Below are 60,557 nucleotides of genomic sequence, written 5' to 3'. Positions count from 1 at the left end.
AAAATCATATGATCATCACGTTAGATGCTGAGAAAGCCTTTGACAAAATCCAACACCCATTCATGATAAAAGTCATGGAAAGATCAGGAATTCAAGGCCCATACCTAAACATAATAAAAGAATTGTACAGCAAAGCAGTAACCAATATCAAATTTAATGGAGAGAAACTCGAATCAATTGCAATAAAATAAGGGACTAGACAAGGCTGCCCGCTTTCTCCTTACCTATTCAATATATTACTTGAAGTCATAGCCAGAGCAATTCGACAACAAAAGGAGATAAAGGGGATAAAAATTGGAAAGGAAGAAGTCAAAATATCACTTTTTGCAGATGATATGATAGTATATATAAGTGACCCTAAAAATTCCACCAGAGAACTCCTAAACCTGATAAACAGCTTCAGTGCAGTAGCTGAATATAGAATTAACTCAAACAAATTAGTGTCCTTTCCCTACACAAATGATAAACAGGATGAGAAAGAAATTGCGGAAACAAACTCTTCACAATAGTCACAAAGAATATAAAATACTTTGGTGTGACTCTAACTAAGGAAGTGAAAGATCTGTATGGCAAGAAGTTCAAGTCTCTGAAGAAATAAATCAAACACATCTCAGAAGATAGAAAGATCTCCCATGCTCATGGATTGGCAGGATTAATATTGTTGAAATGGCTATCCTGCTGAAAGCAATCTACAGATTCAATGCAATCCCCATCAAAATTCCAACTCAATTCTTCACAGTGTTAGAAAGGGCAATTTTCAAATTAATCTGGAATAACAAATACTTAGGATAGCAAAATCTGTTCTCAGCAATAAAAGAACCTCTGGTGAAATCACCATTCCTGACCTGAAACTGTACTACAGATAAAAACTGCATGGTACTGGTACAGTGACAGACACGTAGATCAGTGGAAAAGAATTCAAGACCCAGAAATGAACCCACACACCTATGGTCACTTGATCTTTGACAAGGGAGCTAAAACCATCCAGTGGAAAAAAGACAGCATTTTCAACAAACTGTGCTGACACCACTGTTGGTTATCATGTAGAAGAATGTGAATTGATCCATTGTTATCTCCTTGTACAAAGCTCAAGTCTAAGTGGATCAAAGAACTTCACATAAAACCAGAGACACTGAAATTTATAGAGGAGAAAGTGGGGAAAAGCCTCGAAGATATGGGCACAGGGGAAAAATTTCTGAACAGAACACCAATGACTTGCGTTTTAAGATCAAAAATCGACAAATGGGACTTCACAAAATTCCAAAGCTTCTGTAAGGCAAAAGATACTGTCAATAAGACAAAAAGGCCACCAACAGATTGGGAAAGGATATTTATCAATCCTAAATCAGATAGGGGACTAATATCCAATATATAGAAAGAGCTCAAGAAGATGATCTCCAGAAATTCAAATAACCCCACTAAAAACGGGGCACGGAGCTAAACAAAGAATTCTCAACTGAGGAATACCAATGGGCCGAGAAGCACCTGAAAAAATGTTCAGCATCCTAAATCATTAGGGAAATGCAAATCAAAACAACCCTGAGATTCCACCTCACACAAGCCAGATTGGCTAGGATCAAAAATTCAGGTGACAGCAGATGCTGGCCAGGATGTGGAGAAAGAGGAGCACTCTTCCATTGCTGGTGGGATTGCAAGCTTGTACAACCACTCTGGAAATCAGTCTGGCAGTTCCTCAGAAAATTGGACATAGTACTACTGGAAGATCCAGCAATACCTCTCCTGGACATATATCCAGAAGATGTCCCAACTGGTAATATGGACACATGCTCCACTATGTTCATAGAAGCCTCATTTATAATATCCAGATGCTAGAAAGAACCCATATTTCCTTCAAAAGTGGAATGAATACAGAAAATGTGGTACATTTACACAATGGAGTACTACTCAGCTATTAAAAACAATGAATTAATGAAAGTTTTAGGCAAACGGGTGTATATGAACAATATCATCCTTAGTGAGGTAACCCAATCACAAAAGATATGCACTCACTGATAAGTGGATATTTGCTCAGAAACTTAGAATACCCAAGATACAATTTGCAAAAAGAAGAAAGTCAAGAAGAAGGAAGATCAATGCATGGATACTTTATTTCTAGTAGAATTGGGAACAAAACACCCATAGAAGGAGTTACAGAGACAAAGTTTGGAGCTAAGATGAAAGGATGGACCATCCAGAGACTGCCCCACCTGGGGCTCCATCCCAAAGTCACCCACAAATGCAGACACTATTGCATATACTAGCAATATTTTGCTGAAAGGATCTTGATATAGCTGTCTCTTGTGAGGCTATGCCAGTGCCTGGCAAATACAGAAGTGGATGCTCACTGTCATCTATAGGATGGAACACAGGACCCCCAATGGAGGAGCTAGAGAAAATACCCAAAGAGCTGAAGGGGTCTGCAAACCTATAGGTGGAATAATAATATGAACTAATCAGTACCCCCAGAGGTCATGTCTCTAGCTGCATATGTAGCAGAAGATGGCCTAGTCGGATATCATTGAGAAAAGAGGCCCCTTGGTCTTGAAAACTTTATATGCCCCACTACAGGGGAATGGCAGGGCCAATAAGTGGGGGTGGGTGGATAGGGCAGCAGGGCTTGGGGAGGGCATAGGGAACTTTTGGGATAGCATTTGAAATGTAAATGAAGAAATATCTAATAAAACATTAAAAAATAAAAGATGTGCTTCTTTGTGATAGTGATGCCCGTTGCTCTGTTTTACTTCACTAATGGTGCTATGGTGAGTTACTAGGCAAATTATCTCTTGAAGTATGGCGTGAAGGGCAAGATGGTGATAGGCTGAAGCTCAGTGGTCTCGGAGTCAAATGGGATATGTTTTGCTGTAGTGTTAAATGCTGAGAAGTGATGGTGGAAGAAGTGACCATTCCCTGCACTAGTAGAATAAGAATCTTTCTAGATACATAGAGTAACAGAGCCAAAAATATTAGACTGAGAGAGCCTTCCTTGTTCATTTTACCAAGTACAGGTCAAGAGATGGTAAAAAAAAAATGTGTGAGGTCAAAAAAATTGTGAACAGCAGAGAATTCAATCTGAGAGCATTTTCTAGATCCTTGTACGAAGCTCATTGTGTGTATCCTGAAGTGTGTCTGATGAGTTAAACATAATGAAGTAAGACCCTTGTTTACTCTGTCTTTGGACAGCATTAGTAGGCAGGAATCAGAAGACAGGAATGTGACCCTGGTGTTAGTGACAATCTTTGTTGGACACTTACCCAGTACATCCCCTAACCCTGTTGAATTCCCTCATCTGGCAGACCTTCTCCATGACTTTATAGGTGCCTCTCTGGCTAGAGAAATGGCAGATGTACCCTCAGGCACTCCAGCACTATCAGCAAAATTCTTGATACCTTTTTCTTGGGAGAGAGGATAGACAACAATAATGGCTTCAGGACTGTCAAAAACTAGTTATCACCTTAGCACAAGAATAGTACACCCAAAGAATCCATCTCTGACATACCAATTTTATCCCTCTGAAATCTTTTAACATATTCTTGGCATCTTACCTATTTTTTTGCATTCTTTCTCATATGCTATTCTATCCCTGGAGCCCATGTCAACCTCTGTAATGCTTCTGCTATTTCTTTTCAACCCTTTGATCCTTGATTCCAATCTCTCCTATGTCCACATAGTTTATCTGCATTTCCCAACAAATCCTCTACCTACTGCCTTCATTTATGTCCTCTTTCCAACTCTATCTTAGCCCATTCCTCCAGTCTACCCACCCAAATCATATATAATGGAGAAGCTAACTCATATATTCAGATCAGATGAGAGTGTTAGATGGATTTATGGATTAGAGACGTATCAATGAGATAGTAGCACTTTCAAGAATAGATTAATTCTAAAAAACGTGTAAGGAGGAAGATGCACTTAAGTAATGACTAGATTGGTGGCCAGTTAACAGAAAATGGGATTGAGAATATTTTAGAGTAGAGCCACACTTTTTCACTGACATGATAAGTCATCATAGTGTGATTTGCATTGAAACTTAGATTTACATCTTTCGGATTTAGAGGTGAAGAGTGAGAATTTACAGAGAAATTTAATATTGAGTAGTGTGGCACTTAAAGTTGAGAAATGTGAGGAAGATAATTGAGGGAAGCTCTTTTCCATCATAATGTCTCTATCTTGTGAGTGGAGTTTTGACATGTACAGTCAGGTCTGTGAACTGCATGCAGATACCAGTTACTAGGGAATATGAAACCAGAGTGCAAAATTTCTCTCATTTCCTCTGAATCATATAGAGTTGTATAAGAGGAATGAGCCATTTCTCCTCAAGTTAGGTTGCATACATAGACCAAAGGTATCGAAACTTGAGGAAGAAATAAGACTCCCAAGAGGAACATTTTCTGAGATACTCTGGGAACTCCAGCTAAAGGGAAAATACACTAAGTAAAGGTAGAACCTTCAAAGGGCAAACCTAGGAGGATCCATATATACACCATCATGTAGACATGGGCATGATCTTTGGGCAACAATAATTATCATCCCTTAAATTAAGTTCTAAGATGAAAGAGTTCTGAAAAATTGTTCTAGCATTTGAAACTACTGGAGACCCCTATTCTCAGCTGTTATTTTAAATTAAATATGTGGAAGGGACCTTGAGACCTCTTCAAGCTGCTGGCCGTCTCCCTGTGAGTACCCTCCAGAGGGCAGCCTGCACATCAGGGTTCCTGAGACTGTAGATGAGTGGGTTCAGCATAGGGTTGATGACAGTGTTGAAAATCCCAATAGCTTTGTCCTTATCTGAAAATTTGGTGGAACCCAGTCTCATGTAGTTAAACATGCCTGTGCCATAGAACATGGCAACCACAGTGAGGTGAGAGCTGCATGTGGAGAAAGCTTTCTTTCTGCCTTCAGCAGAGCGAATTCGCAGAACTGCAGCTGCCACATGGATATAAGAGATAAAAATGAGTGCCATAGGGGTTCCTGCCATTATGAAACCCACTCCAAAGAGCAGCAGCTCATTGAGCTGGGTACTGGAGCAGGACAGCTGGAAGAGCTGAGGCAGGTCACAGTAGAAGTGATTGATTACATTTGGGCCACAGAAGTGAAGTGTGGATATGGCTACTGTGTGTGTCAGTGCATTGCTAAAGGCACAAGCCCAGGACATAGCCACCAAGATCCTCTGTATAGTGTAGTTCATTCGGGTGCTGTAAGTGAGGGGCTGGCAGATGGCCAGGAAGCGGTCATAAGCCATGGCTGTCAACAGGAAACAGTCAACCCCAGCCAGCAGATGGAAGAAGAAGAGCTGTGTGAGGCAGTCTCCATATGGAATTGTATGCTTTTGGACCAAGAGCCGAACCAACATGGAGGGAATAGTGACACTGATGCACCCCACATCCATCACTGACAGATTCCCCAGGAAGAAGTACATGGGAGTGTGCAGTTTGGGTTCCACCAAGACAGCTGCCAGGATGCTCAGGTTACCTCCAACTGTTGTCATGTAAGCCAAGAGGAAGAGTATGAAGACAAGTGGCCACAGCTCTGGTGTCTCCACCAAACCCAGAAGAATGAATTCAGTAATAGTGGTTCCATTGATTCTAGGCTTTGTCTGCATGAGTTCCTTTAAAGAAGCATGCAAGGAGGAAAAACCACAGGACCTCTCAGTGAATTGGAGAAATTTAAATCATAGCTATCTGAACACACAAATTGGAACTTTCCCTTTCCTCCATACAAATGATATAATTATATAGTAATCTTAAAAATAAAACAAATAATTAAAAAGTATGCAGTGTTGTTGTTGTGGTATATAACAGTTAAAGGAACTGGGAGTGCTTGACTATCAATATGTTTGTAACGTGTAGCAGGTCAATTGTCTAATAGACACAATTCACTGATTTAAAAAAAACCTTCTTATTTCTAAAGAAAAATAAACCAATTTTGGCTACCTTGGCATAGTAATATTTGCTAGAGTACAAGAGCATGGCAACATTATTGTAACCTACATTAGTGGTCTCATGATATCAGTGCACTACCACACAAATAAATGAATGGCTGAACTTATCAACAAATAAAAATTCTAAATAAAAATAGAAATAAACAACAAAACCCAAACCCTCAAATCCCAAACCATGCATTGGTGGTTAGCAAGAATTATCAAAAGATAATTTATATGAGACCACTATGAATTTGGATAAGCTAGATTTTGAAGGGCTTGAAGCGACTGTGGCACAATTGAGTGAAAAACACGTTTCCTTGCAGTTGTGATGATTCTAGTTAAAGCATGAAGCTCTAGAGACCCACTTGCTCTCAAACACTTTTCAATATGAACTGAAAAATTCATATTTACAATAATAACAATTTTCCTCTTAAAAGTCATACCATGGCACAGAATGATAGCTATTACCTTAATCTCAACCAGCAAGAGAATAGGTGTGTGTAAAGTCACCTACCAGCACCATCCAAGATGTCTGTAGTTCATGGGATCTTGAGAGGACCATCACTGGTAAGGACCATTGCTGCTGCTGAACCTGATCTTGACCTCACTTGAGGAAGACTTACCATCTGCTTCAAGTCTCTACATTGCTAATAACACACTGATCAACATATCTATAAGACCAAGAAAGTCAGAGAAGCTGATGAAGTCCCATCTGGTGACTTAAGGTTAGAGGAAAGCTCATGAATACTCACCTGGTGATCCACAGGAATCAGTGTGATTTCATAGAAGTGATGTGAGAAAACAAGGAACATACAAACTCATTCAGCTTTATGGATGACAACAATTTGCTATATGTATATATAGAGGTCAGCAAGACAAAGAGAGGCGGAGGCATCTTTGTCTTGAGAATTTTCCATCATACTGGTCCCCTCTTGGGGCCTCAGAATTAGTCAGACGGAATGAGGGATGGGTTGGGAACTGATAAGATCATGCCAAAGATAAAAGACCTAATAAACCATCATTTTGAGGCAAGTGGATCTTCACATCACAGTAGGGATCCACAATTTTTCCTCTGTCTTTGTCCTAACCTTCACATTATCTACAGGCACATAGAGGAGATAGGACATAAGCTTAGTTTAACAGACAGGTGCATAAGGGCTGTCTGCTGTCCCAAAGTCTGAACAGTCTGCTGAGCTAGGTCTGAACAGGGTCTTGAGACTGAGAATATAGCTACTTTACATGCCTGCTATAAACAGGATTTGAGGACCCAGCCAGACTGACCTCTAAGCTTGTGGTTGAGGAGAGAAACTGCGTTGGGCCTGGGAATGAAGGAGAAACTCAAGAAAGAAAGCAAGTCAGAGAGGCCCATTGTAACCATAGCAAATCCTCAGGGATAAAATGTGTTTCCACCTAGAACCTTGTTAGGGAATACCAGAGGGACCATGCCTTGAGATTTGTGTAATGATCCTAGGAGAGGCCATGGAATCACTGCGTTTGGCAAAACAGGAAGTTGAGGGAGGTAAAATTGCGCCTAACTGAGGGTTTTAGGCCATGCCCCTTGAGGTTGGTAGCCTTAGCAATAGAGATGAGGAAAGAAAGAACTGAAACAGCTGTGCAATACAATCTTAATACTCTTCAGCTTGTCAGTCTACTGATTATGTATTTAAACCCCAGAGGTAATGCACTGACTGTGAGATGGAGAGACTTGTTTTCCTTTCTTAGCAACTGCTTATCCCCATTGGGCCTCAGCTTTATTATTATTATTATTATTATTATTATTATTATTATTATTATTATTATCATTATTTACTCTGTGAATGTGCATGATATCCTTTTTTTAGATTTTCCATGACAATTCCATTCAGCAATACCCACAGATTTCCTTTAAGGGAATGACTAGTACTTTTAGTAACAGTAACAATTAATAGCTTTTATCTCATTTATTGTGCTCATTTACCAAGAACTTTACGTTGGGTTGATTGAATTCCAATCAGTCCTTCCAATGACTCTCTTGTACCTATATTTCTCATGTTTTACAGATTAATGAATTTAATTTCAGAGTGATTCAGTAATTTTCTTATAGCCACACAGTAACCAGAGTACTAGAATTTAAATATACATTTGTAACATTCTAAGGAACATCTAAATCTTAACATCTATTCTACAGGCTCCCACTCCATTTTCTTCTATGAGACCCACCTATCACACAGTGCACATCTAGATCTGTGCATCCCTGTATTTTTTTTTTGTTTATGTCATTTAATATTTATTTTTGGAGACTTTCATACATGAGTCCTGTATTTACACTATTCTCACTGCAATTTCCCCTTCTTTAAACTCCAATTGTGTCCTCCCATATTTTCAGAAATTCATGACATCTTCAAATATCATTATTTGAATATTTAAATACAACTTACAGAGCCAATTTAGTGTTACTTATGTATATATGTGTTTACAGCTGACCACCTGGGATTGGATAAGCAATTAGTTCTCATTCCTAGAAGACACTGCCTCACAACAACATCCTGGTCCTCTATGTCTTATAGTCTTTCTAATTCTCTTTTTTGATGTTTCATGATCTTCAAATATTGGCATTGTATTGTAGAGGTATCAACAGATATTGTCACCCTAAAGTCATTTTTTTCTGCAGTTTGACTAATTGTGGATTTCTGTGATATATAAGTTGTATTTCTGTGATGACCTCTGTCTGCTGTAGAGGGAAGCTTCTTTGATGAGGGGTGAAAGCTAAACTTATTTGTGGATACAATGCTAAGAATTTTAAATGCTGCTGTAAATTCCACTGGTTTAGAAATTGGGCAATAGTAGGCTCTCCTCTAGAGTTCATGACCTTACCAACCTTGTTACATAGTACTAGGCATAAATTCCCTCAGTGGTCAAGAAAAAGGAAGACCAAAGTGTGGGTGCTTTAGTCCTTCTTAGAAAGGGGAACAAAATACTCATGGGAGCAAGTACAGATACAAAGCGTGGATCAGAGACTGAAGGAAAGGCCATCCAGAAGCTGCCCCATCTGGGGATCCATCCTATATACAGTCACCAAACCCAGACAATATTGTGGATGCCAAGAAGTGCTTCCTGAAAGGAGACTGATATAGCTGTCTCCTGAGAGGCTCTGCCAGAACTTGACAAATACAGAGGCAGATGCTCCCAGACAACTATTAGACTGAGCTCAGGGTCTCCAATGGAGGAGTTAAAGAAAGGACTGAAGGAGCTGACGGGGTTTGCAACCCCACAGGAAGAACAATATCAACCAACCAGATCCCACAGAGCTCCAAGGGACTAAATCACTAACCAAGGAGTACACATGTGTGGGGCATTAGTCTATAGACAGTCTGCTCTCCAGTCAAGCTGAGGTCTGAACCCTGGAGTGGTGATAATTCACCTACATGGGATGGTAGGCATTCCCTCATGTTTCCTGGAACTCAAGGCTTCTGTCAAAGTTACCGCCTCCACATCCCCCACAGAAGAAGTGTGGCTGGTTGTCATGTAGATAATGTCCCAAGCTTCTGACCTTCAGGCTAGACTCCTCCCAGTTACCTAGCAACAATAAAGATAACAGAACACCATAAGAGGGGCTGCTTGGCCCCACCTCACTCTCTAACCTCTCCTCATACTCTCCTCTTGCTCTCTTGCTCTCTCTCCCTCTTGCTCTCTCCCTCTTACTCTAGCCATTCTTCTCTCTCTCCTTTTCCCCTTCTCTCCTCTTGGCCATGACCAGTCTCTTTCTCTCTCCCTTTTACCTTCTCTCTTTCTCCCTGCCTTTCTATAATAAAGCTCTAAAACCATAGGCTGTCTCTGTTCACCAAGACCTGCTGTGCATGGATGATGGGATAGGCTTTCCTCTAATAGGCTGTTTTTAATCTCCTGTTGGAAGGCCTTCCTGTGCTCCAGTCAAGGTCTGGACTAAGGACTCTGGCCTGTGTGGGAACCTTTCCCTCAGCCCTCTCTCCCATAACCACAGGGCTGAGGGTGTTGCCCCGGGACCCCTGATTTCAGGGGCTGCCCCTGTCCACCCCCTGTCGAGTGGGGTCAGTGTCTTAGATGCCAACCCAGGGCCAAGTGGAAAGTATCTGGCAGCCTTCCCATGTCTGCCTGCCCAGAGCATAGAAGGAACTCTGGCCAGATGTGGGCTCTCTTCCTGCCCCTCTTTCCCTTACCCTTCTTAGTTCCCAACACCCATGGAGGGACCCATGGCTCCATCTGCATATGTAGCAGAAAATGGTCTTGCCAGGTATCAATGTGAGTTGAGGCCCCTGGTCTTGTGAAGGCTAGATGCCTCAGTGCAGGGGAATTCGAAGGTGGGGAGGCAGGAGTGGGCTGGTAGGGGGAGGGTGAATGGGGTTTTGGGGGGTGGGGATACCGGGAAAGGGGATAACATTTGAAATGTAAATAAAGAAAAATCCAATAAAAATACAAAAGAGAAAAAAAATTCCCTCAGTGGGTCGTAAGAACAATTATACAGTTGTTGGTTTCCTCCAAGATGTCACTACTGCACTCTTGGGTGTGTCTTGCCATTCTTACTATTGTTCAGGTTCATTGGCTTTATATCTGAGTAGTAACTCTGATTGCTTTCTTTCTTGCAAAGCACCTTTGGATACCATTAGTAGTTCTGATATTTGAGATGATCTCTGTATCACTTGCAGAACTTCCCCTCACCCCTGTTCTTTCCTGCAGCTAAGACAGGGATCCCCACCCCTCCCTAGCCATTCAGAGAGAACCGATCTGGTGCCAGAATATTGCTATATCTGTCTTCATAGAGGTACTCCCTAATGACACCCCTTCCCTTGGGATCAACAGATGCTGGCTTGAGAATAGACAAACGGCAACCTCCCTTGGCCTCCATGTCACCGAGGCTGTCACTGTCACTGATGGATGGCTAAGCACTTCCCAGGGCAGCTGGTATCTGTCCTTGGGAAGAGCGAATACCAAACATCCTTGCTGAGATAAAGGTCCTTTGTTTGGGCCATGAGAGGAGGGTAGTCAAGCATCTACAGACAGCTGTGGCTAATTGTAAAAACACACTAGTTCCTGATAGCCCCATAAAGTTACTTCCTAGGTCAGAAGAGTTCTCTCTCCCAGTTGCAAGATTCTGCCCCACAGCTTGAACAAATGATGTCGATGTCATGTTTGAAAGATGACTTTCCTTGTCACCTCCCCCTGTCACCCTAAAATCCAAAAGAATTCCTGATTATGCTTGTATAAATAATGCCAAAACCTCTAGGGGCAGGGTTGCACTCCTGTCCTGTGCAGTAGGAAGGTTTGTGATCCGAGTCTGACTCAAATTAATAAAGACTCTTGTTTCTCTACATCCGGTCCGAGGTTCTTAGAGTTCTCCTAGGGATCCCATGGTGACCCGGACACAACAGAACAATGTTCCAGAATTAAGCTCAAGGCATCCAAATCCCAGTAATATAATAGCAACCTGTGATTTATCTCTGTGGCAGATGTGGAACTTTCAGTTACCTCTCAACCACCATATCTTCTTACATGACACTATTCTTCCTGTCATGAAGATAATGAAATGAACCTCTGATTAAACAGCCCCAATAAAACATATTCCTTTAAGAGATTTACTATGGTCTGTGGGCCTGGTTACCAGAGCTTGTCCACAGAAATCTCTGGCCAGGCCTGGTGTGAGGGTTTCTGTGAAGGGAATCAAGTATAGGCAAGGAGACCAAGTCTCTGCCATGCCTTCCAGGTCACTCGGGCATATAATCTTTGCAAGATCAAGGGCTTTTCCTCCCATTGATAGCCAACTAGGCCAAACTCTGCTACATATGCAACTAGAGACACAAGCTCTGGGGGCAGGGTACTGGTTAGTTCATATTGTTGTTCCTCCTATAGGGCTGCAGAGCCCTTTAGCTTGAGTTTTAAGGTTGGTGATCATTCTGCCACCATGACTGGTGGATTCCATTCTGCAGCTCCAGTATCTGCAACCTCCATATGTGGAGACATCCTGTAGACATTCACCCGTGTTTCAGTAAGGAAAGCAGAGAAAAGGGCTGGGTGTAGTGGAGATGGAATCTGGGTGTAGGGGGATCTCAATCCGGGTTTGACATCCTTCAAGTGGACAGCTGGGCCCCTATAACTTTGTTGTGACCATTGTAGGTTTCCCTAGCATAGAATCTCCAATGGTAGGTGTTGGGAAGGTTAAAGGAGAAGCTTGGCAGCAGCACAGGTAGCATGAGAATGACAAAAACAGCCAAGAGAATAGAGGAGATGAGGGCTTGTGAAGGGCATATGGCCTGGGCAGCAGTCACCAGGTCATGGATGTCCTTCTAGTAGATCTTGTCCTTCTGGGTGTGGTGTTTCCTCTGCCTCTTCCTCTTGATCTGTCAGTGAGAGATGGGACATCTTCTTGGTTGGTGGGGTGGTGTCAGACATTTCTGGCAGGAACCCAGATAGGCTTAGGCTGGTCCTGTGGAAAGACACAAGTGAAACCCCTTCCGGTTGTAAGGAGGGGGTCTGGTCCCTTCCAAATTCTGTCCCAAAGATCTCACCATCATACTAGGATGGGAGGGCTAATTTTGGTATGAGACAATGGAGGGAGATAGGAGGATGTTTGGAGTTTTTGTAGACGTTAAATATGTTTAGGGTAATCAGAGCCATACATTGGGGGCTAGGTGGTTGCCTTTTGTTTTAGAAGTTGGGCTTTTAGGGTTTGATGTGTTCTTTCTATTATTCCTTGTCCCTGGGGGTTGTGGGGAATTCCCAGATGATGGACAATCTCCCAGTGTGTGCAGGTTTTGAATTGAGAGCTAGTGAAGGTAGGGCCATTATCAGTTTTTATCTGTTGAGTAATGCCCATGATGGCCAAGGTGGAGGGCATATGATGAATCAGTCTTTTTGAGTTTTCACCTGTTTGGGCTGTATCCCATATAAAACACAAGTACATATCTATGGTGACAAAAGCATATTTCTGTCTACCAAATTGGGGAATATGGGTGACATCAATTTGCCATAAGGCATTGGACTTAAGGCCTTGGGGGTTGGTACCCAACATCTGTAAAGCTGGGGTGGTAATGAGGGATGCACAAGAGGAGCATTTCTTTATTTTCCCCAGGGGAGCAAATTGACAGCATATACACTGTCTGAAAAAAGTTAAGGGGGCTCTTGACTTCTTTTAGAGCTAGATAGGTGGCATATAATTCTTTATATTGGGGGGAGTGACTGGATAGCTCTTTGAATTGGAGGATAGGGGGTTCATATTCAGGGAAGAAGTATATTACTGCTGCAACTCCCCCCTTTCCCCATCAGTAAATATTGAGGGGGCTTTTGCTATGGGCCCTTTTGAAAATAGTTTAGGGGGCAGCAATCACAGCAGAGGGAGGGCAGAGGCTCATTTTTCATCAGGATAATGGTTGTCAATTTGTCCTGGGACTCCTATTAAGCTGACAGTAAAGCAGGAGTGATTATTGATTAGCCACTGAATGTCAGAAAGGGAGAAAGGGATGACAAGAATGTCAGGTTCTTTCTCTAGGGTTTTCAGGGCTCTATCCCTGCCATTTTTTATCATGCTACCTCATTTAAAATTCGGGGTGTACCACCCATCATGGTGTGGAGCCATTCCAGCACCTCTTGAGGTTGGAAAAAGGCTCCTACAAGTGTAGGGGATGAGTTAAAGATGAGGATCTATATAGGTTTTGTTGGGTCATACCTAGCAAGAGCCATATTTTTTAGGGCTGCATTAATAGAATTTAGAGCTTAGACTGCCTTTGGGGACAGTGTTCTCAGGGAGGATGGACTTTTGTCTCCTTTCAGGAGGTTAAAGAGGGGTTGAAGGGTGCTTGTAGGAAGGAGGAGCCAGGGCCGAAGCCAATTGAGGTTACCCAGAAAGCTCTGGAGGGAGGCAAGAGTTAATTTTTGAGGGAAGGATAGGGTGGGTTTGAGGGGATGTACTGAGTTAAGGGAAGTCTCTGTTCTTAAAAAAGCAATGGGCAGAATATGTTGGATTTTGTGAAGAGCTATTTTGAATCTTAGGGAAGATAGGGAGGGTATTGGCTGGTCCTTAAGTTGGGAGGGGGAGGTGGAAGATTCTCTCCAAACTAAAATATCATCCATAGAATGATAAATATTGAGTCATTTGTCTAAATAAGGTTTCATTACAGTGGCTACAGCCTCCTGACAAATGGTTGGGAGTGTTAGACATTCCCCGTGGGAGAACAATCCATTCACATCGTGAGGATGGGCCAGAGTTGTTAATGGAGGTTACTGAGAATGCATAGCGTTTGCAGTCTTGGGGTGGAGGAGGATGGGGAAAAAAAGCAGTCTTTTATGTCTATTGCTAACAGGGGAACATTGGCAGGGATAGCTGAGTTGTAGGGTAGCCCTCTTTGTGGGTAGCCCCAGACTCACATTGTTTTGTTAATTGCCCTCAGATCTTGTAATAATCTCCATTCCCCTGAGAAAGTTTTTATGCAAACACAGGGGTATTCCATGGACTGTGAGAGGGGAAGAGGTGTTGCAACAACATCTGTGTGAGGGTTCTGAGCTTCTCCCTTGATAGAGGCCACTGTGTGACCCAGATGGCTTCATCAGAAAGTCAATCAAGACAGGTAGTACTAATTCTGAGTACCCTAGAATTGGGGGTGATTTGGAGGAGGGTTTTTAGGGTCTCCTTGGGTATTATCTTTATAAATAATGTCTTCTATTGTAATGTGGCCTCTTTCTGGTTGGGTGGTAAGAACCATCTCTAAGGCTTGTAAAATATTTCTTCTTAGAAGATTGGTGGCTACTTGAGCCACTAGGGGGCATATAAGGCCACTAGCCCCATCCAGGTCTTCCCATTTGTAAGCCTGTTTAGTGATGAATGTGTGAGAGGTACCCCATATACCTATGAGCTGGGGACCAAAGATCAGTTGCCAATCATGTGGGATCTTTTGCTGCCTTAAAATTGTTCTATCTGCTCCAGTATCAATAAGGCACTTAAATGCTTTATTGTCTATCTTAATGGTTAATTTTGGATGGGAACCTTCTGAGATGTTGGATACCCACAAGGCTTTTATAGGAGTAGTTGTCCCTCTTACTGTCAGGGCTGAAGGATGCCCCATCTGACGTTTAAAGGCTCCAATGGCTTACCATCCATCCTTATCATATACACCGGTACAGTATCTCCTTCAATGGAAACCTTCTCTGCAACAGGGGCAGATTTTCTTACTTCGATTAGAATCTGCTCGGGGGTGGGTGGGTGAGGAGGGAATCAATTCCTGACACTATTATTGATGCTATTATGTGTTTACAGATGGGGACCTGACATGGCTGACCTTTGAGAGGCTTCACCAGCAGCTGAGTGAGATAGATGCTTATACTTATACCCAACCACTGGATTGAAGTTGGGAACCCCTATGGAGTAATTAGGGGAAGGATTGAAGGAGCTGAAGGGGAGGGCAACACAATAAGAAGACTAGCAATTTCAACAAACCTGGACCCTTGGGAGTTCTCAGAGACTAAGCCACCAACCAGGCAGGATTCATCAGCTGGTCCAAGACCTCTAGCACATATAGCAGAGAATTGCCGGGTCTGGCCTCTGTGGGAGAAGACACACTTAATCCTCCACAGATCTGAAGCCTCAGGGAAGGGGAATACCCGGGGGGAATAAGGGGAGCATCCTCTCATAAGCAAGGGGAAGGAGGAGGGGTAATGGAGTGAAGAGCTGTGAGTGGTCTGGGAGGGGTAGTAACAGCTAGAATGCAAACAAATAAAACAATTAATTAAAAAAATAACACTGAGAATTTCAAGTGTTGCAAAGCAATGAACCCTGGCATTTACATAATGAGCCCAAATGTAAGTAAGTCCTAATTCACATAACCTCAGCTCAGCAAATGTGCCTCCTATATACATACAAGAAACATACAGGGATGCAGCTGTCATAAAGGAGACACAGAAAGAAGGAATAGTAAATAAGAGAATATTGTTCACTTCTTATGAGTGAATTTTAAAGAGTTATATTGAAATATAGCAATAGTATATGTTGTGAGTGTTATTATCAACATCAGAATAGTTGCTGTGTTATTCAGGGCAGGAAAAGAAGCTTTTGTATGAGAACAAAATGAAAAAAAATGTGCCTGCAATATTTGTTTAATGCAATCAGCAAGCTGGATCAAGCAAATTCATATAAACTGTATTAAATCAATATGATGGACTTTTATCCTTTTAGTCTTTATATTTTAAGCACTACCCTTAAAACAAAGATTGTACATGAAATAGGCACCATAGATTTGAGACTAATTTAATTTAGAGTATGACCATGAATCTCGTAGCTCAAGACCATATTTCTGGGAGCTAATGGATAGAGGAAGTATTCTTTGTAGAGAGGTGGAGGTTGAAGAGATTTATTCATAGTGGAAGTTGGATCCAGGGGCCCATCTCATGTCAAGTGAGACAGAGCCAATGGAAGAAAGATCAGGGCAAGAAGAAGAAGAAGAAGAAGCAGAGTAGCCTGGATGATCCTTTTTAACATTATTTAATTATCGGAAGTTCCTCTCCAGGTTATGAATTTCCTTAAAAAACAAAACAAAACAAAACAAAACAAAACAAAACAAAACAAAAACCTTTCTTCAACTCAGAATTCACACCATTTACTATGTCAGATTTTTGTTACATTTCAGAAGTAGTTCAGTTACAGCACCTTTGCATATTCCTTACAAACAATGGGATGGTTATGACCTGTTCCTCAAAAATGCCATCCCCAGATAACATCCCATCCATCCACTTTCCTCTCTTACACCTACCGAGTGGAGAAACCATGAAAAGTCAGGACTAGAACTCTTGATACCTGATTCGACCTGGACCCTTCACACTCTTCAGCAAAAGTCCGAATTGTCCATGGAGGTCTTCCCAAAACTTTCTCACCCTCCTCCAACTCTCTGTGACAGCCATCTGAGCACTGTTCCAGAGGCTTGAACCTTACTTCCCTGTACGTTGAGAATCCTCAGCCTGTCAAATGAACATTTCTCAACACTTTCTGGTGCATATAAGTTCCATGTGGTCTGCAATCCTATAGGTGGAACAACAATATGAACTAATCAGTACCCCCAGAACTCGTGTCTCTAGCTGCATATGTAGCAGAAGATGGCCTAGTTGGCCATAATTGGAAAGAGAGGCCCCTTGGTCTAGCAACCTTTATATGCCCCAGTACAGGGGAAAGCCAGGGCCAAGAAGTGGGAGTGAGTGGGTTGGGGAGCAGGGTGGGGGAAGGGTATAGGGGACTTTTGGGATAGCATTTGAAATGTAAATGAAGAAAATATCTAATAAAAAACAAATAATGAAAAGAAAAGTTCCATGTGTCTACATCTGTCTTATTACTCATAAAACAGCATCTATGTGTCAGGTCAGTCCTTCTATTTTGGGGTATTTTCTTAGATACTTTGCTATATGAACTCCCCAATCCTCCCTAATCTCTGCAGCTCAACAGTATGTCTTTCCTGCTGACTGGCAATCACATTGCTTTTTACTCCAGCCTGGCTGTCCTGGAACACAGTATGTGGACCAGGCTAGCCTCAAACTCACAGAAATCCACTTCTCTCTGCCTCCCAAGTGCTGAGATTAAAGCAGCATGCTACTTTGCCCATCCCACAGTTCATATATTTAATTGGTGCCCAGATGACTGAACCTGGATTCCTGAGGCTGCTACAGATGGAGCATCTCCCTCTAAACTCCATTTACAGAAACAAATGAAAGTTTTAAAATGCGATGACCAAATCGGGGTTTGTGGAAGTTTGTGTAGGACAATGCTATGCTTCTTCTTGGAGAACTGCTTCAAGTGTATCACCAAACACACGGTGACAAAATTATTGTAAGAATCAGCAGATTAAATTCCCTCAGGTTAAAGTCCAAGAGGATGTACAGAGCTGGGGTATTTGGTGGTTGTGGCATTTAGAAGCTGTGAAAAAAACAATAAGAAAGCTCAGTATCAGGTGGTTCTTCTTGATGTCCTAGGAATTAATGCAGAGAAACCACACACTGATAGCAGTCCACTTTGAATGACCATATTGGAGCACACAAGGCAAACCAATAACCCCCCTGGGCCCTTGGAAGGCCATTAGTTTCTCTTTAGAGACAAACAGGCTGCAAACCTAACAGGATCTGATTGTGAGGCTCTAAGTTTACAACACATTTCAGTGCTCAGTCTTCCTAGTGTCATAATTAGAGAAGGGAACAGGGAGTGGGGATGGTCATGGGACTCTGACCCAAGAGTCCAGGATAGTTGACTCTGTTAGTCTTCCTATGGAGTCTCTGTTCTCTTTGGGTCTCTCAATTCTTTCCCCAAGAGTTCTCTTTAATAGTTTTCTGTCTTTGCTGTTATATTTGGGCTAGTCAGGTGAGCTGGGGGTAAAGGGTTGTCACTATGTACCCCTTTCTCACCTGTTAGTCTGTAGTCAACAATACCATAACAATAGTAGCTTTCTTGTCTTTTACAGTCAGCGGAAGCATGGATCATGGACTTCCACATGGTTACCAGGATGAGCATATGCCATGTACCTCAGCATGATCTCCAGTGGCAGTACAGACCACAGATATCAACTCAGCCCTCTGCTGCTATATGGGCCACAGACACCATCATAGCTCTCAGCAGCATCTCAGGACAAGTGCAGCACCCATGGTCTCAGATGACAGCGTGGGTCACTCACATCAATACTGCCCTTGGGTGGCAGCACAGCACAGAGACATCAACACGGGTTCAGGCTGCAACACAGACCATGGACACCAGCAAGCCTCCAGTGGTAAAGTGCCACGAATAACAACACAGACCCTGGCTGCGTTAAGATCTAAGATCCCCAAAGCTGGGCCTCCGCTCAAGTTCCGGGATGAGCTGGCCAGCACCCCAATGACTCTAGAGGAAACCACACCTGATGCAAACTGCAAGAGGTTTTATTATCAGCTAGCTGAGGACGAACTCCTCACACAGCACAGGGCAGGGGAGTTCAACCCTGAGTGGTAACAGTAGGGGGCTTTTAACAGCTAGCTGAGGGATTGGAAGGAGTTGGGAGGAGAGTTCTTCTCTGCTGGATGTCCTTGGTAAAATTACAATTATCACATCTCTGGCTGTAAGGCTCACAAAAAGGCTTTTTGTGGCTATAGAGAACAAAGAGCTTCTTTCTGGCTGTATTTTTAGAGATCAGGGAAAACAAGCTTGGGGAATGTCCAGGGGCTTTACCTTCTAGGGAGAAACACTCTAAGTCGGGGTCTCACAAGATCACAAACCCAGACATGGCCCTATGCAGCAACACTGACTTGGACATCAACATGGCTTCAGGTGGCATTGCAGGACATACATAATATGACCTCCAGTGGCAACAAGGCCCATGGGCACATAAATAGTGTGACCTTAGGTATTGGCTCAGATCAAGGATGTCCATATGGCCTTCAGTGGTAACTCTGGCCAGGGACATCAACATGGCTCCTGTTGTCTTTGGACCATGGAAATCCACATTAAACCCAGGCTTCAACACAGCCTGAGACAGTGAACTACAGATACCTAAGTGGCCTCCTGGGGGCAGCATTGGAAGATAGAGATCTTTTGAGGAGGTTCAGTTCAGAAAATGAACTATTCTTTTTCTTGGACATCCTGTTATTGCTCAAAACCAGAGTGATTGTGCAACTGAACAGTGTGTTCTGCTGTGTCAGAGTGCAAGCTCCAGGATGCTGCAAACTACCTCACTGTTGGCTCCACTCAGCAACAGCCTGTAACCATCTACTGCATACTCATCCACCACAGCCTTCTCTCACATCTATCACCACCTTAGCATCTTTAGTTCTGCCTTTTTCTACCACTCCCTCCCCATTCTGTTCCTCAGTCTTTCCCATCTCTCCACTGGAAACTGTGGTGTGTCACATAGTATAATATTTTAATGTTCAGACAGCTTCACATGCAAATATTCATTGTTAGGAATTGTTGGTCTGCTTCAAGGTTTCTGGTTTTTGGAGCTCCAAAAATACTGGATCATTGCTGAGACTTGTCTCAGATATTTTGCTGTTGCCCAGATAAGGGTGATGTTGAAATTAAGCAGGGTGTTTGGGGACTGGTTCTGTCTAAGCTCCTGACTGCCACACACCTTCCTGCCCTTGATGTCTGCCATCACAAGGCTCACCAGGCTCTACTTTTGTGCATCTCACATCAGGACAAACAATAGGGACTGCTGCCGCAGTCTAACCTCTATTGGGTCTCCTATCTGCGGGGAATGAGTTTCTGTTTGTAGGTGAGCAAGGAGTAGGCAAGAATGGGGTGACAAACAGACAGGACACAAGAATGACTTTTTTTTTTTTTTTGTACAGAAGAAAAACAAGAAAAGCCAGGCAAACATATCTGCCAAGTTACAGGACACAAAACAAAAAGAATGCATAAATCAAAAGTTGGCGGGGACCAGTCCACATTTATCATTTAAAATGGAGCCAAGTGAATGTTCTGATGCAATGCTAGTCTATTGTTAAACCTACCACCAGGGGTTCTTTAGTAAATACCTGATTATGCTATTCCTCTGGGCCTAGAGAAGAAACCTGTACCAGGGGAATTCCCTTCCACTAACTCTTTCATATGACAATCCACCTATTTGCTAGGTCATTGTGTATTCCTGTGTTTGGGTGTGACTCAACTATTGTCCTAAGTAATTACTATGCAGACTAGCCCTGAGCTTTCCTAGATCTGTACTTTGTAATGCCTGATTATTTTCACTGTCTCTACTAGAAGTGAATTTGAATGTTACTGAATAGGTAACATTCTCACTGAATTCCAAGCTCACCCTTGGCCTAAAGGATTTTCTAGGAACCATTGGAACGCTGGTGGAGGCTTATCTATGTCAAAAATCAATCCTTAAAGGCACTTATAATAAAACAATACTGAAAGAGAGCACAGGGATCCAAACATCAGACTAACGCAAGGACAGGTTTTGAGTATAGGGCTATGGGAATGCCAACGTTCCAGGAGGCAAAGTTTCCTTGAATCTCTTCACCTCTTGACTGCTTTCAGGCTCTTAGGCCTACCAAGCAGACTGCACTGGAGTGGACGTAGCAGACTGCAGCTATAATGGATTTATGCTGGGTGCTGGTTGGCAGGCCTAGGACTGGCTGTATTCAGTTATGACATGCTTCTGCAGGACTTCCAGGCTGCTGCACCCTAACTTGTCTCCATATCAGCTGCCCCACATCTTGACTCACCAGGAATAACTATGGAGCTTGTAGGTTGTAGGCCAAACCACAGTGCCACATTCTCCATCTCTCACCAGTGCAAGCAGCATAGGCTGCAGCAATAGTAGATCCCCTCCATCCCCTTCTTTCTCCTATGAGTATATAACCTGTGTGGGAAAAATAAAAAATTGTCAGCTTGATCATAAGACTTCTGTCTGTTGTGTTTCTTGTTCCCCCATTTTCTTCCAGGTAGCCCCTCAAGTCCCTGTTTGATTGTCCTGTGGGTCAGGACAAACTGGCATCCAGAATGTGGGGCTTCCAGGGGATCATTGAGGAAGAGAACACCACTCGTAATTGGAGGATAGGCCTACCTGCTCATCTCAGGAAGCGCCATAGAGCAGCTTTGGTTCGGCACAACCCTACTGTCAACCCAACCATGAGACAGTCCAGGAGAGAGAACATAAGCAGCACAGATCTTAGGAGAAATACGGTAAGACATGGGACAAGCATTTTCTAAGCAGTCATTTTTTGTGACAGCGCTCAAGGAGTCACTCTAAACTTGAGGATCTAGGGTCAAGGAAAAGGATTTGAAGAAATTTTTAGATTATGTGGGAGAGATTTGCTCATGGTTCCCCCAAGAGGGAATGACTGATGTAAAGAGATGGTGCAGAGTTGGTGATTGTTTCAGAGATTATTATGAAGCATTTGGACCTACAGAAATACCTGTTATGGCCTTTAACAACTGGTCTCTCGTTAAGAACTTTTTAAAAACCACCCCCGAATGGCTAGATCGCCAATGCTTGGTGTCCGAGGGAGAGTGGTCTTTTAAAGAATCTGTCTCCCATTCTTCTGCTAACCTAGTAATTTATACACCGTCTCCTTCCCCTTTAAGAGAGGAATCTTTGACCGCTTCACCTTCTGTGGCTGATGGCATCACAGATCTTCCCCCTTTACTACTCATTAAGGATATTTCTTTGCCCCCACCTAGGGAGGAAATTAAGATGGCAGGCCTGTATCCTTCCCTTATTGATCTTGATAGTGAAATGCCACCCGCTAATGAAGAGACTCTTGCAGAGGAGGCAGCTTGTTATTGAATCGGAGCACTATTGTGATTCACCCAAAATAGCCACAATTGCCCTAGCTTTGCTCCCCCCGACCCCCACTGAGAGGTGCTGCCACACTCCTGTCTTTCTTTCTGCTGCCACCCTATAGGACTTTAGGTGCAGTGAACTTTAGATTCACCTGCCATGTCCAATGTCTGTTGTCAATTAACTGCTAACGTAGCTTTCCTGTGCCATATGGTAGAGACCCAAAAGGAACAATTAAAACTGCTTAGGGCCCTCTATTCATTAGAGACCAAATGTATGATCTAATACCTTCCCTACAACAATGGCCTCAGGTCTCTCTTAAAACTAAAAAAGGGCAGAAAAAGAAGGCCCTAGCCTTACCCCTCTCCCTAAGGAGTGGAACCATAGTCCTTAGAGAGTCTCTGTCCCCCAAAACTGACTTGGAGAAAAGCCAGACAGCAAGTGAGGAAGAGGAGGAAATAGATGGTGAACTTCAGTCTTCACAGGAGACTGAGGATGCTCCTGTGGCACCCCACCCTGCTATCAATATCGACCACTAGAGTTTAAGATTCTGAAAAAACTTAAAGCGGCAGTGTCTAATTATGTCCCCACTGCTCCCTTCACTTTGGTGCTCCTTGGGTCCTCTGCAGAGGGATGGCTTATTCCTGGGAAATTTTCGAGGCCTGGGCTGCATTTACTGGCGGCAACTTTGTATTATGGAAATCAGAAGTGGCAGAGATGGCAAATGAAATCAAAATTAAAAATCGTGTGCAACTGGACACTGAGTCGTGGACCGCAAGGAGGATTTTGGGTGAGCCACCTTGTAACACCTTGGAGGCCTAGATGCTTTTTTCCTGTGACCTTCTGGCTCAGGTCCACCAGGCTGGCTGCTTAGAAGGGACTGCCCCCTGGTTTGGGCTCATCCACTGCACTCACTAAGGTGCTGCAGGGCCCGGATGAATCTTAAAATTCTTTCATTTGCCACCTGGTGGAGATGGCTGAGTGCTTGTTTGGGGTCCAAGAGCCTGAGAACCCCTTTAGTAAACTAAACAGCTTGCTTTTGGAAATGCCAATCCTATTTGCCAAGATATTTTTAAACATTACTGTTCTAAATCACTGGCAGAGTATGTCTGCCTTTGTGCAGGTGCAGGAACGAGCTACACCATTGGCTTGGCGATTGGTGCTAACTTTCACAAGGTGGCTTAAGTAAGTCTCAAAAACTTGCTTTAATTACAAACAACCTGGCTAGGTCAGTTGGTAGATCATGAGACTCTTAATCTCAGGGTCATGGGTTCAAGCCCCATGTTGGTTTGGCTGCAGACCCAAACTAAAAGGGATGCCCTTTGTTATGGGTATATCTCCCCTCAAGTCCAAGTAAGGTTTTGGCAACCTATTATTCCTTGTCTGCTGCTCTAATTGTTAAAGGAACAAAAGTGTCCAGACAATATTTTGGCAAAGATCCTGATATTAGTAGCCAGTATTTAGTTCCTCCAAATGATACTTGGTGGGTTTGCCTTGATGGCCTCACCCCCTGCTTTTCAGCCAGTACCTTTTCTGCAAAAAATTCTGATTTTTGCATTCTTGTACAATTGGTCCCTTGATTGATTTATTATCATTTAGAAGAGTGTTTTCATTTGTGAGATCAGTCCTCTGATTCCTCCCCTTCACTGGTCTGCCAGCGAAGAGAGCCCCTAACTGCCATCACCTTTTCATCACCATTTCCTCCTAGGCCTTAGTGCTGTGGGTGCAAGGACTGACATCTCCTCATATGCTCTTTCCAAGTCTAGGTATCAAGAACTTAGTGTCACCATTGATAAAGACGTCTGGTGTCTCCAACAGGGTTGTTGCAGGGACTCCTTTATGTTTATGAGACCAGTTGGTCTGTAGCAAATAATCTATATGCCAACATCTGCCACAGACTGACTCCAGACAGAATCTGTACTGGAAAGGATCACCTTACAGATGAGTGTAAGAAAAGCAACAAAATGGCTCCTGAGGCACTGATGAACATTCACCTTACATGATGCCAGGGGAATTCTGAAATGACTTTTGATTTACCCAAGGTGCCTTCAGAATCTCACAGAGTCACATGGGCCCCACTACGAGCCCTCCTGTAAAGCTGTTTTAAGCAGTGACAGCTCCCCCTTGGAACTCCTAATAGTGAAAGTTCTTTCTTACTTAATGAAAAGTTTATTGAGGGAAATTTCTAGGGTGTCTGATGCAGAGGAGGTAGATTGGGCAGTGAACTGTGCTTAGCCAATGCACCCATACTCTTAAACACTACAGAGAATAGGCTTTATGAGAAAGAAGTGGTCAGAGGAAAAGGAATCAGAAAAGGAGCAAAGGCCCCTATGCCACTGTCTTGGCTCTTCCCCTAAGTGGGTTTTTCCTTTCAGGAACATGGTTACACCATGTGTGATGCCACGTTTGAGGTAATGATGGCAAAGGTCCTTTTTCTGCTTTATAAGAATCGAGGAAGGAAATGTGAGCATACACAGCAGGAATAGACATCAAACTAGTCAGGCTTCAGAAAGAAGGGTAAGGAGCTGCATAGACTCAGCTATCCAACTAGAGAGCAGGGAGAGGGGATTGTTATTAGACGCGTTCTCACGCCCGGCCAGGAAGAACACCACAGACCAGAATCTTCTGCGGCAAAACTTTATTGCTTACATCTTCAGGAGCAAGAGTGTAAGAAGCAAGAGAGAGAGAAAACGAAACCCGTCCCTATTAAGGAGAATTATCCTTCGCCTAGGACGTGTCACTCCCTGATTGGCTGCAGCCCATCGGCCGAGTTGACGTCACGGGGAAGGCAGAGCACATGGAGTGGAGAACCACCCTCGGCACATGCGCAGATTATTTGTTTACCACTTAGAACACAGCTGTCAGCGCCATCTTGTAACGGCGAATGTGGGCGCGGCTCCCAACATCTCCCCCTTTCCTTTTAATAAGAGCAAATAGGCCACCCATATTAATGAGAGTGGAGATAGAGGTCAAATCCCCAGTGTGTAGGTAAAGGAGCCATGTACAGGATTAGCTCTTAGGCTCACAGGCTTTTACCCAGAGCAACCCTGACCTGCTCCCGTGTCGTTTTGCCTGGAGAGAAGGACACTTGGACACTCAACCTTCTTGAAAGATGACATGTCTCCCTAGAATAGGCTCATATATGCCGCAGAGCCTTTCTACTGCAGTGCTTAGCCGTGCAACTCTCTCGGGCTGCTGAAGCACACTCACTCTATCCCGTGCAATGAGACTAGCCTCGTGAGATGTAAGAGCTGAGTGGCCAGCGACCTATTGCCTAAGCATAGATATATCAGGGGAAGCTCCATGTTCTAGTCCTGCAAGCGCCTGGGCAATAACCACCTTGTCTCTCCTAGTTTGGGCCTTAAGCTTACAGACCAATCAAAGAAGCAACACTAATCCACAGCAAAGTGTATCTCCAAATAATATTAATCCCACCCATTTTTTAAAGAAGGAAAATGCTGAGGAGATCCAATTGGGTAATCCTTTGGTCAGCGACAGGTCCAAGCGCGTGGAGTTGACCTGAAGTCTCAATTCCCGAAGGATCTGTTCAAATTCAGCCATCCAATTCTGTAACATATACTGAAAAAGACTTTTTGACAAATTAGCTGCCCTAGTAAATTTAACATACTGAATGGAAATAACACACAATCCCGGAAACTTTTGTTCACATCCCTGCTGAGTTATTTGCCATAATACATCTAGTTGTTTCTGGACAAGATCTATGAGTTGATTAACCAGCATGAGACCTCTCTGTATCTTGACATTAGCTGAGGCCTGTTCATCTATGACTGTAGTCACTGAGGCTGACAAAGTGTTAATGGTGTCAGTCATCTGGACCTGTCCAGACAGAGCCAAGGCTGTCTGAATCAAGGCTAAACCTAGTTCCTAGTTAGTGGTAAAAAAGTAGGAGAATACTTGAGCATTATACATCACCGTCATTGGGAGTGGAAATATCGACATTATCCCCCAACGCTGCTCTCTTTTTATTATTGACGCCCTGGACATCACCAAGACGAGGGACATTAGTATTCCCTTGGTCAGTCTGGATTTTTCGGGTGAGTCTTTCTGGTATCCAAAATGGGTTGTCTTCATTCTGTGGGAAAACACAGATAGCTCCCCTGGATCTTATCAAAATAGGATCCGGGCCATACCATTTATTATCAAGGACATTTTTCCATTTAACCATCTCATTGGGCCTATCTGGCTCTGAACAATGACGTTCAGCCGCAGTATGGCCATGAGCATCAATATTTAAAAAATTGAGTGTAAAGAGTGCCAAAGACACAGACACTCTTGGTGCTCGGGGTAAAATCTCTTCAATTCCCCTCTTCTGTTTTATAAGATAGGTTTTGAGGGTGCGATGCGCACGCTCAACAATACCCTGTCCTTGAGGGTTGTATGGAAGTCCAGTCAGGTGGGTCACGTCCATCTGACGGCAGAACTGTTGGAATTTTTGAGACGTATAAGCTGGTCCATTATCAGTCTTAAGGAGTCTGGGTTTCCCCCAAGCACTCCATGCCTCAAGACAATGTTGAATCACATGTGAGGCCTTTTCTCCGGTTAACGGAGAAGCAAACATGATGCCAGAACATGTGTCAATGGACACATGGAGATATTGAAGTTTTCCAAAGGAAGAAACATGTGTAACATCCATTTGCCAGACCTGTAGAGGTCGAATACCGCGTGGGTTAATTCCCACATGAGGAACTGGCAAGAACTCACAGCAGCTTTGACATTGAGTAACAATGTCACGGGCTTCTTTTCTTGTCAAGGAGAAACGACTGCGTAATGTTTCAGCCGTCACATGAAAATTGTTATGAAAATTTTTTGCAGCCTCTACCGGGGATGATAGGGCAGCAGCCATCACTTTAGTGGCCTTATCTGCCAAATCATTTCCCAGAGCCATGGGGCCAGGTAGGCCTGAATGGGCTCTAACATGAGTAATATAAACAGGAAATCTTCTAGATAACAAAACTAATTGTATTTGCTGAAAAATATTGGCAACTCTACTGGAAGGCTTAATCACTCCAGCCACTTCTAAAAGATTTACTGCATTAACCACATAACAGGAATCTGACACAATATTAAGGGGTTCTAAAAAGGTTTTTAAAACTTCTAAAACCACTAAACATTCTACCACTTGAGGTGAAATTTCATTATACTGTTTGGATACCACTTTACCATTAGCCACATAGGCACCTATGCCAGTTTTTGATCCATCAGTATATACCACAATCCCATTTTTAAGTGGGTTTCTTACTGTTATTTGTGGAAACACAACAGATTGATTTTGGGCAAACTGTAAGATTGGATGTTTTGGATAATGGTTATCTATTTTTCCTGAAAAGGAGGTAACTAAAACTGCCCAATCATTAGATGTGGCTGCCAAGGTTTGAACCTGTGCAGCGGTATAAGGTACAATTAAAAGATATGGACTTCGCCCAAAGTGGGTGATTGCTGCTTTTAGACCTTTAAGGGCAAGCTGTGCAATTGCATCAGGATACCAATCTATTATTTTAGCTGGGGATACGTTTGGATGGATCCACAACAATGGCCCATTCTGCCACAAAACTGCAGTTGGCAATTGTGCTGTCTTAAAGACACACAAACTGAAAGGCTGCGAATCCTCAATACATTGTAATTGTGCATTCTGTAAGGCTTTTTCCACTTTTTGTAAGGCCTGGTTAGCAGCTAGAGTAAGAGTCCTAGGGGAGGAGATATGAGGATCTCCTTCTAAAATACCAAACAAAGGCCTTAACTCAGCGGAAGGAATCTTTAAAAAAGGTCTGAGCCAATTAATATCTCCCAACAGCTTTTGAAAATCATTTAAGGTATGGAGGTGATCTCTTCTTATCTCTACCTTTTGGGGCACAATCTTATCTGGGGACACCACAGAGCCCAAGAATTGTCCTGTATCAGAAATTTGGACCTTTTCTGTGGCTATCTGTAAACCCCACTGACTTAAAGTTTTAAGTAGAAAAGGATATGCCTTTTGTAGCATGGTAAGGTCTTTATGGCACAGGAGGATGTCATCCATGTAAAGGAGCAAAATTAAAGAGGGGAATTGTTCCCTCACTGGCAAAAGAGCTTCTTGTACATAAAGTTGGCACATTGTAGGACTATTGGACATTCCCTGTGGTAAGACCTTCCATTGATACCTCTTATCAGGTTCCATGTGATTAATAGAGGGGATGGTAAAGGCAAATCTGGGCCTATCCCTTGGACACAAAGGTATAGAAAAGAAACAATCTTTAATATCTATAATAATTAAATTCCAGCCACGTGGTAAGGCGGAAAGTACAGGGAGACCCCTCTGTACTGGGCCAAATAAGTTCATTTGCTCATTAATGGCTCTGAGGTCATGGAGCAGTCTCCACTTTCCTGACTTTTTCTTAATTACAAAAATTGGAGTATTCCAAGGTGAGGTAGATGGCTCAATATGGCCTAGTTTTAATTGTTCCTCTACCAGTTGAATCACAGCTTCCAGTTTTTCAGAGGATAGGGGCCATTGAGGAACCCACACTGGATTCCCCATTTTCCATGGTATGGGCCGTGCTGCCCCAATGGCCGCTATGGAAAACCCAGACCCTGTCTGTCTTGGTTTCCATTAGGTGAGATGGGCTCTATCCTTCCCTGTTCTTGATGTCCTAACCCTTTTCCTTCTTTATAACCCATCTTTGCCATGATATTTTTTGCTTTAGCTGAATACCCTCCCGATGGGGCGTTTTCATTGGACAAAATAAGGCCCAAATGCTGCATAATATCCCTTCCCCAGAGGTTAACCGGGAGTGGGAGCACATAAGGTATGAATTTCCCTTGCTGTCCTTCAGAGGATTCCCACGTCAAGGCAATGGAGCTTATAGTGGGACATGATTGATATCCTAGGCCCTGTAATGAATGAGATGACTCTGTGGTGGGCCATGCTTTGGGCCACCAATGTGTAGAGATTATACTTTTATCTGCTCCGGTATCAAGGATGCCTTCAAACTCTTTTCCATTAATCTTAAGGCGGAGCTTAGGTCTATCATTTAAAGATACAACCAAATAGGCAGAATCATTTCCTGAGGAGCCCATTTTCTTTATCTCAGGTCCTGCAGATTTCTCCCTGGTATTATCAGGGAGGAGCAGCAGCTGAGCTATCCTATCTCCTTTACTAATAGAAAAAACGCCCTTAGGGCTTGAGCACAGGACCTGTATTTCAGGGGAATGTTGACAATCCATAACTCCAGGGTGGACTACTAAGCCCTGCAAGGTGAGTGAACCCCGGCCGAGAATAAGGCCCATGGTTCCCGGGGGCAAGGATGGTATAGGCTCCACTGGCACCGGCTGAATACTCATTTGAGGCATTAGTAGGAAGTCGGAGGCGGCACGCAGGTCCACCCTTGTGGGTCTTCCTGGGTCGCCTCTCTGACTGCTTCCTGGGTCCTGACAAACCGGTTCCCATATCTTTGAGGGCCCTGGGACCGAGGGCCCGATGACCCGTTTTTTGGCACATAAGCTGATTGACTATCAGGTGGGGGAAGAATTCTGCCCTTTATATCCCTCACAGAGCGACACTGGTCAGCTCTATGATAACCCTTGCCACACTTAGAGCAAAGAGTGAGAGTCCCTCCCTGTTTATCTGGAGCTCTGCAATCTTTCTTAAAATGCCCAGGCTTTCCGCAATTAAAACATGTCCTCTGATCATTTCTGCTCATGGAGCGGTTCTGAGATTGGAGGATGGCGGCCGCTAAGCCTGCATTGGTGAGAGGTCCCCCAAGCTCTCGACAGACCCTGAGCCAGTCTTGTAAGCCTTTGTTCTTTCTTGGGGCTATGGCCGCTCGGCACTCCTTTGTGGCTTGCTCATAGATTAGCTGTTCTACCAGAGGCGCGGCTTGCTCTGAATCTCCAAAAATACGCTCTGCTGCCTCTGTCATTCTGGCCACAAAATCTGAGAAGGACTCCTGAGGTCCCTGGACAACTTTTGTTAATTGACCAGTGGTTTCACCTGCTCGGGAGAGCGCCTTCCAGGCCCTAATAGCCGTGGAGGAAACTTGGGCATAAGCTCCCCAATGGTAGTTTGTTTGATCAGCAGAATAAGCTCCCTGACCCGTTAACAAGTCAAAAGTCCAATCTCTCTGCTCTGGAGTCAAAGCAGCTGCGTTTGCTCGGGCCTGCGCTTGTGCAGTTTCATGCCAAAGAGCTCTCCATTCCATATATTTGCCCATACTAGGGAGAGCGGCTTTTACAACCGTTTGCCAGTCGGCAGGAGTTAGTGCCATGCCGGCAAGCCTGTCTAACTGCACCAAGGTAAAATTAGCATTGGTTCCGTATTTACGGACCGACTCGGCAAGCTCTTTAATCTGTAAGTATTCTACCGGAGCGTGGACACGCCCACCCTCGGCTCCTTCAAAGACCGGAAATGCCTGTTGTATTTTCCTTTGTTCCTCTCTGGGAATGAATGAGTCTGCGCACTGCCTCTCTGCGCATTGTCTCTCTGCGCACTGCCTCTCTGCGCATCTCTCTGCGCATTGCCTCTCTGCGCATCTCTCTGCGCATTGCCTCTCTGCGCATTGCTGACGCACTACGCAGGGCGGGGGCTCCGCATAGGGCGGACCTTGAAACCGACTGCCCTGAGGCCAATCAGCAAACTGGCCTTCGCCAGCCGCTTTTGGCTTCCTTAACTGATTAGCTAGCACTTTACCTGGCTGGTACCCTTTTTTCTCATAATGAGCTGCTTCTTCCTCCCAGTCTGTTTCTTCAGAGGAGAATTCATCATCTGATTCAGAGCTACCAAGAGCTGGCTTCCTGAGCTCATCTAGTGACGAGTATCTCCTAGAGACCTCCGCTAATCGATCTTTTTTCTTTTCTTTTTTCTTTTCCTTCCTTCTAATCTCTCCCCAGGTATTCTTACCTGACCTAAACTTTTCCTCGGGTTCAAGACCCTTGGAAAGGCCTGTATACTTATTTTGTGTACCATATTTTCTCTTTGCTCCTACTCTCTCTCCCCGCTTTACTTCTGATAGATTGTCCTGAATTTCATCTAGAATCCGCCCTGCCTTAACCACTTGATAACATGTGAAAAGGAACAAAAGGGCTTCTAACACTAGAAAAAATTCAAGGCCAAACATTTTCCACTTTACTTCTGATAGACTGTCTTGAATTTCCTTAGAAAGTTCAAGGCCAGGCTTACCTCGTAAAGCTATACTCACTGGTACTCTCGTTCCCCAGCTGAAAAGTTCTGAATTCATACAGTTGAATCCTTCTTAACAGTCTGCTTTACGGGAACCTTTATTACCGCGACCCGCAGTTCTGGTTCTGGAATGAGGGATCTTCCTTGCGCCAGTCCCGAGTTTTTTCTCGTCCCGGAATTCGGCACCAATTGTTATTAGACGCGTTCTCACGCCCGGCCAGGAAGAACACCACAGACCAGAATCTTCTGCGGCAAAACTTTATTGCTTACATCTTCAGGAGCAAGAGTGTAAGAAGCAAGAGAGAGAGAAAACGAAACCCGTCCCTATTAAGGAGAATTATCCTTCGCCTAGGACGTGTCACTCCCTGATTGGCTGCAGCCCATCGGCCGAGTTGACGTCACGGGGAAGGCAGAGCACATGGAGTGGAGAACCACCCTCGGCACATGCGCAGATTATTTGTTTACCACTTAGAACACAGCTGTCAGCGCCATCTTGTAACGGCGAATGTGGGCGCGGCTCCCAACAGGGGATGCTTGACTTGTGCGAAGAAAAACCAAGAGGGCATCTCCTTTGTCACAGCAGTGTCATTCTCTGGGGACTTAGAAGTTGACCCTCCTATAAAACCTGGAGGATTAGGAGAAACCTGTAAAAGAGAACATCTCACCCCTTAACACAATTACAGTGTTTCACACTCTGTGCTCTTGACATTTTCTCGTGCCCCAGACTAATGTGAAAGGAGAGAGGACAGATGAAACAAGTCCCACTGAACAAGAGAGTTACTGGGGCCAAGAAGATGTGACTATGTCCTTATTGGTCTCCCTGGATGCAAGACGTACAGTTGCAGACTGGAATGAGGCTTCCCAGGGAAATGTTTTCTTTTCCAGATGTCAGCCCAGAGCCTTTGAGCAGAGAGGAGCCCACTTTCAGACTTAACTTTAACCTGAGAGCAAGAAGAAGCCCCGGGAAGGAGGAGGAGTAGAGGGAAGGCTTCTTCAGTCTCAGCTCCCTAATAAGTCCATAGGCATGTAGTAGTTTCCCTTAGGGGCCTTGTCAGAGCAGACCACTAGGATGGTGGCTTGGAATCTGAAAATAGTTCTGGAAGTGCTAGGTTGTACTGGAAGTGGTGGGTTGTGGTTACAGGAAGGCAATGTGCTGATGATTTAGGGAGGGATAAATTAAATACACGAGAAATAGAAAATTTGTATGGTTCAGCAGTAACCAATTCTGACAGCCTGAAAGACATTATTGTAGAAAAGAAGCAACATGCTGATGGCAGTAATTGGAAATCAGGGTTGGTAGAATGTGTCAGCAAATCAAGGGATGCCAGGAGCCAACAGAACTACAGACAAGGAATAGTTTCTCCCTTAGAGCCTCCAGGGAGAACTGTAACTGCTAATGCTTTTACATGCTAATGCCTTTATTGGACTTATTTCAGACTTTTGGTCTCTAGAAAGATGCAATAATAGACTTCTGTGATTTTAAGGCATACGATCTATAGAAATATGTTTCAGTAGCAGTAGGGATGTGACTCACTCTCTAGCTATCTTATCCAGACTTAGAATTCCTCTATTTCCTGGTAGAATTTCAAGAACAAGTTATGGCCAAGGAGTGAGCATGGTTGTGATAACAGAGATTTACCTGATATGAGAGAACTTTCCTATTTCAGGGTCTCCTTGCAAAAATACTTAGAGTCGTTCTAAATGAACTATTGAAGTGTGTTTAGAAGCTCAGGCAGGATGATGGTAGACCATTAGAAGAGCACTCAGGAAGAAACCAGAAGGCTCTGGGAACAGAGACCTTTTGTGGAACCGCAGGGATCACTGCTTAAGTTTCCTGTGAAGAGAAGAAGTGGACTAAAAGCTGAAGGGATCAGAATCTTCCAGACATTTGGTACCAGATGGTTGATTGTGTTGCATATCTATCCTGTATTTGCATATCTTCCTTTATAAAGTATCTGTTGGCCTCTTCTGTCTATCTGAGCTTCATGTTTTATCTTAATTTTAGAATTGTAAAAGGAACAATGTTTCCCTCTGGCACCACTGAGTTGTAAAATTCCTACAGGGTTTGTTTGTTTTTCTAGTACATGATGATTATCAGGCAAATGTCTCTTGACTGAAAGTCTCTCTGGGATGATAGCTTGTATATTATATAGTATTTTGTTTTTTTTACTGTTCATCACACACATTTTCTAGGTGAACAAGGGTACATTTTATTTTTGCGATGGGACAGTTGTAATCAGTGGAGATCAATGGAGAATGCCCATACAAATAAACACCAATTACATCAAATACTTAGCTTGAAGGGAAACCTGGAAGTACTAAAGGAAGTATTAAAATAGCACTGACAGATACAAAGTTGATACAATGTTTAAATGGAAAAGTCCTATTACTATGAACTTCACACAAAACAAAGATGAATTTCATGAAAATGTGAAACTTCATTTGAGTAGTGGGGGCTCTAAAATTTAAACACAGTGGGGAATTCGAAATTATGTGTGTGTGTGGTATAGGGCAGATATGACATCTTGAAACATGAATTGTGTTCCCTTTTTTCTTTTATTGGATGTCTTCTTTATTTGCATTTCAAATGTTATCACCTCTCCAGGCCTCCCCTCTTGAAACCCCTTATTCCATCTCCCCTCTCCATAACTTTATGAGGGTGCTCACCCATCCACCCACCCACTCCCTCCTTCCTGCCATGGCATTCCCCTACACTGGGGCATCAAACCCCCACAGGACCAAGGGCCACTACTCCCAATGATGTCCAACAAGGCCATCCTCTGTCACATACATGGCTGGATCCATGTTTTCTCTTTGGTTGGTGGTCCAGTCTCTGGGAGCTCTGGGGGGTCTGGCCGGTTACCACTGTTGCTCCCCCCACGGGGCTGCAAACCCCTTCAGCTCCTGCAGTCCCTTCTCCAACTCCTCCATCAGGGACCCTGCACTCAGTCAAATGGTTGGCTGTGAGTATCCCCCTCTGTATTTGCCAGGCTCTTAATCATTGCCAAAGTTATGTAATGTGTATGGGTGTTAAAGAATGCTAGCCCATGAATATGTACAAGTTTTACTTACCAGATAAATTTAATTTAATTAATAATAAAGGAAGTAAACTTTTAAAAAGGTAAACAATGAACCAGTTGGCAGCTGTGGGAAGCCATTCCGGACTCCCTAGCCAGCCGGACGGAAATCTGTGCCAGGCAGTAAACAAGCCCATATTTGGTGGATGGCTCGCCCTTAATCCCTGGTTGGCTGAACAAGCCTGCCTGGTGAGGTGATGTGACCTGTGGTGATTGGTTGAGGCGTGGTTGTGGCTTGAGTGGATAAAAACGTTTGTACCCCGAGGCGCAGGGGATTTGAAGAGAGAAGCTGCCTGAGTAAACTGCTTTAAGAAGAACTGGTGGTTGCATTTTCCTTGCTGGTCGAGTTGGATGCAACAAGTGGTGCCGAAACCCAGGAACCGACACCCCCACTGAAGAGGTTCAGAACTTTCTGTAGTCAGGGTCTGTTGACAGGATGAATATGGTAAGTAACTCATACCATCCCGGGATTGAGATTAGGCTCTCGGTAAGAGACAATTAGGCTCTCGGTAAGAGACAATAAGGATCTCGGTAAGAGACAATAAGGCTCTCCGTAAGAGACAATTAGGCTCTCGGTAAGAGACAATAAGGCTCTCTGGCTCTGGAGACAAGAAAGTGAAAGTAAGAGGGTAGTGAAAGTAAGAGGGTAATAGGGACAGTCTAAGGATTACTTTATTTTTCTAGCCATTTGGGTAATTTTTCTTACTGCCTTTTGGTTTAAGGACTGGCCAAAAGGATGGCCGATTCAGGAGTCAGAACAAATATTACAAGTCCTGGGCTATGCAAAGAGCCCAGACATAAGTGCCAGGATGCTCCCTTGGAAAGATAAGGAAGGGCATGATGGGATGATTCAACCATATGTGCTTGAGCTGCCCATTACCTTAGGGATTTGTTGAAAATAGTGTCCTGTTTAGGAGCAAGGATTGCCCCTACGGCCATTTGGCCTCAAAAGATACAGTTGAGGGTTGATTCCTTGCATACTTTAAATGATTTTCAGAAATTGTTAGGTGATATCAATTGGATTCAGCCCTATTTGAAGATCCCAAATGTTAAATTACAACCTCTGTTTCAAATTTTAGAAGGAGACTCAGAGTTAAGTTCCAAAAGGGAATTAACACCTGAGGCTAGATGTGACACATTTTTCAGAATTTGGCAAATTGAAATACGTTCGTGTATTCATTGACACATGTTCAGGAATAGTTTATGCATCTCCCATGACAGGGGAAAAGGCCTCCCGTGTTATACAGCATTGTTTGGAGGCCTGGGCAGCTTGGGGTAAGCCCCAACAACTTAAAACAGACAATGGCCCTGCATATACCGCCAAAACCCTGGTGTCTTTTTGTCAACAGATGGAAGTACAAGTTAAACACGGCCTGCCATATAATCCTCAAGGCCAAGGAATCATTGAACGAGCACATAAAACCTTAAAAGAATTATTAATAAAACAAAAAGGGGGAATAGGCTATGGCCATACCCCAAAGATAAGACTCTCCTTAGCTCTTTTTACCTTAAATTTTTTGCAATTGGATAAGGAAGGTCACTCTGCTGCTGAATGACATGCTAATACCAGCCCCAGTAAACTGGGGTATGCTAAATGGAAGGATGTGCTTACAGGATCATGGAATGGTCCGGATCCCATGTTGGCTTGGGCGAGAGGGTCTGTTTGCATGTTTCCACAGAATCTCGCAGAGCCAGTGTGGGTTCCGGAGCGGCTAGTGTGACGCTGTCAAAATGAAGAAGCTGATCTTGCTGGTGATGAGCATGTGTCTGCCCCTGATGGGTGAGGAACCCAGATGGGGGATACTGTCGGTGTTTAAATTGGACTGCAAATTTTGATGGCAAGATGAATGAGCTTCACTCGGCAATTGTCACTGTGAATTCTACCCGAGTGGATCCTGGCTTGGCATCAGGAACGAATGGGCTGGGATAGGTGCCCTCACTGTGGCCCTTGTTTTGGCATGCATGTTTTGTGTATGGTGTATGTGTCAGTTGCAGAATGCCCAGGTCCGCACTGCCGCCATGGTGGTGCAAGCTTTTGCCACAGTGGAAGCAGGGCAGTCACCTCAGATTTGGCTTGTTGCCCTGAAGAATGAACAATGAAGCCATCGCTCTGCAGGGTTGTAAGGCTAAGCACTGCACAGAGGTTAGTCTGGAAGCTGTTTGACAATCTCTGGGAGGTATGTGTGATTGCATGAGGGTTGAATGTCCTAGTGTCCTTCCCCCAGGAAAAACAGCATGGGAGCAGGTCAGGGTTGCTCTGGGTAAAAACCTGTGAGCCTAAGAGTCAATCCTGTACATGGCCCCTATTTCTGCATACTGGGGATCAGACCTCTATCTTCACCCATGGAGCTTGCTTCAAAAGAATATAAAAGGGGGAATTGTGGGAAGCCATTCCGGACTCCCTGGCCAGCCAGACGGAAATCTGTGCCAGGCAGTAAACAAGCCCATATTTGGTGGATGGCTCGCCCTTAATCCCTGGTTGGCTGAGCAAGCCTGCCTGGTGAGGTGATGTGACCTGTGGTGATTGGTTGAGGCGTGGTTGTGGCTTGAGTGGATAAAAACGCTTGTACCCCGAGGTGCAGGGGATTTGAAGAGAGAGGCTGCCTGAGTAAACTGCTTTAAGAAGAACCGGTGGTTGTGTTTTCCTTGCTGGTCGAGTTGGACGTAACAGGCAGCCACCTTACTCCCTCCCAAACTGGATGTTTATCCAAAGGGAAGCCTAATTACCCAAAAGGGAGTGTATAACCCCAAAATGACAGTGTTTTTTCAGCTCAAGTTGGAGTATAGAGAGAACATCACTCTTAAAAAACCTGCAAAGCAATTTCTACCCAGAAGACAGGGCCATTTCCCTTACATATCAAACCTCATGCTTCTCCCCAGAAACCTGCAGTCTGTATTCACATGTACCTTTATGTATTTCCAAGTCTATACTCTCATGCTGGTCTTTCTCATTGCTTCCTCCACCCTAAGTTTCCAGGCTGCTCGAGTTCACAGGCTTCCCTCCCTGCAGCTATTTGTCTACTTAAAAACTCATATGTTTTTCTGCTTTCTATATTCGTAGCTCTGCTATATTCAGTCCTCTTCTTTTTTTCTCTGCTCTGGACTTTTCCAGATGCCTCTTGCTGTTCTCTCTTTTAACTACAGTAAAAACCTTCTCCCTAACTATGAATCATTCAATTTGGTGGTTTCTTTACTACATCCTTGCTTATGTTATGCTCAACTTGGGAGACTCCCAAGAGACTACCAAGGACCACAATGCTGATGCAAGCACATGAGACTCTTTATTCGAGTTTGCACTCAGATGACAACCCTCCCTGTGCAACAGGCAACAGGTTAGGAAAGTGATGCCCAGGTCTTGGGGCTTAGGGTTTTTATAGGGACAATTTACAAGCTGGGAATTTCAAGCCTTGCTATTATATAATTAGGTAAATGGGTAAAGGAATGATAACCTTCAAACTGATAGTTTTTGTTTTTGTTTTTGTTTTTGTTTTTGTTTTTGTTTTTGACAAGTAGGAAAGACCGCACATCTGAAAAGGGCATCTTTGACCTGGGAATGAATAACTCATTCTATTATCAGTGATCAGTTTTTCCTGTTGTTGCAAGATGGCCACAGCTGTTATGTCTCTCTCATGTGATTGGAGTTTTGACATGTACAGTTAGGTCTGTGAGCTGCACACAGATACGAATTACTAGGGAATATGAAACCAGAGTACAAAATTTCTCTCATTTCCTCTGAAACATATAGAGTTGTAAAAGAGGAATGAGCCATTTCTCCTCAAGTGTTAGGTTGCATACATAAACCAACTGTATCCAAACTTGAGGAAGAAGTAAGACTTCCCAGAAGAATGTTTTCTGAGATACTCTGGGAACTCCAGCTAAAGGGAAAATACAGTAAGTAAAGGTAGAACACATCAAAGGGAAGACCTAGTAGAACCCAGCTATACACCATAGTCTATACACGAGTATGATATTTTTGGGTAACAATAATTATCATCCCTTAAATTAAGCTCTAAGATGAAAGAGTTTTGAAAAATTGTTCTAGCATTTGAAACTACTGGAGACCCCTATTCTCAGATATAGTTTTAAATGAAATATGTAGAAGGGACCTTGAGACCTCTTCAAGCTGCTGGTCGTCTGCCTGTGAGTACCCTCCAGAGGGCAGCCTGCACATCAGGGTTCCTAAGACTGTAGATGAGTGGGTTTAGCATAGGGTTGATGACAGTGTTGAAAATACCAATAGCTTTATCCTTATCTGAAAGTTTGGTGGAACCCAGTCTCATGTAGTTAAACATGCCTGTACCATAGAACATGGCAACCACAGTGAGGTGAGAGCTGCATGTGGAGAAAGCTTTCTTCCTGCCTTCAGCAGAGCGGATTCGCAGAACTGCAGCTGCCACATTGATATAAGAGGTAAAAATGAGTGCCATGGGGGTTCCTGCCATTATGAAACTCAGTGCAAAGAGTAGCAGCTCATTGATCTGGGTACTGGAGCAGGAGAGCTGGAAGAGCTGAGGAAGGTCGCAGTAGAAGTTGTCAATCACATTGGGACCACAGAAGCGAAGTGTGGATGTCGCCACAGTGTGGGTTAGTGCATTGCTGAAGGAACAAGCCCAGGATGAGGCCACCAAAATTCTCTGCACTGAATGGTTCATTCGGGTGCTATAGGTGAGGGGCTGGCAGATGGCTAGGAAGCGGTCGTAAGCCATGGCTGTCAACAAGAAGCAGTCAACCCCAGCCAGCAGATGGAAGAAGAAGAGCTGTGTGAGACAAGCTCCATATGGAACTGTAAGCCTGTGGGCCAAGAGCCGACCCAACATAGAGGGAATAGTGACACTGATGCACCCCACATCCATCACTGACAGATTCCCCAGGAAGAAGTACATGTGGGTGTGCAGTTTGGGTTCCACCAAGACAGCTGCCAGGATGCTCAGGTTGCCTCCAACTGTGGTCATGTAAGCCAAGAGGAAGAGTATGAAGACAAGTGGCCACAGCTCTGGTGTTTCCACCAAACCTAGCAGAATGAATTCAGTAACAGTGGTTCCGTTGGCTCTTGGCTTTGGCTGCATGAGTTCCTTTAAGGAAACATGCAAGGAGGAAATCAATAGGACTTCTCAGTGAATGAGGAAATCTATATCATAATATTTGAACACTTAAAATTGGAACTATATTACCCCTTCCTTCCCTACCTTCCTTCCAAATGATATATTTATATAATAACCTCAAAAATAAAAGAAGTAATTTAAAAGGTATGCAGTGTTGTTGTTTTGGTATATAGTTAAAGGACTAGGAGTGCTTGAAAGTCAATATGCTTGTAATGTGTAACATACAATTGTCTAATACACCCAATGCACTGGTAAATACATTCTTACTTCTAAAGAAAAATACACCAGTTTTGGCTACCATGGCATAGGAATATTTCCTAGAGTACAATATCCGGTTCTCCTGGGAGGATGAAAACTGAGAAGAATGGCAGCATTATTGAGACCAATATTAATGGACTCATTTTACCTGTGTACCACTTCCTAAATAAATAAATGGCTGAGCTTGTTGACAAAGCAAAATTCTAAATAATAATAATAATAAACAACAGAACCAACCCCACCCCCCCAAATCCTAAACCATGCATAGGTGGTTAGCAAAAATCACCAAAAGATAATTTTTATGGGGCTGGTATGAATTGGAAAGAGCTAGAGATTGAAGGGCTTGAAGTGAGTATGTTACAATTTGAGTGAAAAGTACAGGTTTCCATGTAGTTGGGATGAATCTAGGTAGAGCATGAAGCTCTAGAAACACACATGCTTCCTTCTGGTTGGCACCAATGGGCCACTTTGGGAGCAAACAGCGTGAACAGTCCTATGGTCCCCAGAGAATGCTTTACTCCCCTGGTGCTCTAACATGCCCAGGATCTTAGGATCACCTGTGAGTAGAACACAACATCTGATTCAACACCACTGGGAGTGACTGGGGCCAGCAGGATTCAGGGATGCAGGAACCATGCCCGATCAGTGGCTCAGGTTCTTTCTATTCAGTGCTGGTCTACGTTGGTTGCAATTTCAGTGGATAGCCTCACAGACTCCAGAGGAGGTACCACTTCTAGGTGCTCTAACACACCCAGGTTCTTAGGATCACAGGATCCCAGAAGCCTAGGAGCTTGGTTACACCTGGATCTCAGGGTCTCAGAGGAAGCTTGACTCTCAGGAACTCTGACACACCCAGAATCTCAGGATCACAGGATCCTGGAGTCACAGGATCACAGAGAAAGCTGGACTATGAGGAGTTCTGACTAAATCGGGATTACAGGAAGGACAGGCTCCAGTTAGATATAGCCAGGGAAGGGAGCACCTGAGATAATCTGATGGCTGGAGGCAAGCATAAGAACAGAAGCAACAGAAACCAGTTACTTGGCATCATCAGAATGCAATTCTCCCAACATTGCAAGCCTGGATACACCACACCAGAAAAGCAAGACATGGATCTAAAGTCACTTTTTATGAGATGATGGAGAACTTTAAGGACATAAATAACTCCCTGCAAAAATACAGAAGAACACATGTAAACAGCTTGAAGACCTTAAAAGGAAATATAAAAATCCCTTAAAGAATTACAGGAAAACACAACTAAACAAGTGAAGGAATTGAACAAAACCATCCAGGATCTAAAAATGGAAGTAGAAACAATAAAGAAATAAAAAAAGAGAGACAACTCTGGAGATAGAAAAGCTAGGAAAGAAGTCAGGAACCATAGATGTAAGCATAACGAACAGAATACAAGAGATGGAAGAGAGAATATCAGGTTCAGAAGATACCATAGAAAACATGGACACAACAATCAAAGAAAATGCAAAATGCAAAAAGATCCTAACTCAAAATATCCAGGAAACCCAGGACACAATGAGAAAACTAAACCTAAGGATAATAGGTATATACAAGAAGGAAGATTCCCAACTTTAAGGACCAGTAAATATCTTCAACAAAATTATAGAAGAAAACTTCATCAACCTAAAGAAGGAGATGCCCATGAACATACAAGAAGCCTACAGAACTCCAAATAATTTGGACCAGAAAAGAAATTCTTCCCGACAGATAATAATCAGAATACCAGATGCACTAAACAAAGAAAGAATATTAAAAGTAGTAAGGGAAAAAGGTCAAGTAACATATACAGGCTGACCTATGAGAATTACACTAGACTTCTCACCAGAGACTATGAAAGCCAGAAGATCCCAGGAAGATGTCAAAAGGACCCCAAGAGACCACAAATGCCAGCCTAGGCTACTATACCCAGCAAAACTCTCAATTACCGTAGGTGGAGGAACCAAGATATTCCATGACAAAACCAAATTTAAACAATATCTTTCCACAAATCCATCCCTTCAAAGGATAGTAAAGGGAAAACTCCAACACAAGGAGGGAAATTATGCCCTAGAGAAAGCAAGATATTAATCTTTCAACAATCCTTAAAGAAGATTGCCACATGAACAGAATTCCAATTCTAACAACAAAAATAACAGGAAGCAACAATTGCTTTCCCTTAATATCTCTTAATATCAATGAACTCAATTCTCCAATAAAAAGACATTGACTAACAGACTGGTTATGAAAATAGAACACAACATTTTGCTGCATACAGAAAACCCACCACAGTGACAAAGACAGTCACTACCTCAGAGTAAAAGGCTGGAAAACAATTTTCCAAGAAAATGGTCCCAAGCTGGAGTAGCCATTCTAATATAGAATAAAATTGACTTTCAACCAACAGTTATCAAAAAGATAAGAAGGGCCACTACATAGTCATCAAAGGTAGAATCTACTAAGATGAATACTCAATTCTGAACATCTATGCTCCAAATGCAAGGGCATCCACATTCATAAAAGAAACTTTACTAAAGCTCAAAGAACACATTACACCACACACAATAATTATGGGAGAATTCAACACCCCACTCTCATGAATGGACAGATCATGGAAACATAAACAGAACAGACACACAGTGAAACTAATAGAGGCTATCAAACATATGGATTTAACTGATATCTATAGAACATTTCATCCTCAAGCAAAAGAATATACCTTCTTCTAAGCACCTCATGGTACCTTTTCCAAAACTGACCATATAATTGGTAACAAAACAGGCTTCAAAAGATACAAAAATATTGAAATAATCCCATGCATGCTATCAGATCACCACCAACTGGGGCAGATCTTCTATAACAACATAAATAATAGAAAGCCCACATATATGTCAAAGCTGGAGAACACTCTACTCAATGATAACTTCGTCAAGGAAGAAATAAAGAAAGAAAGTAAAGGCCTTTTAGAGTTTAGTGAAGATGAAGGTACAACATTCCAATCTTATGGGACACAATGAAAGTAGTGCTAAAAGGAAAACATAGTTCTGTGTGCCTCAAAAAAGAAACTGGAGAGAGCATACACTAGCAGCTTGACAGCACACCTGAAAGCTGTAGAACAAAAGGAAATAAATTCACCCAAGAGGAGTAGATGGCAAGAAATAATCAAACTCAGGGCTGAAATCAACCAAGTGGAAACAAAAAGAACTATTCAAAGAATCAACCAACCCAGGAGTTGGTTCTATGAGAAAATCAGCAAGATAGATAAACCCTTAGCCAGACTAACTAGTGGGCACCAAGACAGTATCCTAAATAACAAAATCCGAAATGAAAAGGGAGACATAACAACAGAAACTGAGGAAATCCAAAAAATCATCAGATCCTACTACAAAAAGGCTATACTCAACAAAATTGGAAAACCTGGATGAAATGGACAATTTTCTAGACAGATACCAGGTACCAAAGTTAAATCAGCATCAGATTAATACTCTGATCAGTCCCTAAACCCCTAAAGAAATAGAAAGAGTAATTCATAATCTCCCTAACAAAAAAGCCCAGGACATGATAAACCCATCAGTGCAGTGTTCTATCAGACTTTCAAAGAAGACCTAATACCAATACTCTTCAAACTATTCCACAAAATAGAAACAGAAGGTACTCTACTCAACTCATTCTATGAAGCCAAAATTACTCTGATACCTAAACCACACAAAGATCCAACAAGGAAAGAGAACTTCAGACCAATTTATCTAAGGAATATCAATGTAAAAAACTCAATAAAATTCTTGCACACTGATTCCAAGAACATATTAAATTGCTCATCCATCATGATCAAGTAGGCTTCATCTCAGGGATGCAGGGATGACTCAATATACAGAAACCCATCAACATAATCCACTACCTAAACAAACTAAAAGGAAAAAATAATATGATCATCTCATTAGATGCTGAGAAAGCATTTGACAAAAATCCGACATCCCTTGATAATAAAGGTCTCAGAACGATCAAGAATTCAAGGCCCATACGTAAACATAGTAGAAGCAACATACAGCAAAGAAGTAGCCAACATCAAGCTAAATGGAGAGAAACTTGAAGCAATCCCACTAAAATCAGAGACTAGACAATGCTGTGCACTCCCTCCCTCTCTATCCAATATAGTATTTGAAGTTCTATCGAGAGCAATTAGACAACAAAAGGAGATCTAAATTCCACCAGAGAACTCCTAAATCTGATAAACAAATTCAGTCTAGTAGCTGGATACAAAATTAACTCAAACAAATCTGTGGTCTTTCTCTACAAAAGGATAAACAGGTTTAGAAAGAAATTAGGGAAACAACACCCTTCACAATGGTAACAAATAATATGAAATACCTTGGTGTGACTCTAACTAAGGAAGTGAAAGATCTCTATGATAAGAACATCAAGTCTCTGAAGAAAGAAATTGAAGAAGATCTCAGAAGATGGAAAGATCTCCCATGTTCATGGACTGGCAGGATTAATATAGTAAAAATGGCTATCTTGCAGAAAGCAATCCACAGATTCAATGTAATCTCCATCAAAATTCCAACTCAATTCTTCACAGAGTTAGAAATGGCAATTTTCAAATTCATCTGGAGTAACAAAAAACCCAGGATAGAGAAAACTATTCTCAACAATAAAAGATCCTCTGTTGGAGTCACCATCCCTGACCTTAAGCTGTACTGCAGAACAATTGTGATAAAAAACTGCATGGTGTTGATACAGTGACAGACAGGTAGATCATTGGAATAGAATTGAAGACCCAGAAATGAACCCACACACCTATGGTCACTTGATTTTTGACAAAGGAGCCAAAACCATCCAGTGGAAAGGACATAGCAGTTTCAACAATGATGCTGGCTCCAATGGCAGTTAGCACGTAGAAGAATGCATATCGATCCATTCTTATCTCCTTGTACAAAGCTCAAGTCCAAGTTGTTCAAGTCCATGGACATCTACATAAAACCAGACACACTGAAATTTATAGAGGAAAAAGTGGAGAAGAGTGTAGAACATATTGGCCAATGTCTTGTGCTGTAAGATCAAGTATAGACAAATGGGACCTCATAAAATTACAAAGCTTCTGTAAGGCAAAGAACACCATCAATAAGACAAAAAGACCATCAACAGATTGGGAAAAGATCTTTACCAGTCCTAAATCTGAGAGAGGGCTATAATCCAATATATACAAAGAACTCAAGTAGTTAGACTCCAGAAAACCAAGTAACCCTATTAAATATGGGGTACAGAGCTAAACGAAGAATTCTCAACTGAGGAATATCGAATGACTGAGAAGCACCTAAAAATGTTCAACATCCCTAGTCATCAGGGAAATGCAAACCAAAACCACCCTGAGATTCCACCTCACACCAGTCAGAATGGCTAAGATCAAAAACTCAGGTGACAGCAAATGCTGGCAAGGATATGGAGAAAGAGAAACACTCCTCCATTGCTGGTGGGATTGCAAGCTGGTAAAACCACTCTGGAAATCATTTTGGTTGTTCCTCAGAAAATTGGGCATAGAACTACCTGAGGACCCAGCAATACCACTCCTGGGCATACATCCAGAAGATGCTCCAAGATGTAATAAGGACATATACTTCACTATGTTCATAGCAGCCTTAATTATAATAGCCAGAAGCTTGAAAGAACCCAGATGACCCTCAACAGATGATTAGATATAGAAAATGTACATTTACACAATGGAGTGCTACTCAGCTATTAAAAACAATGAAATTATGAAATTCTTAGGCAAATGTATGGATTTGGAGGATATCATCTTGAGCGAGTTACAAAAGAACACAGATGCACTCACTGATAAGTAGTATTAGCCTAGAATCTCAGAATACCCAAGGTACAATTCACAAATCATATGAAACTCAAGAAGAAGGAAGACAAAAGTGTGGATACTTTGATTCTTCTTAGAAGGGTGAACAAAATACCCATGGAAGGAATTACAGAGACAAAGTGGGGAGCAGAGACTGAAGGAATGACCATCCAGACCATCCAGAGACTGCCCCACCTTGGGATCCATCTCATATACAATCACCAAACCCAGACACATTTGTGGATGCCAACAAGTGCTCACGGACAAAAGCCTGTTATAGCTGTCTCTAGAGAGGCTCCACCAGTGCCTGACAAATACAAAGGCGGATACTTACAGCCTACCATCAGACTGAGCACAGGGTCCACAATGAAGGAGCTAGAGAAAGGACCCAAGGAGTTGAAGGGGTTTACACCCCCATAGGAGGAACAACAATGTGAACTAACCCAGTACACCCAGAGCTCCCAGGGACTAAATCACCAATCAAAGTGTACACATGGTAGGACTTAATGGCTCCAGATGCATATGTAGCAGAGGATGGCCTAGTCAGTCATCAATGGGAGGAGAGGTTCTTGGTTTTGTGAAGGCTCTATGCCCCAGTGTTGGGGAATGCCAGGGCCAGGTGTGGGTGGGTTGGTGAGCAGGGGAATGGGGTAGGGGATAGGGGATTTTCAGAGGGGAAGCCAGGAAAGGTGACAACATTTGAAATGTAAATAAAGTAAATATCTAATAAAAAAAATTAAAAAACTCCAAAAATGAAATTTCAAAAAAAGAAACACACATGCTTACAAATACTTTTCAACATGAACTCTACAAGTTATTTTTACAATAATAACAATTATTCCTTATAAAAGTTATACCATGGCACAGAATGATAGCTATTACCTTGATCTCAACAAACAAGAGAATAGACTTGTGTAAAGTCACATACCAGCAGCAATCAATATGTCTGTGTTTGATGGGATCTTGAGAGGACCATCAGTGGTGAGGACCATTGCTGATGCTGAAGCTAATCTTGCCCTCACTTGGGGAAGACTTATTATCTGCTACAAGTCTCTATTTTGGTTTTGACACACTGATCCACATATCTTTAATACCAAGAAAGTCACAGAAATAGTTGAAGCTCCATCTGGTGACTTAAGGTCAGAGGAAAGCTCATGAATACTCACCTAAATATGGCACAGAAATCAGTATGGTTTCATAGAAGTGATGTGCATTAAAATTGAACGCACATACTCATTCAGCTTTAGGGATCGAAACAAGGTGCTATATGTATACATAGAGGTAATCAAGACAAAGTGAGCCTGAAGCATATCTGTCCTGAGAATTTTGCATCAGAGTGGTCCCTCTTGGGACCTCAAAACTAGTCCCAAGGAATAAGGGAAGGGTTGGAAACTGGTAAGGTCATGTCAAAGACACAAGCCCTAATAAACACCACCATAGTGAGAAAGTGAAGCATCACATCACAGTAGGAATCCATAATTTTTCCTCTGTGTTTGTTCTAACCTTCACATTATCTACAGGCACATAGAGGAGATAGGAGACAAGCTCAGTTTAACAGACAGGTGCATAAGGGCTGTCTGCTGTCCCACAGTCTGAACAGTCTGCTGAGCTAGGTCTGAACAGGGTCTTGAGCCTGAGAATATAGCTACTTTACATGCCTGCTATAAACAGGACTTGAGGACTGACTTCTAAGCTTGTGGTTGAGGAGAGAATCTGGTTTGGGCCTGGTAATAAAGGAGAAACCCAAGAAAGAAAGCAAGTCAGAGAGGCCCATTGTAACCATAGCAAATCCTCAGGGATAAAATGTCTTCCTTCCTAGAACCTTGTTAGGGAATACCAGAGGGATCGTGCCTTGAGATTTGTGTAATGATCCTAGGAGAGGCCATGGAAACACTGTGCTTAGCAAAACGAGCAGTTGAGGAGGGCAAAGTTGCTCCATATTGAGGGTTTTGGACCAAGCCCCTTGAGGTTGGTAGCCTTAGCAATAGAGATGATGAAAGAAAGAACTGGAGCAGCTGTGCAATGCAACCTTAATACTCTTCAGCTTGTTGACTGATTATCTATTCAAACCCCAGATGTAAGTCACTGTCTTTGAGATGGAGAGACTTGTTTTCCTTTCTTAGCAACTGCTTATCCCCATTGGCCCTTAGCTTTTTTTTTTTTTTTAATCTGTGAATGTGAATGATATCCCTTTTTAGGTTTTCTGTGAGAATTACATTCAACAATACCTACAGATATTCTTGTACGGGATGACTAGTACTTTTAGTAACAGTAATAGTGTAGCACTGAGAAGTTCTTAGTCTTTGAACTGCCTCAGTTACTCTGCAGCTTCTTTGCTGTATTGAACCTCACTGTTGGAGGGAGGCAGTATGCTTTGAAGAAGTGTCTTCCATCGAGTGCTCACAAGTTATGGTGATTCCCATTGACACCCATCCCATAGCTCTTCACTGTCTCTGGCCCATTGAGATGGGAGTCTTGGGGCTGCTTTGGAAGTAGAGTATGTCCATACTCTAGACACCAAAAGACCCACAGGGTGTCTGTTTTTACTGGGCATTAGCAGGAATGTGCGTAGGCACTGGATAAGCTTGCCAGAGCAGTGCTGGAGAACTTGTCCTGGTAGTGCAGGTACAGGAAATCTCATAGGCTGCCCAACTCAGCTACCTCCCATGCTAATATCTAGGGTTCTGTGTTTGCCCCAACATTTACCACATGTGTGGTCTGCTGGAACATGTGAAATTTCTTTTGTACTGAAGATCCAAAGCTGCAGTATTTCCATGACAGGGCAACAACACAATATCTGAGAAGACCCCCTGTAAGGATTCAGTATTGATAGTGTAGCAGAAGCCAGAGACCTTGAACCAGAGCAATGACTCATTGCAATGAACTTTTGAAAGTGAAGATGTGTGAACAACAGGAGGATATACTGTGGAATATGTACAGCTTCTATGCCAAGTCTGTTTCTATTCAATCTTACTTTCTTTTCTCTTGAGAGAGGAGGTTGCAAGGGCAGAAGAGGACACAAAGGACAGAGAGATGAGTGAGTTTGGGGTGCATAGTGTAAAATTCACAAAGAATCAATGCAAAGGTAAAAAAGATGGGCTTGTAAGTTGATTTAGAGAATTGTATAATGTACAAGAGGAAAATTAGCTGCATACCTATGTGCAGTTTTGAATGTGTTGCATGAGTGGTGTGTGTGTGTATGTGTGTGTGTGTGTGTGTGTGTGTGTGTGTGTGTGTGTGTATGTGTGTGTGTGCATGCAACCTTGTTGTGGTTCTGGTGTAGAAAGGCAGTGGTGACATTCTGCATCATTTGAGCTTTTGCAACCCAATATATTTCATGACTAATGAAAAATTTATATTGCATAGAGATTTATAGTTTAGAAAAAAGTAAGCAGGACATAGATTTCAAAGGGAAGGGTGTCTTCCAAATTATTTTTTTTAAAAAAAGCCCATGAAATTTGTGGGTGAACAGAGAGGTTCGGTTACTGCAATGGTTTCAGGGCTGCAAGAAACTGGTTATTGCAGGACCACACAGAGTGGGAGTCCATATCATCCATCTCTGACATATAAATTGTATCCCTCTGAAACCTTTCAACATCCTCTCGGCATCTTACCTACTTTTACATTCTTTCTCATCTGCTTGTCTATCCCTGTAGCCCATGTCAGCCTCTGTAATGCTTCTGTTATTTCTTCTCAACCTCTTGTCCCTTGATTCCAAACTCTCCTTATGTCCATATGGTTTATCTGCATTTCCCACAAGCCCTCTACATACTACCTTCTTTTATGTTCTCTTTCCACTCTATCTTAGCCTATCCTTACAGTCTACTCATCCACATCCGATATCATAGAGAAGTTAATTTCTAGATTCAGATCAAATGAGAGTGTTAGATGGATCGGTCACATATTAGTGAGATAGTAGCAATGTCAAGAACAGATGATAAGTTCTAAAAAAGTGTGAGGTGGAAGATGCACCTAGGTGATGGCTAGACTGATGGCTGGTAAACAGAGAATGGGATTGAGAGCATTCTTGGTTAGTGATACATCCTTTCACAGACAGTAAGAGGAATCATGCTGTGTTTTGCATTTTCACATGGATTTACAACATGGAGGTTTAGAAATGAAGAGTAAAATTTGGAGAGGAAATAATATTAAGTGTTAGAGCTTGGTTGAAATATTTAAATGTTTAGATTACAAATTCCTCTCTTTCAAAAAATTAAAACATTCAGCAGATGATAATTGAGGGAAGCTCTTTTCCATCATAACATTTCTCATTGGAAACAATGTTGAACAATTTGTTCTAGTGTTGAACCACAGGAAACCTTAATATACAGCTTTAGTTTTAGAAGAAATAGGTGGAAGAAGCTTTGAGGTCTCAATGTGATAGCTGTTTCCCTGTGAGTACCTTCCAGAGGGCAGCCTGCACATCAGGGTTTCTGAGACTGTAGATGAGTGGGTTTAGCATGGGGTTGATCATCAGTGTTGAAAATCCCAATAGCTTTATCATTATCAGAAAGTTTGATGGACCTGAGACTCATGTAGGCAAAGATACCTGTGCCATAGAATATGGCAACCACAGTGAGGTGAGAGCTGTATGTGGAGAAGGCTTTCTACCTGCCTTCAGCAGAGCGGATTTGCAGAATTGCAACTGCCCCATAGATGTAAAAGGTAAAAATGAGTGCCATGGAGGTTTCTGTCATTAGGAAACCTACTGCAAAGAGCAGCAGCTCATTTAGCTGGGTAGTGGAGCAGGACAGTTGGAAGAGCTGAGGCAGGTCACAGTAGAAGTTATTGACCACATTGAGACCACAGAAGTGAAGTGTGGATATGGCCACAGTATGAGTAAGTACACTGCTGAAGGAACAAACCCACGATGAGGCCACCAAGATCCTCTGGATGGTGTGGTTCATTTGGGTGCTGTAAATGAGTGTTGAGGCTGGGTTCGAGTCTGGGAGGCATCTTGGAGCTGAAAGAGAAGAGGGAATCTAGGTGGGTAGCAGGTGGCCTAGCCTCAGTGGTGAATGGTCTGAACCAGCCTGCCTAGGCTGAAGGAGGTACATTTTCCCCCCTTTAAATAATATTAAAAAAACTGGACTGAGGCATAAAATTTATTTATGCTCTATAGTCTTGCCTGGGAGTTATGGTGGCTGGCGGCCGTGCCTGCCTTAGGATCTCAGATTTTCCCGAACCATCTAATTCTGTCTTGGAGGCTACATGCAGCTAGTTTGTGTTATATTTCACACAAACATGGTTCTGTGGTGTGTTATCAACAGCCATGGCCTTTTGGCATGTACCTCTGTCTTAGATTGTTATGGCTCCGAAATCTGGTTGTCCGTCATTGACTAACCGGCCCTCATAGCACACCTTATTCCCAAATCAGATGAAGGCCACAATATGTACTTAAAATGCTTCTTTATGAAGATTAATAACTGCCATCTGCACTGTTGGAGGTGAGGCTTTACATCTCCTGTAGTCAGGCTGAAAAGAATGGCTGACCTGCTTGAGAAACAAAGGTGGGGCAGTGAAAAACAACAGTATAAAAGCTTCTTTGTGGAAGCCCAGGTACTTTATTCAGTTGCAAATTAGCAACAATCAAACTCAGGCTCTGGCCTCCCGGTGTGGGGATCTGGCTTTGAGGATTAGCAGAAAAGCCAGAGATTCTCTGGAAGTGGAGACTGTGCTCCAAATTAACTTTGCTAGGTAATTAAGATTTTTAGCTATCTTTAATAGGTATCTCTAATATTGGAATTAGTACTAGACCAGTCTAAGATTGAGTTAGAATAACTGGTCACATTGAAGGAAAGAGAAGAATCATTATAACTCTATTATATGACTAATCTTTCTAAGTCAGATTACACAGTCTCTGATGTTCTTTTTACCATAAAGTTAAAAAGCTTGAAGCAAGGCAGCTTTGCTTGTCTAAACTGGAAAAATGGCAAGCAAGGATGGGTCGAAAACATGTGCCCAATTCAGCTTCCTTGTCACTACAGTCAGGGCACTGAGCAAACTCACCTGTCAGCTTGTCACATGAATTAGCCATCATGCTTCTGTGGAGAGAACCTATGCTTTTTCCTTTCCTAATAAGGTAGCTGTTCAGGATCAAGCCATATGCCAATAAGTAGATCCTTTTAAGATAATATAAGGCATTTATTAAGTTCTTTGACATCTAAATTTCAAAATTCTAAAATAAAAGTATGATTTAAATAATGTGAATGGGAATACATTAAATAATATGCACGGGGATATAATTTCCCCCTTCTTTGTCTTTTAAGAAGCTAAAGTTTTAAAGTTCCACAATACCTTGTTCTTGAGAATTAATAATTTGTTGACATCTAAATACTTGACTGTTATAGTCAGTTTTAATGTAACATGGGCAGTGACTAATTGCACTTTTAATTGTTTCTCTTAAAGAGCAGTTGTAACTAGAAAGCTTGACAAGTTATTAATAGTCACATGTGTATAATTTATTTATTTATTAAATCAGAAATAAGAGTATTTATTTGCAGCATTTTATTAAGTATAAGTCCTCAAGAATTAACACTATTATTTGGAAACAAGTAGTAACCTAGGACACTAAGAGCAAAGAATTTTTTACAATTTGACATGCACAATTTCCAAGAATACTAAAATATTATCTTAAACCATAACTGTTTTGAATATATAAAGAACGAGATTATATATCCAATCTATCTTATATGTAGGACCTATAGACTGCCTGAGACATAAATCTAGCATTTTTACTTATGAGTTGTATATACATAAGCAATTGCAAATTTGAGAAGGGACGAACAATCTTAAGCAATTGTGAGCTCTGAGATATAATATTGACTATTAATATACAAATTAAGGTTTGATTGTTCAGCATTTTAAAACACCATCTACAGCACACAACTTAATTATCTGTGCTGAAACAGGAGGAAACTCAAAAGAATAAACGTGTGATCTAATTCACATTTACTCATTTCCCATAGAGGGGTTGTTTTTAAACACAGTAAGTGGAATGCATGCATGCATGAATTTATAGAAGATACAGAAGCATGCATAAAAACAAATTTTTAACTTATCTTTGGGATAATGATTGTCAATTTTATTCAAAATGATGGTATGCAATAGATCTGTAATTACCAAATTAATTGCTGTTTGGAACAAGGAACAGACACTTAGTCGGTTTTTAAAACACAATTTTTGTTGTAAGTTTTCTAAAATATACGAATTTATCTTACAATTCTTTATTAGCACCATAGCAGTTTTAATAGGATGCTGAAACTGTGTTTTGAGGTGAGCGCTACCTCGGCCTTGCCCACCCTCGGCCTTCTTCTCAGGCGGAAGAGGCTGAAGGTGGCCCAATCTGTTGTAGGCTAGAAAGCCCAAGTGGCAGAGCACCCCGAGTCTTAGCGTGGAAAAATATGGCTACCCAGGCGGGGATGGGTGGAGTCTCATGGGGGCAATGGTGAGCATGGCCCTCTCCTGAGTTTGCTACAAAGCCACCAGCTTTCTGACAGCCTTCTGAGCCACCATGCTCAGGAAAATCTGTGTGCCTCAAGGCCCCGCCCCGCAGCAGCCAGCAGCAGAAAACAAATAATGTTTTCTCTTGCCAAAGAATACAGAAAATAAAGGGGGCAGGAAGTCACAGCAGGCAAAGTACATTCAAGTTACCTGACAGGAAACAAAGGAATGACTTCAAAAGGACTACAGGAACCAGATAAATGTTTACAGTAAAGATAAAGCAGCTAGGCTTAGGGTTAGCTTAATGACAGCTAAGGATTTCACACCCTTAGTCACAATGCAGCCTGCTAAAGAGTTGCTGTGGGCACATTTAATAACCATTAACTAAAATGGGCAGCTAATATTTAATTACCATTGATTATAATTGATAACAATTATAAATGCTTTCTTTATTTTCTGCAAAGCCTTCTGTAGTAAACTAAAACCATAAGAATTAAAAATATATTGCCTCTGAATCTTTTCTGGAGCAACAGTTACTCCCCAGAACTTAAAAGCGCCTGTGTTAGAGCAAAGATTTAAAGTAACTTCCCTTGAGAGGCAAGGAGAGGCAAGTTTCAAGAACTTCCTTAGGCATACTGTTTGCAAAACAAAAGAAAGTCACACAAACCTCGCTGAGGCTACCCTGAGCTTTGTATGGCTGTATAGCCACAGAGAGCTGTGTTAGTGCTCTCATAAGATGATTACTCTTGTAATTATCTTAATTAACAATATATGGGTGAGTATAAAATCTTAAATTTGCAATCAAACTGCCAGCTGCACTTAAAGGAACACTGGCAATTTTTAACTATGATTTTTAAGTTTCTTATGCAACGTTAGAATAATATCTACAGCCTTGGGAAAGCAATACCCAATTTCAAAGCAATATATCACTTTAGAATCAACATTAAATCTTCACTACCACATTGCAAGATTTGGCTGCCAATTTATACCCATGAATGCATGACAGTGCAAGCTTTAATGCTTCATTAAAGAGACATTGCTTTAAATCTTTTCTTTAAATTTACTTTCTAGGATAAGAATCACATTAAATATTATCTCAGCTAGAAGAATCTTAGGAGGCCCAGTTTTTTGGCCCGCTTATGCCATGTGTTTGAAAAGACTCCTGAGTTGCCAACTTAAGGCTAACCTTCTGTTACCGATGTTACAATTATTTAATCCTAACCAATAACTTATGAGCTGATACCAAACGAAGCGGCTACACTTAGACCAATCAGAGAATTTTAATTTTTCTAGCTCTAATTATAAAATAAAAAGCACTTTGTCATTAGCTAAACGCAATAATCACAAATACAGAGAATTTTCTTAGGAAAAAACCATCTATCAGCTTTTTCACCCCAAATCCATGAGGCTGCAGATTCCCTTTCTTAAGAAACAGTTTTTCTAGCAGGAGCCCTCCTGCTGTGCCTGATTCTCAGTCAAAGTGTGAGCCACTCTCAGCTTTGCTATACCAGCAGAGAAAGTTTTAGCCATCTTTTATTTTCCAACATGAAACAGAACATTCAGTCATTCAGATGAGAAGACACGAACACACATGAGTTGAACACATGAACAGACCAGTGCACCAGACATTAGACAAGACCTTAGACAAAAACAAAAAGAGGGCAGAGAACTTCTTCTGTAGGGCCCAGAGAGAATAAAGCAGGGCATCCCCGTTTCTCTCTGTCTCTGGGAGAGTTTCAAAACCCAACTTTCCTCCCGCTTGATGCAGTTTCTGACTGCGGCCATCCACCTGTTCATTCTTTTAAACCCTTATTCCTTTCGCCTAAAAAGCAGCTTCTGGAAGCTGCGGCCGACTGCCTGTAGTGTTCCTAGATCCTGATATCACTGCTGAACCTGAGCGAATCCAGCACATGGGTTAGCATGCTGTTCCAGCTCAGACTGTACCACAGCTTCTCCGTGTTCCAGTACAAATTTTCTAATTTTTTCCTATCCGTGGAGCTCCATACCAGCAGTGTTTCTTCCAGCATCTTTTGCCATTCCCAGGTCCCACGTTGGGTGCAAACTTGTTGGGGCCAGCCTGCAGCTCTCATGTCTGGGTTCGAGCCTGGGAGGCATCTTGGAGCTGAAAGAGAAGGGGGAATCTAGGTGAGTACAGAAATAATGGAACCAAGACATGCTAGTCTGTTCAAGGTTCAAGTGTTTAATAATAAAATCTGTGCTTATAAAGAGGGAAGCTCATCCCCAGTCACATCAAGTTTCTTGATGTAGAGATGTGAAATTTTCAGAACAGCCTTTTAGCAGAAACTCGCCAAATTCACAGTTTGTAACAAACTCTGGCAAATCTTGGAGAACCAGTTCGGCCTCAGGGCAGGTGGCAGGCAGTGTAACATCAAAGGGGAGTGTTGAGAAGCAGCACAGCAGGTGGCCCAGCCTCAGTGGTGAACGGTCTGAACCAGTCTGCCTAGGCTGAAGGAGGGTACAAGTGAGGGGCAGATGGCCAGGAAGCGCTCATTAGCCATGGCTGTCAACAGAAATCAGTCAACCCCAGCCAGCAGAGGAAAGAAGAAGAGCTGTGTGAGGCAGTCTCCATTTGGAATTGTAGGTTTGTGGACTAAGAGCCGACCCAACATGGAGGGAATAGTGACACTGATGCACCCCACATCCATCAGTGACAGATTCCTCAGGAAGAAGTACATGGGGGTGTGCAGTTTGGGTTCCACCAAGACAGTAGGCTAGGATGCTCAAATTACCCTAAACTGTAGTCATATAATCTAAGAGGAAGAGTATGAAGACAACTGGCCACATCTCTGGTGTCTCCATCAAACCTAGGCGTATGAACTCAGTAACAGTGGTTTCATTGGCTCTCAGCTTTGGCTGCATGAGTTCATTTAAAGATACACATATGGAGGAAAATAGCAAGACCTCTCAGTGAATTGAAGAAATTTAAATCATAGCTGCTGGAAAACATGGAATTATAATTCTTAAAAGAGGAACTCATCTCATTCTCTCTCTTCCTTTTGATCCCTTTAATTGATGTAATAATAAAATAGTGCACATAAAGAAATAGTTTTAAAAGTGATTGATATTGTTGTATATCACTTAAATAAACTGGGGATTCTTTAGTATCAAAACTTTTATAATGTATATCAGATCAGTTGTCTAATGCACACAGAGTTCACAGACCAAATTCATTCTTCATTCTAAAGAAAAACCATCCAGTGTTTGGCTACTGTAGCATAGTAAGATTTTCTAGAGGACAACATCTGATTATCTTTGGAGGAGGACAACAGAGTAGGTGTCACCCCTTAAATTTAATTTTATAATAACTTTTGTAGTATTAACAACATTAATCCTGAGAAATAAAATATAAAGATTGTATGTTGGATAGAAGTAATTTTTCTCCAAGAAAAATAGTTGTCAAGACAATAGGAGTTAAGATTAAGGAGTCTTCCATCCAGAGACTATCCTGCCCGGGGATCCATCCCATAATCAGCCATCAAACCCAGACACTATTGCATATGCCAGTAAGATTTTGCTGAAAGGACCCTGATATAGCTTTCTCAAGTGAGGCTATGCCAGTGCCTGGCAAATACAGAAATGGATGGTCATAGTCATCTATAGGATAGAACAGAGGGCCCTCAATGGAGGAGCTAGAGAAAGTACCAAAGGAGCTGAAGGGGTCTGAAACCCTATAGGTGGAACAATAATATGAACTAACCAGCACCCCCAGAGCTCATGTCTCTAGCTGCATATGTAGTAGAAGATGACCTAGTCAGCCATCATTGGGAAGAGAGGCCCCCTTGGTTTTGCAAACTTTATATGCCCCAGTACAGGGGAATGCCAGGGCCAAGAAGTGGGAATGGGTGGGTAGGGGAGCAGAGCGGGAGGAGGGTATAGGGAACTTTCTGGATAGCATTTGAAATGTAAATAAAGAAAATATCTAATAAAAAAAGGAGTCTTTATTTACTCATATACCACTGGTATACATAGACAGGAACTATAGTGAGAAATACATTCATTATTGTGTTTTCCCTAAGAAGCAGAATTATCAATGTGTAATGTTATGAGTTTAAAGTGCTTGTGTGTGTGTCTCTCTGTGTGTATGTGTCTGTGTGACACAGGAGAAAGAGATGGATAGATGGATAGACAGGCATTCACTAAAATAAATTTCAATCTTATCAGTGGCTTTAACAAAGGCGGCATTTATTCCCTTGCTTGTTTCAGTTTTCCACATGGTCTACACAATTTTAAACTGCTATCTAGCATCTGGAGCTGGCCATGTAAACCTACTGAGTTGCACAGTGTAACTAACTGAGCAAAGAAGAAACGGTGTTCTCTTTCTCTGTAGCAGCCAATTTTTGGATGTGGATAGTTTTCTTGGGGCATTCTCTGATAACACCCAATCTGAGCTTCTGGGAAACTTGCTGTGGGCTAGCTGATACTCTAAGGATTGCACATGTGGGTACTACCCTAGGAACTTCACACACAGTAGATAACAATTCCTTCAGCATCCTCGTGGAATTATTATTTTAATCCTTGATTTCCATCCATAAAAACATGAGCATGCATCAAGCAAGAGGCACAGGCAGGCTTCACCCTCCAGAGTCCCTGAGCTTATTAACTACTAACACTACAGTTAACCCAGGATCTCAAGGGCTCCAGGCCTTGCCTTTCTTAACTTCTCCCTGAAGCTCTCTGAACCATTCTATGACTCTAAGTCTACATAATCCTTGTGGCTGTGCTTCTGTGGACTCCAAGATCTTGTCTTGCAGACAAGTAGATCAAGATGCAATGAACTCCCTAGTGAGTCACATCCACAGAAGCCTTTGAGCTTAATTTCCTGCCTCCTCATGTTTGCTTCTGTAGTTTCTCTGCATAGAATGCCCCTGTAGAGTCTCCTGGCCACATCATTACAACTTGGTGCAATTATGGATGCTCCTTCCAGAGCACTACCTTGACTGGATCCTCCTCATTCCAAAGTGACGCTTAGGTCTTCAAAAATCCTTATGCAATATGACTATATTTTACATGGTGATTACCTTATATAAATCACTTAGCTATTATCCTAGTCACTCAAGTATCCACAATCTCCACTTCTGATTTCTCTTTGGGACCTACACTCACTGCCCCACAGTGAGTGTGCAGCACTTCACCCAAAATGCATCTTTATACTTGTTAAAAAAAAAAAAAAAGAAAGAAAAGAAAGAAAGAAAGAAAGAAAGAAAGAAAGAAAAGAGGAAAAAAATACTGGATGACAAGAGTTTCCAAAATTTTTTCATTGGGAACAATATGAATTTGGAAAAACTTGAGACTTTAAAGAGATGGTAGTAAGAGTTGAGTGAGAAGCACATGTTTCTGCAGTTTCCATGATGCCAGGTGAAACATACAGTAACCAACATGCTCACAAATACTTTTCTTTTCTCTTGACCTATCTATCTATCTATCTATCTATCTATCTATCTATCTATCTATCTATCTATCATTTATTTATAGATTATTTATATTTTTGGGGTAGACATTGCCCATAGAATTTGTTAAAAGAGGGAGAGTAAGGAGGATCACAAATTTGAGTCCAGCCTTGGCTACACAAATATTTTCGAATGTAAACTTTACAAATCATTGTTCTAGTTAGAGCAATTATTTCTTACAAAAAAAAAAACCCACAATTATACCATGGCATAAAAAGGTAGCTGCTGCTTTGACCTTAAAACTAAACATGTGTAAAGTTACCTAACAGCACCATCCACATGTCTGTGGTTGATGGGATTTTTGAGAGATGTCCTTTAGTGGAAAAGGCCATCTCTGACCCTAAATTAGCTATTACAGTCACTTGGGGAAGACTTGCCATCTGCAACAAGTTTTTTTTTTTTGTTGTTGTTTGTTTGTTTGTTTTACACAATGACCAACCTATCTGTAAAGCCAAGAAGGTCAACTCACTGAGAATCAGCTGAAGCCCTGTCTGGTGACTTAAGGGCAGGGGAAGGGCCTGAATACTTATCTAGTGACAGCCAGGGGACCAGTGTGGTTTAGTAGAAAAGGAAGTGAGAGGACAAGGAACACACAAACTCATCAGCTTTAGTGATGGCAACAGGGGACTATACGTATATATAGAGGGTAACAAGTCAAAGAGAGGCTGCAATATCTCTGTCTTGAGGATTTTCCATCATAGTGTCAGCCTCTTTTCGATCTCAAAATTAGTCCCAAGGAATGAGAGGAGGGTTGGGAACAGAGAAAGTCTTGTCAAAGACAAAACCCTAATAAACACTACTCTGCTGAGGCAGAGGAGCTTTACAACACATTAGTGATCCAGAATTTTGTTTTCTTTTCATCCTCATATTGTCTACAGACACACAAAGGAGATAGGACACAAGCTCAGTTTAAAGACAAGGGTTTAAGGGCTGTCTTCTGTTCCCAAGTCACTCAGGGAATTGTAGGTGGAGCCAGGTCTGAACAGGGTCTTGAGGATGAGAAAATAGCTCCTTCACATGCCCTCTATAAACAGGATTTGAGGACTGATTCAGGCTGACTTCTAAGTTTGTAGTTGAGGAGAGAAACAGTTTTGGGTCTGGGAATGAAGGAGAAACTCAAGAAAGAAGGCAAGTCAGAAGATGTCCTTTGTAACCATAGCAAATCCTCAAGTATAAAATGTGTTCCCACCTAGCACCAGGTTAGTGAGGGCCAGAGGGACTGTGTCTTGAGATTCATGCAATGATTCTAGGAGAGGCCATGGAAGCACTGTGCTTGACAAAACAGGAAGTTGACGGGGGAGATGTTGCTCTCTATTGTGGGTTTGGGCCACACCCTTTGAACTCGAAGCCTTAGCAATAGAGGAGATGAAAGAAGGAAGTGATGCAGCTGTGCAATATGGCCTTCCTACTATTTACTCTGTCAGACAACTGATTATCTGACCAAACCCCAGAGGCAATGCATGCTCTGTGTGATGCAGAAATTTGTCCTTGTCCTCCTTTCTTAATAACTACATATCTTCTTTTGAGCTGCAGCTTTTTTTTCAATCTGTGAATGTAAATGATTTACTTTTTAAGGTTTTCTGTGAGAATTAAATTCAACAATACACAGAGTTCCTTGTAGAGTATTTATAACACCTTTAGTAATTTAATATCAATGGTTAGCCTTTATCATGTTTGTTATATTCATTTACTAAGAACTTTACATTAGATTGATTAAATTCTAATCAGTCCTTCCAATGATTCTGTCATATGTCTATATTCCTCAAATTTTACAGATTGCTAAACTGAATTTCAAAGTGATTCAATAATTTTCTTTTAGTCACATAGGAATCAGAGGACTAGAGTTTAAATATGCATTTGTACCATTTTAAGGAACATAGTCCCAACACCTATGTTATTGCCTCCCTCTCATTCTATGAGACTCATTGACCACAGAGTGTACTCTTAGATCTAATTTTTGTGTGTAGCACTGGCTTTTATATTTATCTAATTTAGTATTTATTTTTGATAATTTAATTCATGAGTACTAATTTACATCATCCCCACTGCAGCTTC

At 42.3% G+C, this 60,557-nt stretch overlaps 2 protein-coding genes, 1 non-coding gene and 1 pseudogene across 3 annotated transcripts; 1 reads left to right on the top strand and 3 right to left on the bottom strand.

Moving 5' to 3' along the window:
• Positions 1-4,651: 4,651 nt before the first annotated feature.
• Olfr402 (olfactory receptor 402) lies at positions 4,652-5,599 on the bottom strand. Its single transcript, NM_146708.1, has one exon. It carries the CDS (start codon positions 5,597-5,599, stop codon positions 4,652-4,654), a length of 948 nt encoding a protein of 315 aa, NP_666919.1.
• Positions 5,600-23,367: 17,768 nt separating this feature from the next.
• On the top strand, positions 23,368-23,440 carry n-TKctt5. Its single transcript has one exon. It is a non-coding gene; the product is annotated as a tRNA-Lys (tRNA).
• A 15,076-nt stretch (positions 23,441-38,516) lies between these two features.
• Olfr401 (olfactory receptor 401) lies at positions 38,517-39,464 on the bottom strand. The gene has a single exon (NM_146706.1). It carries the CDS (start codon positions 39,462-39,464, stop codon positions 38,517-38,519), a length of 948 nt encoding a protein of 315 aa, NP_666917.1.
• On the bottom strand, positions 49,864-56,014 carry Olfr400-ps1 (olfactory receptor 400, pseudogene 1; annotated as a pseudogene).

Source organism: Mus musculus, chromosome 11, assembly GCF_000001635.26.
Source record: "Mus musculus strain C57BL/6J chromosome 11, GRCm38.p6 C57BL/6J".
NCBI classification, from domain to species: domain Eukaryota; kingdom Metazoa; phylum Chordata; class Mammalia; order Rodentia; family Muridae; genus Mus; species Mus musculus.
Note: the sequence above shows the minus strand (reverse complement) of the source record. Positions and strands in the feature narration are given on the sequence as shown.

Bases quoted from the DNA above. Each gene is read 5' to 3' on its own strand.
- Olfr402 (NM_146708.1), bottom strand. From the start codon at position 5,599: ATGCAGACAAAGCCTAGAATCAATGGAACCACTATTACTGAATTCATT.
- Olfr401 (NM_146706.1), bottom strand. From the start codon at position 39,464: ATGCAGCCAAAGCCAAGAGCCAACGGAACCACTGTTACTGAATTCATT.